Source organism: Schistosoma haematobium, chromosome ZW (genome assembly GCF_000699445.3).
Source record: "Schistosoma haematobium chromosome ZW, whole genome shotgun sequence".
Taxonomy (NCBI): Eukaryota; Metazoa; Platyhelminthes; class Trematoda; order Strigeidida; family Schistosomatidae; genus Schistosoma; species Schistosoma haematobium.
Window position 1 is genome coordinate 1,078,461 of NC_067195.1, and position 60,082 is coordinate 1,138,542.

At 36.2% G+C, this 60,082-nt stretch overlaps 2 protein-coding genes across 2 annotated transcripts; one reads left to right on the top strand and one right to left on the bottom strand.

Annotated features, from left to right (window-relative positions):
• Positions 1–9,465: 9,465 nt before the first annotated feature.
• MS3_00002552 (uncharacterized protein) lies at positions 9,466–10,787 on the bottom strand. The gene has a single exon (XM_051210146.1). It carries the CDS (start codon positions 10,750–10,752, stop codon positions 9,733–9,735), a length of 1,020 nt encoding a protein of 339 aa, XP_051070113.1. The 5' UTR covers positions 10,753–10,787; the 3' UTR covers positions 9,466–9,732.
• Positions 10,788–31,994: 21,207 nt separating this feature from the next.
• MS3_00002553 (uncharacterized protein) lies at positions 31,995–33,423 on the top strand. The gene has a single exon (XM_051210147.1). It carries the CDS (start codon positions 32,114–32,116, stop codon positions 33,206–33,208), a length of 1,095 nt encoding a protein of 364 aa, XP_051070114.1. The 5' UTR covers positions 31,995–32,113; the 3' UTR covers positions 33,209–33,423.
• Positions 33,424–60,082: the final 26,659 nt, after the last annotated feature.

The window sequence follows — 60,082 nt, forward strand, 5'->3', positions numbered from 1 at the left end:
GAATAAACTAATTTACTTTAATAGTTGAGATCATGAATCAACTGAAGCTAGATCATCATCATGGAAAACTTGAAAGCATTGAACGGACGTTTCGTCCTAGTATGGGACTCCTCAACAGTGCTAATCCACGGTTTCGTCTTGTGAGATTCGAATCCAGGACCTATCAGTCTCACGTGCGACCGCTTAACCACTAGACCACTGAGCCGAACGAGATCCAATGGTATGAATGTCTAACTTCAACCAATCCACGAAGTTGCGCCACCATACACCATTGTCTTTAGTGAGTTACTATCTCACAACAGACCTGGTTGAACTCCACTGATCACCGCCTCTCACTAGAACTTCAAGAAATACCTCTTGAAACCAATCACTAGTGAGCATATGTTGATTCATATCAGGAGGGGGTTTTGTGGATATTAATTTACTTTAATTTAAATATCAGTTTTTGATTAATTTTGATTAAATCATTTATTATTATGAAAAGTTTTCTTTTAGAATTTTGGTTTCATCACGAACTTGGTTTACTTAGATAATCATTTGAAACTAGGATAAAGTATTGGACAGGTGTTTCGTCTTAGGATGACGTGTCTCATCAGTATGCCTCCACGACCTTACCTAGGATTGAATCTAGTACTTTTAGATAAATAGTGTTTATCTTTAAGTTAATTCCATTCGTGATCTTGTTCAACTATCTTACAATTTAATTAGCAAGTAACTGTCTTGCACTCAACAGTCAACGGTGAGACTATAGTTTATGGCCGACCTTTGAACGACGCTAAAGTGATCTTGATCGTGTCTACCTACTTACTCGGGCTGAATGAAGTTTCGAGAGTAGTTTGAAGAGTAAGGATTATGACTCAGAGTTGATGATTATGGTAAGGAATTAGATTTACGGTTTTTTTTATCACGAACTGACATCAGCTAAAATGCCAAGACACTATTTAGACAAATGCGTGAATGAATTTCGCGCCATAATCCAAAACCTGTTATCTTATCGCTGATTGGTTCGTCCATAAATTATAATCCCACCAGTTCAACTAATCACGACCTCTAAGAACAATCAGAGTGAAGATTATGTTGGGAGTATTTAGTTCGAGAATGGTTTACATCGCAGACTGACCTAAGTTAGGTAACCACAGAAAACCAGGAAGACCTGATCAAGTATCACATGTTTAGGCGTTATCTATTACGTGATATCAAATTGTTGATTTGAGAATTACTTTGCATATGGTATTCCAGATGATTCTATGTTATAACATTTAATTCAAGATGAATGAAGTCCTTTGATATTTTTGCTCTAAAATCACTCGTCTGTTGAAAATATATCTTTGATCCTTTTAATTTAAGATGAACACCTGACATTACCTAGTCAGTAGCGTATAAAATAGTAAGATGCGATTCATCTGTTTAGTTGAATTAAATGTTAATAGTTGAATTCATGAGTCTATCTAAGCTAGATCATCATCAAAAACGTGGAATCACTGGACTTCCATTTCGTCATAGTATGGGACTCTTCAGCAAAGCGAAGGTCCAGGATTCGCGTCTCGTGTGCGGGGTTGTGGATACACACTATTGAGGAGTCCCATACCAGGATAAGACGGACGTCCGGTGCTTCCAGGTTTTTAATGATGTTCCAGCTTTGATCGAATTATGAATTGAACTATTAAAATTATTACAATCTCCACAAATCCCCATTCTGACAAATTAAATGTGACCATGATAATTTTGGTGTTAACTTGTTCGTTTGTCTTAAAAGTGATTCGTTAGTTAAATTTATTCCAAATGATTCCAAATGAGTTCTAGTGAGAAGCCGTTACAAGTGGAGTTCAATCAGATCTGTTGTGAAATATCAACTCACTGAAGACAATGGTATACGGTGGCGCAACTTCGTGGATTAGTTGAAGTTAGACATTAACATCGTTGGATGCCGGCCGGCTCAATGGTCTAGTTGGTTAGGCGCCTGGTGCGAGACTGATAAGTCCCAGGTTCGGATCTCGTGGGGCGCGGGATCGTGGATGCGCACTGACACTGAGGAGTCCTATACTAGGACGAAACGGCCATCCAGTACTTTCAGGTTTTCCATGGTGATCTAGCTTCGATTGACTCATGATTTCAACCAGTGAAAAGGTCATTTGTTTATATTTTTCGTGTAGATTATAGAAATATGTTATTTACTTACAACTGATTATTCATTCAAAGGTGAGTAACATCATGTTTGTCCAGTCTATCAGTATTGATCAAATTCGGTAGATCAAATTGCAGGACGATCACTAGTCTAGTTGAATCAATAACACGTGTACTATTTTCTGATGTTAGGCAGTCAAAAGGAAACCCTATTTGAACTAGGTTACGTTTTGGTTGAAACGAATCAGTAGGCTGTATCCGCACTCTTAATGGAACTAATGCCCCCTATAGGATAAGAAACAGCATGACACAATCACATATTGTGAAAAGTTCCTGCTGACCAAGGGACACCGGACAACACTAAGGACGAGGCAAACATGAAATTGACCCATACTCAGTGATCAATCGATCGCGAAATATCCCCGTCCTAATAAAAATCAATTATGGCTCGGATTTTCTAGCGGTAACGTCTTACGTTGTAAAACTGTATGTTATTGGTTCAAATCCTATAAAGAGTATCAGTTGTAGTTACGTGTTCTTTATTTATTTATTTATTTAGACATATAAACATTGGTACAAGGAGGCACCAAACATATATGTGCTACATAAATCATTCGATTTATATGAGGGCTGGGATACCGCCCTGGTGCCCAGACCGAAACAGATGGTTCTCTTAGAGGGCCACACTCCGAGCCTTTGATCTGAAGGTCTTATCCATACGGCAGTGGAGCAACATCAGGAGATGCAGTCCCATAGTAGCCGGTCACCAACGACTTGTTCATACACTATTTGTTCCTTCGGTATCCCAGAGCCATGTACACCATTGGTTGTAAACCAGGGTTTTCCAACTGCCGTAGGCGGATCCTCTGCATCCAAAAACTCGGTTAGATCATTGGACATTCACTTTTCATCCTCTCGATTTCGTAAACAACAGTAGTACTACGAGAAGGCAGTGAGTAGGACTTCCCTGACAGTGGTTGTATACACGTGGCCACTGGAAAGTATTTCGAGAGCTAGAACTAACTCTTCCCACTCTCGGTCATACCAGCGCATTTGGGGATCACGTATTCATAACGACTGTCAGTTGAAGCAAAATACAGATGCAAGTTTTCTTGTTGACTACATTCAATAAATTAACGTTTTAAACTTAATTATTGTTTAAATGCTCATACAATTACTAAATCAATATTTTCAGAAGGAGTTTTGTGGAGATTTTAGAAATTTCACTGACTGAAATCATGAGTCAACTGAAGCTAGACCACTATGGAAAACCGGGAAGCACTAGACGGCCGCTTCGTCCTAGTATGGGACTCCTCAGTAGCAATGCGCATCCACGATCCCTCACCCCGCGAGATTCGAGCCCAGGACCTGTCAGTCTCACACCACGCGCTTCACCAATATTTATTAGATTATTATGAGAATAATGAAAACAAAAATTGTTGTGAGATACAAGTTTCATTATGCTACATAAGAAGAAAAGAAAGGAAAACACGCGAACTAAATGGAAAGAAATGACTGTACAATCATTTGTCGTTTCTCTTATAATGAAACTTAATATTATTTATGTTTATATCAAACACGATAGATGTATATCATCATAGAAAATAAGTTTTATTCAGTGTAATCGAATAACATTTAAACAACTGTGGTTTTGTAAGTAAAGATAGAAAGTGATTAACAGTGGAATTCAGTTTGATGAACGTTTCGTCCTATTTGGGACTCATCAACTAGATGTACCTGTATGTCAAACATGTTGATGTTCATTCCATGACTCGAATCCATTATCATTCACTTTAAACATCATTGAGTTATCCACGAAACGTGCATCCTGGATTCAATTGTTAGTCACTATACATCTTTGTTTATAATGTTTATGAATTAAAACAATCTGCATAGTGATGCACATATGCTAATCAGACACTGATTAATTGCAGTTGTAAACGACAATAGGAAGATACAAATGAACAATAATAAGTGAATTTAACGAAGATTTTAATTTATTATTTACAACCGCTTTAGTATTATTCAATAATTTTCCATAGTCCCTTGTGTACTCCTCATACTCAGAGGTTAATGATGATATAGTCTGTTGTTACTGATTCAAGATGAAAAGTAAAGCCAATAATTTGTGCAGTCATCAACTTTTTTAATGATAATAAGCTGTATAAATCACTCTATTGTAGTGGTTTAACTTCTTTAATCAATCACTTTGATAACTGCTATTATATAAATTTCAACGGTATTTGAAATCAGAAGGCAGTAAGAAGCGACGATGATAGTTTACTAGCGGATAATACAGACAACAAAGGTATAAGTACATCAAACGAATTTGAAGCAGAGAAGAGAATGTATGTGTATGCGAGCAAATACAGAAGCAAATTTATGGTCAGATCGAATAAGGCGCAGATAGGCAAGGCAAAAGTTAATAATAGGATTCGAATACATATATACAGGAGAAAGAGAAGGATTCATCGAGCGACATTTAAGTTATCAACATTTTACCTAAAGAGAGAGATATGCGCAGGCTGTCATGTGATCCAGCGTACACGTTTTTACGGGAAAGATACTTCACTTACTTACTTACTTACGCCTGTTACTTCTCGTGAAGGAGCATTGACCTCCCACCAGCACTCTCTATCCAACTCTGTCCTGCACAATCCTTTCCAGCTCTTTCCACTTGTTATTCATCCATTTCATATCTACTTCTATTTTCCGAGGTAATGTGCTCTTTGGTCTGCCTCTTTTCCGTTCCCCTTCCGGATTCCAAGTCAAGGCTTGCCTTGTGATGCAGTTTGATGATATCCTCAATGTATGTCCTATCCACTTCCAACGTCTTTTTCTAACTTCCTCTTCAGATGGAGTCTGGTTTGTTCTCTCTCACAGTGGGTTGTTGCTGATGGTATCCGGTGAATGGATGTTGAGTATCTTGCGTAGACAACTATTTATAAATAATTTTATCTTCTTGATGATAGTTGTAGTATTTCTCTAAGTTTCAGCTCCGTACAGTAGAGCTGTCTTGACGTTCGTATTGAAGATTGTGCCTTTGATAGTAGTTCTGAGTCCCATATGTTCTTCAATTGTAAGAATGCTGTCCTTGGTTTGTCAATCTTCACCTTTATGTCTGCATCTGATGCTCCTTGTTCATCAATGATGCTTCCCATGTATGTGAAGGATTTCACATCTTCCATAGATACAGACAAGATAGTATTCATAATAATACAAAGAAATATGCTACCTGTTACTATTCAAATAACATTGTCTATTAAGTAAATGAATAAGAGGCCTTAACCAAAATTTAATCATAAACGTAATTTATTGTAGAAGAGTTGTTATACTATCATTAGTATGGATCTAAGTTCGAACACGGTTTAAGTTAGAGATCATTTATTTTTCAGCATGTTATATCTTTGTCTATTTTGGGCGAAAAGGCGTAGGCACCGAGGCATTAAGTAAACAATTATTTCAATAACACGAACTCATTATAAAAAAAGAAACTAATTTAGTTTGTAGGTGGGGGTATTACAGATAACAACTTCAGTTGTTGTTTCGTTGTGATTTCATTATTTACCATTTTCACATGTTCCTAATACAAGAATCTGATATAAAGTTAATTTTTTGTTTTGTTTTGAAATTCGGTCCATTAACGATTATTCAAGGAGTCATATGATAATTGAAAAATGAAAAACAAAGAACATCATATCAACTCGACGTTTTCATCATCACAGTAGGTGGATTACCATGTTGATCTTCAGTTATATTTACAACCTTCTTATAATTATTATTTAATTCCGCCTGGAGTTCCTCCGGGGGCTACTGTCGGTCCCAAGCCCGGATAAAGGAGGGGGGTTGGGCATGGGGTTAGAGACCCCATCCCGTAGAAAACTAACTCGTTAAAAAAGATGCTAACAAGAAAAAGTTATTATTATTATTGAAAACTTTCAATTCACTTAATAGTGGGCTGTTTGTTTCAACTCTTTTAATCTTGATAAACAATTGTTAACATGTGATGAATGTACTAATAGTGCGTTTCCAAGGTGTTTATTGATTACATTAGTTTATACTAATAAAGTTAATATTAGTCAGTCAGTTAGTCAGTCAGCCTACAACGTAGGACCAAGCACATATGTGCATCGGTCCAAGTTGCCATACCTCATTAGCACAGCAAGATGAGCATCGGATCCATAGAAGTAGTTAACTCGATGGTGTAGTATATAAAAGGAAGATTTTATGTAGGGATATAGTACAGAAAGAAAGAATTAGTTGGTACAAAGAAAGATATGAAGCGATTTTAGTCTCATAGTTTAAAAGAAGACAAAGAGTGTATACACCGATGCCATTGTGATGGATTCTGAGCCATGTCACCCACAGTCTCCAACTATTGGTAACGATAGTCACGCGGACTCCAACCAAGTAGTCTGCATCTATCAACATGACTCAAACTAGAAGTTAGTGACTTTAAGGACTGATGCCATGCTTTGTTTTGACTGTCCCTAACTTTCTTCCAACCATCCTCAACACCAGTTAGCATTGTGTGTCGTGGTAATTCGGTGTTCAGGCATATACAACATGTGACCCAACCATCTCAGTCGATGAAGATTCATAACCTCATCAACCGATTTATCATCATTCCCTAATATCCTACGTCTAACCTTACTATTACTTGCTCGGTGATCCCAGTAGACGCCAGTAATATTTCTAAGGCATCTATGGTCAAATACTAGTAACTTACAAATATCTTCTACTCTCAATGGCCACGTTTCACAGCCGTAAAGTAAAACAAAAGTTAATATTAACTCATCAATCATTCTACTTTTGATCTATGAAAAATGATCTGTAGCAAATTTTAGATTTTCTAATAAACGTTTATGAAAAAAACTGATGGGGGAAACGATAAAGAAGAATGTAAATGTTAGATTGACTCGCACCCCCTCTCTTTCCCACCCACCCCCCAAAAAATACCCAGCACAATGAACTCACAATGTATTTATAGGAAACCACAATTTGTACATAACTAAATTATTTGTAGTACAAAACGCAATCACTGACTTTAGTTTATGAATACCATGAGATATATTAATGTGACAATAATTTATGAACGATCTTTGAATGACGCTAAACTGACCTTGAGAGTGTCCCCCTTCAAAACTAGAACCAAATGAGGGTTATAAACTTATGTGAGGAATTAAAATTATGATTTATAGTTTATAGTTAAGGATTAGAAATTAGATTTAGGGGGGGGGGTTCATCACGAACGTACATCAACCATAATGGTGAAACTCTATTTATCCGAATGAATGAGTGAATTTCGCGCCAAAATCCGAGACCTTTTATCTTATATCTGATTGGTTCATTCACAAATTATAGTCTGGCCGATATATCAATAGTTAATGTATTCAATGAATAGAAGCCTATAATTAGGGCAATATAAAAATGTATGTGCAATAAACTAGGGGTGTTTTTGTTTTGATTAGTTTCATTCATTTCCGATTCATTCGTTGACAAATAGGTATTTGCATATAAGTAATTAGTGAGAACATGAAAGGCTATGAGGACTCAGAAACTAAGTGGATAAAGCGAATGCTACTGGGTTCGAGTTCCAGAGTGAACATCAACTTTGATCTGCTGGTATATCCAATTGACGAGTCTCAAATAGGACGAGACGCGCGTCAAACTGAATTCCACTATTAGCCACTATCAATCCTTGTTTATTTAAGATTGTTATAGATTCTTACTCTTCAGTATTATTGTTTATCAAACAAAGATTGTTAGTAATATGATGACAGATCGATGTGAATGTGTAATGAACGAGAACACAAGCGGGGGACAACTAAATGTAGTTGAATACAAAATTACAGAACATTTTAGTCAAATCTGAGAATCATATAGTAAACAGTTCATTTGGAAAATGTCAATCAATTATCTCAAACATTATTGTTCTTTCGTTTCCACAACAGTCATTTTCCTTGTTCTCGTTCTCTTCTTTTTGATCTTTTTAACCTTCTGGCATTAGGCATTTCACTTTCGATTGATGATACATGCTACTTATATCTTGAGCAAATATCAGTAGAATATAACACAAAAGTATATAACCATCTATACAAGTAAAGATAGATACTAAGTGTTCTGAAACACTGTGTTTTACATATCAAATCAACCACGATGAAAGATAGTATATGAATTAACAAAATAACATATCATCAAATATCCAGTACTCTTCCACAAAAGAAACATAGCGAACTTCTTCAATATTCAATGACTTAACTGTTCATATGTATGTGTAACTTGAATAATATAGACGGCGAGACTATAACTAATGGACGAACCAATCAGATCATATGATAACAGATTTCGGAATGTCGGCATGAAATTCATTCATCCATTTAGTCAAATAAAGTTTCGGCATTATAGCTGATGTCAGTTCATGATGAAAAATCGTAAATCTAATTCCTAACCTTAACCATCAATTCCTCATACTTCATACTTGTTTACAACCCTCATTTATCCGTAGTATATAAGTGGATAGTTTCAAAATCCTTTTAGCATCGCTTAAAGTTCGTCCATAAATTATAGTTTCATCATAGAGACTATCTAACACTGATGTTGAAATGACCTTGTAATCTTGAAGTCACTTTCAACCAATCAATAGAAAGTTTTCATTTATCCAATGTATTTCACACTAACAATAATTAGATCTGTTAAAGTTTAGTAATATTTAAAAGGTTACTATACTAGAACTTCATTAATTAAAGTGTGAATGTATTCATGTTATATATTTTCTCTCTCTTTTATTCGTTTATTCTCATAACCATAAATAGTTTTTAAGCAAAGATGGATAGTGGCTAGCAGGGGAATCCAGAATGCGCGTTTCGTTCTATTTGGGACTCGTCAACTGGATATACTTGCATCTCAGAGTTCGTGTTCACTCTGGGACTCTACTATCCATTATTGCTTACAAAAAGCTTGTAATATCGAGGCATGCAAACAGTATACACATATGCCAATAACAGACTGATCAATTGCAGTCTTAAACTTCAGTGGGAAGATACAAGCCAAACAATACCAAGTGAATATATATATATAAACATATTACCTATTAAGAGAAATAGCATGTTATTATTTAATTATCAGGAGGGATTTTTGTGGATATTATAGTAATTTTAATAGCTGAAATCATGAGTCAATTGAAGCTAGATCACCATGGAAAATCTGGAAGTACTGAATGGCCGTTTCGTCCTAGTATAGGTGTAGGAAACAATTTCCCACAGATTCAACTCTAAGCTAATCTCTAGACTGTCGAATACAGAGTCTTGGTTTAGCCAAAGTCAGAACAAGTAAGCTATTTGGCTATATAAACTTTATCTGTTTCTAAAACATAAATTAACATCATTAGCGTACAAACAAACAGTACGGTCTATTAATACAGAGAGAAACAGAGACAAATAACATACCGAACAGTAGCTAGAGAATAGGAAAAATGAGTCAACAAGCCAATATTGTTTTACAATGAACATTAAACTGTGATTGGTTAATAAAGAGATACAGTCGTACAAGGTCAAAAGGAGTTGATGTGGTGGTGGGCGTTTCCCTTATTATTGGTGGGTTCGTCTATCAATCACATTTTACACTCCCCCCGAAACGCGCACCACGTCCGTTGTCCAGGGTCGTCGTCGCCGTCAGACAGCTGGCTCCTTCTAGTAGACATAATCGTCGTACGTCCCGAGCAGTTTCTTCGTTTGAGGTTCTCAATTTTGCCGTACGAACTCGTCCGTCAAAGCCATAGCTTACTTGTTCGACAATAGCTTTGGACCATAGACTTCTCAGTGAGCCAACATTGTTTAATAACACTAAGTCTCTCGAAGACTCATCCATCAATACCTTCCGAAACAATAGTGATCGCAGAATTCTTCTTATCGACTTTATGATGCGTCCCCATACACCGTCTCGTTGACTAGACCTCGGAAGTTTAAAGCGCCATTCACAACCTCTCTCTAAAAGGGCATTTACTGTCTTATTCTGATTCCAACTACACATGATCTGTCTAAGAATAGCATTGGATCCTATAGAACTACCAGATGCACCCTTACTCTTGTTCACAACTCGTACAAGGGCGCCTTTCTCAACACCATCCTCGATACCACGGCGAATATGTGCTACCTGCTTCTTCAGGGTCTTAGTTACTGGCTTCTTCGTTACAGTGGTCTTCGGCTTTTCCGTAGTCTTCACTTTCAGTTTGATGTCCTTTTCCTTAAGCTTTCTTAGAGTTGATTTGGATTTATTAGCAGATGATGCTTCAGTTTTTGGCTTAACAACCTTATACTTAGTTAATAAAAACGAACAATGAACTTGATGAGAGACATCTTCGGAACGAGTATACCCCGCGACACCATATGCAGATTCTGATGATGCTATACGATCCTCCACAGACATCGATGAAGTACGACTAAGTCGGTCTTTGAATTCAGTTGAATACGATTGTTCAAACTTATCCTCTAATTCCTCTTTAGCTGAGAGGTGATTGAGTACACGATTGCTTTTACAGGGTTCCCCATAGGAACCGAACAGCGTCCAACCTAACAGAGTCTTCACGGCGAATGGTTCATTCGGCTTTCCAGTTCTTACCTCTTTCATTTCGTGTACACTCGGTGCATTGCACCCGATCAACAGTTCGACATTCTCATCCTCTACTCTAGGAAAACTTATGTCTTTTAAATGCGTCCAGGATTTCATTTGAGACGTCGTTGGTACCGTCCTGCGCAACATAGGTAATCTCTCGACTGTCCATACGTTTGGGATTCTAAATGACGAAGACGAGTCTAAGGATGAAACCTCTAGTTGAACCTCTTTACACTGAATTGTGGAATGGTTATCCAACGTTCTCAACGAAATCGTCTTAGGCTCTCCTTCTAAATTCAACCTTTTAGCTAGATCTTCTGTAATAAGAGAGGCATCCGACCCACTATCTAAGAAGGCGCAAGTCTGTGCTACCAGTACAGGCACTATTGCGAATGCTGCGTGTTTCTGTACGCTCTCAACACTTTTCTCCGTACATAGCTGGGTGTTAATGTGTGCATCAATATTAGTATTCCTTGGTTCTTCCCGCAACTCATGTAACAGGGTATGGTGTCTCCAGCCACACCCTTCGACAGCACACGACCTCGGCGATCGACAGTTTTTTGCTACGTGGTTTGCCTTCAGGCATACATTACACAACTTGTGTCTAAGAACGAATTCCTTCCTTTCTCTAACATTCTTGTCTTTAAATTTCTGACATTGATCTAAAGAATGATTACTGGAGCACTCCAAACAAGATGAACTGCGTAAGAGAGCATTATCATCACTAGCACTCTCATAAGATATTCTTGCAATCTGTACTAATTTTCCTTTTTAAAACGTCAACATCTCTATCGTCACTATTACTACCGCGGTTGACGAGTAGGCCGTATCTAGTATTAGCTATATCAGCTTGCTCCTTTACAAAATCAACAAGATCGGTAAACAGAGGCTCTCTGCCTCCTCTGATAATCTTATAAGCTACCTTTAGCCACTCTTGTTGAATGTGCGTTGGTAATTTCAGAACCATAGTTTCGATAGTTCTAGAAGAGTTCAAATCAGAAACGTAATTCATCTGTTCGAGAGTCAAACTACATGCTTGCATTTCTCGAGATAGTCTTCTCAAACCATCCGGTTGATTTCTCCTTATATTGGGGAAGTTTAACAAATTATCGATAAATGTGCGTGCTACGACGTGTTTTTGGCCAAACGTTTCTTCTAAAAGCTTTAGGGCTTGATGGTAACCTATCTCTGGTTCTAGTATAGTACAATGAAGGATAGCGGCTTTCGCTTCTCCGTCACAATATTGAATCAAGTAATTTAGCTTAGCTCTAAATCCAATATTCTCACTCCCAATGCATTCTTCGAAATTTCTAATGAAATTCCAATAATTTGTCGGTGTACCATCAAACCTTATGACTTCTCTTTTTGGTAAATACAGATTTTTTAATATTGTATTCTCACTGTTGCTTACTGATTGGCCGGAACCTTCGCATCTCTGGCAGCGTAATTTTTCTAGTTCAATTTCCTTTTCTAACTGAGTTATGCGCAACCTAGCTAACTCTAGTTCTATCATGCTGTTGTTTTTGAGTTCGTTCTTTCCAAGTTGATCCTCGTCATAAACTCCTGAATGATGTGGTGATAATTCTGGAATCTCATCGGAATCGTAGTGTTTATTGGAAGTCATTTCAGTAGGTATATCGAATGTACTGTTCGAAACTTTGTAGGAAACAATTTCCCACAGATTCAACTCTAAGCTAATCTCTAGACTGTCGAATACAGAGTCTTGGTTTAGCCAAAGTCAGAACAAGTAAGCTATTTGGCTATATAAACTTTATCTGTTTCTAAAACATAAATTAACATCATTAGCGTACAAACAAACAGTACGGTCTATTAATACAGAGAGAAACAGAGACAAATAACATACCGAACAGTAGCTAGAGAATAGGAAAAATGAGTCAACAAGCCAATATTGTTTTACAATGAACATTAAACTGTGATTGGTTAATAAAGAGATACAGTCGTACAAGGTCAAAAGGAGTTGATGTGGTGGTGGGCGTTTCCCTTATTATTGGTGGGTTCGTCTATCAATCACATTTTACAATAGGACTCCTCAGTGTCAGTGCGCATCCACGATCCCACACCCCGCGTGACTCGAATCTAGGACCTATCAGTCTCGCACCAGGCGCTTAACCAACTAGACCATTGAGCCGGCCGGCATCCAACGGTGTTAATGTCTAACTTCAACTAATCCACGAAGTTGCGCCACCGTATACCATTGTCTTCAGTGAGTTGATATTTCACAACAGACCTGATTGAACTCCACTTGTAACGGCTTCTCACTAGAACTCCAGGAGTATCCATTTCAATATTGAAGTTTATAAATCACTTGATAATTGATTAGATAAAAGAATGATGAGGTTATCTTATCTAAAGTATTCTGTAACAATTTGCTTGATAGTAATTGCTTCATATATTCAAGGAGGGTGGTTATTATACATACAATTTTCTCCATCAATACTAATACATCATACAACTATCATAAATGTTATCTTCTTATTATTGACGAAACTATAATTTATGAACAAAACCAATCAGATTAGAGATAGCTTTTCGATTTTGAAACGAGATTGATCCATTTATTTAAGCTAAAATATCATTTTGCCATTATAGTTCATATCAATTCATCATGAAAACTTTACATTTAAATACTAACCATAACCATCAATTATAACTCTCAATCGTATACACTGACACTCATTTATAATCATTATCATTCAGTAGCAGTAGTAGTAGTAGTAGTAGTAGTAGTAGTAGTAGTAGTAGTAGTAGTAGTAGTAGTAGTAGTAGTAGTAGTAGTAGTAGTAGTAGTAGTAGTAGTAGTAGTAGTAGTAGTAGTAGTAGTAGTAGTAGTAGTAGTAGTAGTAGTAGTAGTAGTAGTAGTAGTAGTAGTAGTAGTAGTAGTAGTAGTAGTAGTAGTAGTAGTAGTAGTAGTAGTAGTAGTAGTAGTAGTAGTAGTAGTAGTAGTAGTAGTAGTAGTAGTAGTAGTAGTAGTAGTAGTAGTAGTAGTAATATTAATAATAGAATACTTACCACATGATAGAATAAAGGAATCATTTGTCACTATAGATGAAATGGATTAGTGTAAAATAATGAATCCACTTAATCAATGTATACTACTTATTAATCATGTAAATAGTAGTAGTAGTAGTAGTAGTAGTAAATAGACATTGTTATGATGATTATTCTATTTCTATAATGTTTATTCATTTATTCAAATAAACACAATTATAATCAATCAATGAAAGTGATGAAGTAAATGTTCTTTTTTTCGAAATGATCATTTCAATGATGATGATGATGATATTGCATAGTGATAAATATTTGTCTTCTGAATGAATCAATTACCCAGATCATAATGAGTTCCTTTTAAATTTGCCCAAAATTATGTTTGTATCTGTGATGCATGTATGTATGTTTGTATATGCGTATCTATGTATGTATATATGTATGTGTGTGTGTGTCTGTGTCTAGTTGTATCTTCATGATCTTTATAGAACTCAAAAGTTTATATTAGATTTCTGCATAGTAACTATTCATTATCATTAAAAAGAAGATTGACTTCAATCCTTTTATTAGAAATATAATGGGTAATAATATCAATAAGGGGAATGTTAGTTTCTTATTCAAATCTATACTCAAAGTATCTTCTACTTAAACATTTGAGTATATATATATATATTCACTGAGAGATAGATTCTATTTGAGACTATACATATGGATATACAGTTTCCATACAACCATACAGTTTTTGTATTTGGGTTGGTTTAAATTAACATTCAATGTTTGATTGGTTCATTCATTTTTATCTCAAATAAATCTTATTTTATTTTTCATTTCTCTGAAAAAAAAAGAAAATAAAATAAAAAAAGAGAAAAGGAATAAACAATAATGTTTAATATCAGTAAGGATTATTTGTGGATAGTTGAGTGGATAAATGTGGAAAATATGACGAGCGACCTCATTGGTGAGACAACTCTATATAGAAGATATATGGACGATATTCTAATTATATGTGATAATGATTTTGATGTTTACCAATTACTGGATAAATTCAATGGTGTTCAAGATGATATTGTGATGACATATGAATCAGAAAGTAATGGTCAATTAGCCTTTTTAGACATACTTTTAAGTCGAAAGAATGATGGCACTATTAGACGGTTCGTGTATAGGAAACCAACTTGGACGGGACAATAATTAAATTTCCATAGTTTCTGTCCATTGTAATACAAGAGAGGTCTAGTTAAGTGCCTCTTTAAGAGGACTCGAAGAATATGTACCTCTGATATGGTGGAAAAAGATGAAAAGTTACTGACTGACACTTTAATTGCAAATGGTTATTCACTCAAGTTTATTAATAGGTGCAAAAGTCAGTTAATGCCAAGACCTCTAATTTATTCAGTGCCAAAGAAAAAGGTTTATATCAATCTACCATATAGAGGCGAATCTAACAGTATAGTTTTAAGGCAGAGATTGAAAGCAGCCATCGAGAATACGTATTGTGCTGTTCAGTTGGTAGTGATTGAAAAGTTTAAGGCCATGATTCCTAATAGACCCAAACAATGCATTAATAATTACGTCACATCCCATTGTATTTACCAATTTACATGTTTGTGTGGACACACATACATAGGGAGGAGTAATCGAACAATGCAATCAAGGGTCAATGAACATGTGCCCAGATGGCTTCAAAATCAGTGTGTGTCAAATGATCCGATCAATGTAGGAGGTAGAAAACCAAGTTCATCAATAGCGAAACATATCATTGAAACGGGGCACAAAATTGACATTAATACAGCTTTTAGAATGTTGTATAGAAATGGTCAAGAACGAATTCTTAAGTTTATTGAAGCCTTAGCTATTCGTAAATTTAACCCCCCCCCTTATATGTACAAAAACAATTTGTCGTAACCTTGAATTTACCTTGGTAATCCTTAAGTCTAGGATAACGCGACAATTTCTTATTCTTTCTCCCACCTTTTGTTATTTTACTTGAACTTTTATATCATTGACCTTTATTAATTTTCATATAAAAAGTGCCTTGACAAGTATATGTGTATGACCAGATTGTTCGAAATGTATAGCGCAAATACATTACATTTTCATCAGATCAACTCTGTCTTTTCATTGTTCTATCGAAATTTATAAAATGAACTAATTACTTTAAATGAATTGAAGTATAGAGCATCATGGAAAATCTAGAAGTATTTGGATGGATATTTCATTCTATTGTGGGATGCCTCAGAAGTGCGCATCCACGATCTCGCTTCGTGAGACTTCAATCCAGGATTTATCAGTCTTGCATGTGAGCGCTTAACCAACTAGACCATTGAGTCGACCGGGATCTAATGGTGTTAATGTTTAATTTTAACTAATCCACGAAATTGAGCGACATATTCACTACTGTCTTTAGTGAATTACTATCTCACAACAGATTCGGTTGAACTCTATTGGTCACTGTGTCACACTAGAACTTCAAGAAATATCTCTTGAAGCCAATCACTAGTGAGCATATGTTGATTAGTGTCAGAATGGGTTTTTGTGGATATTATAATACTTTCACTAGTTGAGATCATGAGTCAATTAAAGTTAGACTGGAAGAATTGAACGGTCATTTCGTTCTACTGTAGGACTTCTTAAGTGGGATCGTGAATGCGCACTGTTTAGAAGTTTCACAGTAGGACAAAACAGCTGACTAGTGCTTCCACGTCTTTCGATGGTGGTCTATCTTCAATTGATTCGTCATCTCAACTATTGAAATAATGTTTAAGTTGATCTTCTATAGTTGAGTTAGATTTATTACGTTTCATCATGATTATTCTTTTTCTAAATTTATTTTTTAAAAAAAGAATCAGGATTTTCCTAGATATTTTTCAATTTCAAAGATAATTTTTGTTTTAAATATTGGACATGATATCAGCTTCCATATGAACAAGAAATTAGGAAAAGACGATGGAAATGGATAGGACATACATTACACAAATCGTCAAACTGCATCACGAGACAAGCCCTAACTTGGAATCCTGAAGGGAAGCGGAAAAGAGGAAGGCCAAAGAACACATTACCTCGGGGAAATAGAAGCAGATATGAAAAAGATGAATAACAACTGGAAGGAGCTGGAAAGGATTGTCCAGGACAGGGTTGGATGGAGAATGCTGGTGAGCGGCCTATGCTCCTTCACGAGGAGTAACAGGCGTAAGTAAGTAAGTAATTGGACATGATGATAGTTGAAATGATTGATGATCAACAAGAATGAAGTCGGAGATCATTTTGATTGTTGAACTCAATATCAGTAAGCATCTTTGATTCACTAGTGATGAAACTTCAAATCTCTTGAGATCAGGATAATCTGTTAATATAATAATAATAATAATACTCGTTTCATTCGTACAACTACAACGATATCCGCATTCTATGACGATCTAACTTGAGTTTTTAATTAATGATAGAAGCTGTCATACATAATCATCCTTGATCAATTGTGATCAGTCTTTCTCCTATAACATTTAATTTATCAGTGAATATATTTCATGAAGATATTCCTTAATAATCAATTAAATTTTCCTTACTGAATATTTTCTTACTTACTTACGCCTGTCATCCCCAATGAAGCGTAGGCCGCCGACCAGCATTCTCCAACCCACTCTGTCCTCCACCTTCTTTCCTAGTTCTATCCAATTCTTGTTCATTTTTCTCATGTCTATCTCCATTTCTCGGCGTAATGTGTTCTTTGGTCTTCCTCTTCACCCCGATTGGCCTTGAAGATTCCATGTGAGGGCTTGTCTTGTGACGCAGTTGAGTGCTTTCCTCAATGTGTATCCTATCCACTTCCAGCGCTTCTTCCTAATTTCTTCCTTTGCTAGAATCTGGTTTGTTGCTAATAGTGTCTGGCCAACGGATCCGAAGTATTTTGCGTAGACAGTTGTTAATAAACACCTGTATCTTCTAGATGATAGCTTTCGTAGTTCACAAAGTTTCCGCACCATACAGTAGAACTGTCTTGACATTTGTATTGAAAATCCTGACCTTCTTCAGTTGTAAATATGTTACTCTTGCTTTGTCGATCCGTACCTTCCCATCTGCATCAGATCCACTATGTTCATCAATGATGCTGCCCAGATATGTAAAGGTTTTTACATCTTCCAAAGCTTCTCCGTTAAGTGTGATTCGATTGGTGCATGCTGCGTCGTATCAGTGAATCTTGTTTTTCCCTTTGTGTATGTTAAAACCTACTACTCCTGGGGCTGCTGCTACACTGGTCTTCTTCTCCTGCATTTGTTGTTGCGTGTGGGATAGAAGAGTCAGATCATCTGCGAAGTCTAGATCATCCAATTGCATCCTAGATGTCCATTGTATCCCGTGCTTCCTTCAGATGTTGACGTCTTCATGATTCAGTCGATCACTCTAATAATCATTTTTTATCTTTTCAAAGAAGGAAATTACAGTAATGTTCTATAAGGTACATAAGTAAAACCGATTGCGAAACATAATTAATTAATGAAAACTACTGGAAAACCACGTTTCTACGGGATGGGTTTATTAATCCCATGACTAATGCCCGGGCATGAAACCGGCAGTAATGCTAGAGATGGCTTCAGGTGGAGCTATAAGTGAGGTTGCATTATAAAAATCATTTTGAAAATATTTCACTATAGAATACCACAACTACAATTAACCTTCCATTGATGACAGTCGAATGATCATAGTATTAAAATGAAGATTATACCGTTGTCTACAGGTTAAGCATTCGCGTGCAAGACTCGAGGTTCCGCGTGCGTAATCATGGGTACGCACCACTTAGAAGTCCAATACTATGAAGTAACGGCCGTCTGGTGCTTCCAGATCACTGCTATCCCTCACCGGTTGGATATATATGACGGTCGATTAAAGTTTCGAATATCAATAATGAGAAATTAAAATCATTTCCCAAATTTTAAATCCATTACTTAAAGATCTTCTTTTATATTAGCTTGATGGTTATAGTTCAAAGTGAACCATTATTCATCAGAAGCTCAATATAAGAACATCAAGAACAACAATCGAATGTATTTGAATACAACATTACATTAAGTACTTCATTTGCAAAATATGAATCAATTTTCCCAAACTTTGTTGTTCTTTTGTTGCTATACCAATCACTCTCTATTCTCGTTCTCGTTCTCTTCTTTTAAATTTTTTCAACCTTCTACCACTAAGCATTCCACTTTCAACTAGTGATACATACTACTTATATCTGTCGACATCAGTAGCATATACCACATTATCATTATATAAACAATTATATATGAAACTTATTCAACATTAAATAATGATTTGTTAGTTTATAGTTACACGCAAGTTTTTACTGAGTGTTGCTGAACCGGATGAAAGATGCAGTAGACGCCGAACTTCAAGATCAACAAGCTGGATTCCGTAGGGATCGGTCGTGTACAGACCGAATTGCGACATTACGGATCATCGTCGAACAATCAATTGAGTGGAACTCGTCACTGTACATCAACTTCATTGATTATGAAAAAGTATTTGACAGTGTAGATAGGAGAATATTATGGAAACTTCTTCGACACTACAGAGTTCCTGAGAAGATTGTCAATATTATCCGGAACTCATATGACGGACCACAGTGCAAGGTTGTGGATGGAGGACAGCTGACAGATGCATTCCAAGTAAGGACAGGGATCAGACAAGGCTGTCCACTCTCTCCCTTCCTCTTTCTTCTGGTGGTCGACTGGATTATGAAGACCTCGACATCTGAGGGAAAACACGGCATACAACCGACAGCTCAGAACCAATTAGACGATTTGGACTTCGCAGATGACCTTGCCCTCCTATCGCATACACATGAACAAATGCAGATCAAGACAGCCAGTGTAGCAGCAGTCTCTGCATCGGAAGGCCTCAACATACACAAGGAGAAGACCAAGGTCCTGAAATTCAAAACGGAGAACAGCAATCCAATCACTCTTGATGGCGAAACTCTGGAAGATGTAGAATCCTTCATATACATGGGAAGCATCATCGATGCACAAGGAAGTTCAGATGCAGACGTAAAGCCGAGGATTGGCAAAGCAACAACAGCATTCCTACAATTGAAGAACATATGGAGCTTAAAATAAATACAACATTAAAGGAAGCATAAAAGTCATGAATATTATTGTTTTGTTTAATTGAAGTACTCATTAGTTGAAATCGATTGTTTACTTATAAACTGTAATTTGTTATTGTTTTTCCAATGGAAAATCAATATCCAATTATAATGTTCCTCAGTATTTTTTCTCTCTTATCCAATAATAAATATTATTGATGCGATTTCTACTGACTTTTATAAACTTTAACTATTCATTGTCCCATATATTTATATAAAGGATGAATAACAAATGGAAAGAACTGGAAAGGATTGCTCAGGATAGGGTTGAATGGAGAGTGCTGGTAAGCGGCCTATGATCCTCTAGAATGGGTAATAGGCGTAAGTAAGTAAGCATGATTTTAATCAGTTGGTATACTCATCACTGTTTAAATTGTTCCAAGTGTATTTATAAACTAAGGAAGTAAGGACCTAATTTTCTTTCAATGTCTATTCATCTTATCAATTACTTAGTTATTTACGCCTGTTACTCCCAGTGGAACATAGGCTGCCGACCAACATTCTCCAACACACTCTGTCCTGCGCCTAAATGAGTGCTTTGGGTGTCAGGACGGGCATCAGCCTCGTGACTTCTGAAGGAACTCGGCTTTCATCATCAGTCTTCATAACTCAAAGTTTTGATTTAACTAACTTGTAACGATCATCTCTATAATGAACTAGGTATCATCAGTGAAAATGAATAACAGTTAGGATGAATTAATCTCTTTTTTAAAATATAAACAGTTGGATATCTGGTAAACAATTAAAATTCAACACCATTATTCTGGTTTCATGTGATGTATTCTTGGATGAATACTCTTGAAAAGTTCTGTAGAACAACGAAACAACTTTTAAAGGTTCTTTTGCCCCCAAATGCCCGAGAGTGTGAAGATTTCGCTCTCCCTCTCCAAATGCTCTCACATACCAACGCGTGTATAGCCCTACCAGGGAAGTCCTACTCACTGCCTTCTCGTAGCGGCGGTGTTGGTCACGAAATTGAGAGGACGAAAAGCCAATGTCCGGCGCTTTAACCGGCTTGGTGGACATGGAGAGTCCACCTAGGGGAGTTGGGAAACCCTGATTCCAAACCAATGGTGCACATGGGCTCCAGTATCCTCAAGGAACAAATGGTGTATGAACCAATCGTTGGTCACCGGCTACCATAGGACTTCATCTCCTTACAATGCTCCACTGCCTTGTGGATCAGTCCTTTAGGTCGAAGGCTCCGGGTGTGGCCTCCTAAGAAAACCACCTACTTCGGTTCGGGCACCCGGGCAGTGTCACAGCACTCATACGTACCAAATGAGATTTGTGTGGCGCACATCTGTCTGGTGCCTCCTTGTACCAATATCTATGTGTTAAAATAAATAAATAAAAAATAATGGTAATCAAGCTGTAGTCACTTCATGAGCCATTTGTTTACACATCTAATTTATGAGTAATTTTTAACAGAATTTCGTTTTGAAATTTTTTTTACATATAATATATTTTAATAGTTGAGATCATGAGTCTATTGAAGCTAGACCATCATGGAAAACCTGTAAGCACGGGACGGCCGTTTCATCCTATTGTAGGACTCCTCAGTAGTGCGCATTCACAACCTTGCCTTGCGAGATTCGAACCCGAGACCTAACAGTCTCCTGTGCGAGACTGTTATTAAGTGTAAAATATTTCATCTCTATTCCCTGTATTGCATCGTCTTCATAATAGCAAATATTTTGAATTGCCTTTCATTTAAAACACACCTTATATGTTCATTATTTTCTCAGGTCTTATGAGCCTTTTCATTAAATGACCATCATTAAGACGACCAATAAAATTTAAGTGTGTACTAAACTACCAATCAGGGTAGAGCATGAAATTACTGCACACATAAAAGGGAAGTAATAAGTGTCAACTGCCCTAAGACAAACTTCAATGAGAATAGCCTAATACGATATTTACAATACTGTAAAATGACTAAAGAAAAACCATATAATGAAACAGTTACAAGGAAAACAAAGTAGCATAAACAAAGAGACATTAAAATAGAATAATTAAATAGTTTATTCGTTTGACATACACAAGGGGAAAACCAAGGTCCTCAAATTCAAAACGGAGAACAACAATCCAATCACTCTTGATGGCGAAACTCTGGAAGATGTAGAATCCTTCACATACATGGGAAGCATCATCGATAAACAAGGAGGATCAGATGCAGACGTAAAGGCAAACCAAGGTCATCATTCCTACAATTAAAGGACATATGGAAATCAGAACAACTTTCAACCAATACCAATGTGAGGATCTTCAATACGAACGTCAAGGCAGTTCTACTGTACGGAGCTGAAAATTGGAGAACCACAACAACCACCATCAAGAAGGTACAAGTATTTATAAATAATTGTCTACACAAGATACCCAACATCCATTAGCCGGATACCATCAACAACAGCCTACTGTGGGAGAGAACAAACTAACTTCCATCTGAAGAGGAAATGAGGAAAAGACTATGGAAGTGGATAGGACATACATTGTGGAAATCATCAAAGCGCATCAAGAGACAGACCCAAATTTGGAATCCTGAATGGAAGTGGAAAAGAGAAAGGCCAAAGAACACATTACCTCGGAAAATAGAATCAGATATGAAAAGGATGAATAACAACTGGAAGTAGCTGGAGAGGATTACCCAGGACAGAGTTGGATAGAGAGTGCTGGTGGTCTGTCTATGCTCCTTCACGAGGAGTAACAGGCGTAAGTAAGTAAACATTTATTACGAAGGTAAAGATGGATAGTGACTAACAGTGAAATCCAGAATGTGCGTTTCGTCCTATTTGGGACTTGTCAATTGGACTGATCAATTGTAGTCCTATACATCAATGGAAAGATGCAAGCAAACAATACTAAATGAATTTATTGGTGAAAGACTATTTCAACAAAGCTTTCGCATTTATATAATATATTAAATTCACTTAGGGTTGTTTTATTTGTATCTTCCCATTGTTATTTAGGACTACAATTGATCAATCTCATGTTGGTATATGTGCATTCTATGTTGATTGCCTTGATATTACCTTAAGTCACAAGCTTTTTAAGCAAAGATGAATAGTGGCTAGCAGTGGAATCTAGAACGAGTAAAACAACACCAAATGAATTGAAACTTCATCCCAATACACAAGCAGGTGGCTATCAAGACTCAGCAGCTAGGTGGATAAACGATGGCGTTTGAAGCGAACGGTACTAGGTTCGAGTCCCTCCCAGAGTAAACATCAACTCTGGGATGTAGGTGCATCCAGTTAGTGAGTCCCAAATAGGACGAGACGCGCGTCCTGGATTCCACTGCTAGCCACTATCCATCTTTGTTTATAATATATTACTTTAATAATCTAACCTCACTTTTATGTTATAATGTGATTGCTTAAAAACGATTAACATACATACCATGATCTCGATTAATTAAACTACTCTTTAACAGGCTTTATTCTAACATGTTTAATGTATTGTTATTTGTTCAAACTGAAGAGAGGAGGAGAATAGTACAAACCGGGAATGATTAATCATATATATATACAAAAGTTGAGAATCTGAAAGCATTAGACGGCTATTTCGTCCTAGTATAGGAATCCTAAGCAGTCACAATTGATTGATCACTGGGTGGTGATCAATGTCATGCTTGTCTAGTCCTTATTAGTGCAGATCGAATGCAATCGATCGAGTTGCAATGTGGCCACCAGTCTAGGTGATTCGACACTGCCAAGTAGCACGAAACCCGGGTCCGGGGTTTCCTGTTGACTACCTCCAACCACCATCTAAAACTCCTAAGCAGTGTGTATCTACAATCCCGCTCGCGGCATTCGAACCCAGAATCTTTGGTCTCGTGTGCCAACGTTTAACTTCTAGACTACTGAACTACTATTCAACGGTGTTAATGTTTAACTTTGAAAAAGTTTAAATCGTAAATATACTTTGTCTGTCATTATTATTATTATTATTTAAGGCCATAGATATGAATATAGACTAAAACGCGTTTATAATCTAAGACTAATAATGAATGGTAATCTTTTGGGATCCATTTATGGACCAATACTATGGGTATATTTTTATCGTATAATTGTTATGTAACTAAGCTGTTCATATTCATGTCACTCTTATTATAAGCTTTAATTTGACCCATAGAATATTATTATAAGAGTTACCATTCATGATTTATGGCCTGTCTATTAATCACTACCACCCTCATTCACAGCCACATTTGGCTAAATCTTGTACAAATGTTGTATCCTATTTTATGGTACGACGTGATCTGTTTGATTGGTATATAAACCTAGTATGTTTGAAATATATGATTCATATTGCAGAGGCTTAGATTGGTGTTCTGGTCTCAACTGGATTGGTTAGGTAGAAAGCAGGATTGATAAGTACTCTAGACTGCTCGTACTTGTTTCATGCGTCGTCATTGGTCCAGTCGATAATTCTCTGCTCTCTGATTGGCAGTATCGTTGAGTTATCCAATAAACAGGGCACACAGGTTCACAAGTTATAACACTTACTTCAAACTTTATTGTTTTACATGACAGATTATCCTCAGTCCGATCACTAATAACGTCATAGATACCGAATTCTGATGAGTTCCATATTAAGATGAAATAATTATCCAATGCTTTCCGGCTTACAGTAGTTATATAACTAAAGTCAATCAATGAAGTGTTTTTCTTTAATAAAGTTATTATTAAAAAAGGATTTGAATCATCCAGTTGTTGATAATCCTGATTAATATTTGATCAGTCTTCGTTGGTAGATGATCATCCAGATCGGGCTGCCTCTATAGTTACCATTGAGTTAAGAGTTTTTTATTAGAATTAATAGATGTATGGTTAGTGGTTGAACCCAGAAGAAATGTGTGTTTTTTTTTGTATCTAAGACTCATTCACTGAATGTACCTACACTCCAGTGTTGATGTTCATATGGGAACTAGAATCAATAGGTCAGTGGGTGGTAGTTATCATAAATGTTTGAAACGAAAGTTAGTAAATAGGTTCAACTCCCCGGGTATTATCAGTCATAGATATGTGGATAAATTCAATGGAAAAGTCAGAACTAAGAAGAAGCATGACTTTTAGATTCCTATTGACAACTATCATCCATCTATTCACAATAAAACTATCTTTTATTCATTGAAATGAATTCACATGAATGTATTTCTTTATTGTATAATTTAATAACGATGAATAAAACTTAAGTCTAAAAATAGATTAAACAGAATGTTACAATGGAATATCATATGACGAAAATAACAAAGATGGTTCTAGAATATCCATTAAGATAATCACAAGAAAATATACTACAATTTCAATATGGTTTAACTAGATATCTCAATGAGTAGAGAAATTAGATTTTCTGACGTTTTGTAACTTAGTGTACTATCACTTCTTCAGAGTAAATCAATAATCAAATCAAAATGAATTCACGACCTTCATTCTCGCGCTTGAATGCTTAACACATAGATCACTGAGCGGACATCCAACAGTGTTAATGATATCTAAGACCAACCAATCTACTATATTGTACAACCATCTTTTTTATTGTTTGAGGTAGATTCATGTCTCTACTTGATATGGATTAGCTCCATTGGTTATGGTTTCTCATTAGAATTCTGAGAATTCCTTCACGAAGCTAGTCACTCGTGAGTTACTTACTTACTTACTTACGCCTGTTACTCCTAATGGAGCATAGGCCGCCGACCAGCATTCTCCAACCTAATCTGTCCTGGGCTTTCTTAACTAGTTCCATCCAATTCTTGTTCATTTCTCTCATGTCTATTTCCATTTCTCGGCGTAATGTGTTCTTTGGTCTTCCTCTACTACTTTGGCCTTCAGGATTCCATATGAGGGCTTGTCTTGTGACGCAGTTGGGTGCTTTCTTCAATGTGTTTCCTATCCACTCCCAGCGCTTCTTCCTGATTTCTTCCTCCGCTGGGATCTGGTTTATTCTGTCCCACAGTTGGTTGTTGCTAATAGTGTCCGGCCAACGGATCCGAAGTATTTTGCATAGACAACTGTTAATAAACACTTGAATTTTCTGGATGATGGCTTTTGTAGTTCTCCAGGTTTCTGCCCCATATATTACAACTGTCATGACATTTGTATTGAAAATCCTGTCACTCGTGAGTACATGGTACTAATGATTGGTTCTTTTAACCACTAATGTAATTGGTCAATTTTTAAAAATATTTTGTTTTGTTAACTGGTCTTTTGACTTTACACATGACTACTTTAAATAAACAGATTAAATGAACCCAAGTTTAAATAGTACAAAGGGACAACGCAAGTATATGATATGTGATCAATCAAAAAAACAGGTCTGAACAAGTCAATGTTATGTCATTTCGCGAGATGACTCTCCAATATAGAAGGTATCACAATCGACACATCTTAATTTGTAGACACAGTGGTATGTTGACACATATAGAATCTAATATTTTCGCCAATGACATTCAACCACGAATTTGGCTTAATTATGTAGATGATACCTTTGTTGTTATAAAAATGACACATCAAGTCCCATATGCCGGATCGTAAATTAATTTTGATTTGGCTATTTATTCTCTGAAGAAGTCGTTTACATCGAGTTACGAAACGTCAGCTTTATTTTGACCTATGAACCATTATTATACGATTTACCATTCTTGAGTTATTCCCTATCTATCAATTACCACCTCCCTCATTCACAGCCACATTTGGCTAAATCTTGTACAAATGTTGTTTCCTATTTTATAGTATGACGTGATCTGTTTGATTGGTATATAAACCTAGTATGTTTGAAATATACGATTCATATCTCAGAGTCTGTGGTTGGTGTTCTGGACTCTAGCAGGCAGAAAGAATCGATAGAGACTCTAGACTGCTCGCACGGTTTTACACGTCATTGGTCTGATCGATAAATCACTGATCTCTAATTGGCGGTATCATTACGTCATATACTGATGTCATATACATCTAAATCCCTTACTGTAAATTCAGATAAGTTCAGCTACCATTAACTTAATTTTTAATCAAAATTTAACTCAGAGAGGGGTTTTGTGGACATCATAGTAGTTTAATAGTTGAAATCATGAGTCAATTGAAGCTAGACCACCATGGAAAACCTGGAAGCAATGGGTGGCCGTTTCGTCCTAGTATGGGACTCCTCAGTGGCAGTGCACATCCACGATCCCGTGCTCCACGAGATTCGAACCTAGGACCTACTGGTTTCGCGCGCGAGCACTTAACCACTAGACCACTGAGCGGGCTGGTATCCAACGGTGTTAATGTCTAACTTCAACCAATCCACGAAGTTGCGCCACCGTATACCATTGTCTTCAGTGAGTTGATATCTCACAACAGATCTGGTTGAACTCCACTTGTGATGGATTCTCATTAGAACTCCAGGAGTATCTCCTGAAGCCAGTCACCAGTGAACAGTTGATCATTGTCAGAATGGGTTTTGTGGAGATTTTTAGAAATTTCACAGGTTGAAACCAGTAGGTCCTGGGTCCGAATCTCGTGGGGTGCAGGATCGTGGATGCGCACTGCCAATGAAGAGTCCCATACTAGGACGAAACGGTCGTCCCGTGCTTCCAGATTTTACATGGTGATCTAGCTTCAATTGACTCATGATTTCAACTATTGAAATTTCTAAAAATCTCCACAAAACCCATTCTGATTAGTTTTTTACTGAATATTTCTAGACTAAGAAGAGAATATATTCGTTCGAAGGTTAAATCATTTTCTTATTCAGTCTAGAAAACACTTAAAACCATGACAACATTTTCATCAGGAATGATGAAACATGAAAAAAATACAACAACAACAACAACAACAACAAAAATGGTTCTTAAACACCACTTTATGTCATTTCTAATAAGATATAATCTAAGAGATAAAAGAATTGGCATAAAATGGTGGGGTAGAACCAAGAAGAAAGAAGTATATGTATACAGTCTAATCACTAACATCTAAATGATACACTGTATAATTCATGAAAGGAAGTATTACAATACAGTAAACCATGTTTTTGTTCCATGAATAATTGAAGGAGTAAATGAGATAACCACACTATTAAAAAAAAAACAAAGAGATAAATGAAATAATAAATCTTGTAACTAAAGTACACAGGTAAACATATGGATAATCGAAAAGTAGACAAACAGACAGACAGATAAATAGACAGACAGACAGTTAGATAAGGGAACAGAAACACACACACACGTATATACACGTACACGTACGTACGTACGTAGGCACGCACAAAACAAGATAAACGGATGGTGGTTGCTAAGACATAGTTACTTTGTTTAATTTATTCATTGATTATGGTCTATAAATGGAAGAATTTCATTATTCAGAAATAATAATTAATTTAGAAAATTAGATATTACAAAAAAAAATGACAATAGTCTTAGTGAAATGATTCAATAAATTAACCAAGAGGAGAAAAACTAATTAAGTGAAGTGTGATAGAAAAAGAGAGTGGGGAAGGAAGGAAGGAAGGAAGGAAGACAAGTTTAGTTGCTGTGAGAAGATTTTTACTATCATTACATCTGGGAACAATGTTAATTGGTTTTAATGATTTTCAATGGAAATCCCAAGGAATTTCTGAGATATACAATTGTATATTACCTTAAGATGGTGGAGAAGATTTGTAGCTCAGGTGAATGGATGATTTTAATGGAATTTTTGTTCTCTGAGCTGGATGGTTTAGTTGTGGAGCTTTCATCGTTCTTCTGAATGACATCATCAGAATATGTTGTGAACAAGAATATCAGTGAGAGGGGGATAACCAAATGGTATTTGAATACAATATTGCAGAATCTCTTACTAAATTCTGAGAACCATACAGTAAATACTTCCTTTATAAAAATGTCAACAAACTTTCCCAAACTTTATTGTTCCTTCGTTTCCATATCAATCACTCTTCGTTCTTGTTCTCTTCTATTGAATTTTCTCAACCTTCCACTGCCAAGCAACCCACTTTCGATTAGTGATACATACTATTTCTGTCTGTGGACATCAGTAGCACACACCATAAATATACAATAAAATCTATGCTAGACATAATCCTTAATCTAATTCATATCAATGAATGGTTATATAGATTTAAATCAGTGAATATTTATTATATCGTTTTACTGATAACTAATGTTCACGTGTGTGTGTGTGTGAATAGAAAGGACATCCAATTTATCTGATTTAACTTTTTACATAATCGGTATCACTTATTGTAGGTCCTGAGTTCGAATCTCGAGAGTCGGGATCATGGATGTGCACTGTTGAGGAGCACGACAATGGGACGAAATGGCAGTCCAGTGCTTCGAAATGTTCCATGATGGTCTAGCTTCAATGAACTCATCATCTCAACTATTGAGATGTTGTATTTGTTTCTGTCTTTTTTGTTGTTTTTGGTTTGCGAACTGCATTAAATAGAAGAAAATAATTGTATTAATTTTTCAACGATATTAATTCCAATGGATCATATAATCCTTGTGTATAGTAGAATAATCCAAGTTCTAAAGGTAATTTCATGATGGTATGTTGAAACGCTAGATAAATTTCAGTAAAGTTAGAAGGAGAAAGCTAGTTTTATAGATAGCTGAAATAAGATAGGTTTCCTTAACTTTTCGCACATTTCGCCAGTATCAATGAGTTTAGGCTCTTCTGAAGTGTATGGGCGAGACTCTAATTTGTGGAGGAGCCAATCAGAGGCATTTTAGAGATTTCAAGGTTACGGCGCCAACTTCAGTGCTTAATGCTAACGTACGATCAGTTCACAAGGATCGTTCAAAGGTCGTTCATAAATTAGAGTTTCGCCGAACATATTTACCTAGTGCATTTTTTAAAGGTGATCTAATAACAAATAAAACTTCGTCTATATTATTCTGTCCACTCAATGACTAACCGATTTTTTTCTGTTCAAAGCTTTTAAGCGATATGAGATAAGATTAATATATTCTAATCGAATCTCAATTAAATCAGTTCGATTATGTTCGATATGAATTATTTCTTGTTTTCAAGATGAGTTTCTTAAAATTCTAATGAGAAGCCGAGACTAGTAGAGTTTAACCGTATTTTTTGTGAGACATTTAGTCATTAAACACAGTGGTGAACGGTCGTACGATATCATGGATTGGTTTGAGTTAGATAATAACACCATTAGATACTGGCTCAGTGGTCTAGAGATCCTTTATTCGAGTCCTGTGTGTGGGATCATGGAAGCACGTTGCTGAGAAGTCACATACTAGGAAGAAATATGCGTCTAGTGCTCCAAGGTTTTTAATGGTGGTCTAACATTGATCCATCCATGATATTGACCTAAACTCAATAATCTCCACAACCCTATACTGATATTTCTTGTCTCATTAGGCTTATATCCATATAAAATGTAAAGGTATATGTTGATGAGAAAGTTTATTTAAACTACGGTTGAATTTTTCCATGATCTTTATTGGTTAAAGATTGACATCATTTGAGGTCTCATTAAAAATGAGAAAGTATTAGATAGCTGTTCGGTTACAGTTTGGTTCTCCTCAACATTGTGAACTCTGGCTTGTAAAATAGCATATGAACTAGAACACCATTTACAAATAAATACATGCATTTAAGACAAGAATTTACATACAATAGGGGTGTTGTTTTCATTATAATTTAAGATCAATGGGAGATTTAGTGGAGGTTGAAAAGAAGTGGATGTCTTTATTTTCCTAGTTTATGTTTATTCGTTAATACTCACTCATGAAGCAGATTTAGAACTAACACTTTTAGTAACAGATTGATGTTAGACCGCCATTGAAAACCTGGAAGCACTGGACGACCAGTTCATCCTATTGTGGGACTCCTCAGCAGTGTGTATCCACGATCCCGCTCGCAGGATTTGAACCCAGGACCTATCAGTCTCGCACATAAGCGCTTAACCAATAAACCAGTGAGCTGGCATTCAACAGTATTAATGTATAGTTTCAACTAATTCACGAAATTGCGCCACCGTCCACCATTGTCTTCAGTGAGTTGATATCTCACAACAGACCTGGTTGAACTACACTAGTAATGGCTTCTCATCAGAACTCCAAAATATACCTCTTGAAGCTAGTCACTAGTGAGCACATGATGATTATTATCAGAAGGGGATTTTTCGGAAATTTTAGTCATTTAGTGGTTGAATTCCTCGAGCGGGATCGTGGATGCACACTGCTGAGGAGTCCCATACTAGGACGGAACGGCCGTCCAGCGTCTCCAAGTTTCCCAGTGTTGTCTAACTTTAACTGACTCATTAATTCAACCATTAGATTGTTTCCTTACAAAATACGCCCATTTATGACCAGATTTTACGATTATCATCCAATAAATACAAGTGAATTTTACATTGAATGACTACATGATATTACTTTCGATCTGTTCCTAACATAAGTTAAAATTAGATGAAAGAAATCTCGCTGATACTGCACCGTAAACGTTGAATACTACTTATAACAAATAGTAATAATATATGTTTTCATCAGTGAGCATTCAATGATGGTTCATAAGGCTAATTATGTTAAACATTCATTGGAGATTTGAGCTATTGGATTTAAAATCATTGGTTTAAAGGCAAGGCGCTTATCGCACGTCTTAAAGGTTCTAGATTTTGTTTCTAATAAACCTTACTCTGAAAAGTGATAAATAGTCTAATACTCGAACTAAATCGTTATTCAATACTCATAGACTTTCAATGATCATTTAGCTAGAGTCATTTCAAGATGCAGACTTTGTAGGCTGGATAAGTATGCACATACCACGTGTTTGTGTTTATTCGTTCTTTCAAAGTTAAATAGTAGTTGAGATATTATAAACTAGCCAAGCTATTGTAAAAAGTTAATTATACACTTACCTAAATTCTCAGCCTGCATTTCCTTATCAAGGGCCCCCTGTTAGCGGGACATAGACTAGATTAAAGCATGCTCAATGCATGATTGCTTTGGTGCACGCTGATTGGCTAATTCTTATCCAATCAGCACTAGTCGATAGTTGGAGAATATTCTAGAATCTTCTCATGTAAAAAACTATAAATATACTGACGTTTTTCTCTATTGTGCTTCTGACTTGCTATTTGGAATATAATCTCTTTCCTGTTCAACCGTGTTCTGATTTGGGGACTTGTCGAGTGAATCGGTGTCCGAGAATACTAAGCAATAGGAATAGCTGGGTCATAACCGTAAGAAGAAAGAGACATGTAACAGTGGCGACGGGGAAAAACTAAAGAAAAATGGCGATTTCTTTAGAACAGTTGCGGTTAATATTACAGCACCAGCAGAAGTTGTTAGCCTTGCAACAACAACTATTGAGCACACTTTTCACTCGACCAGAAAATAAGAAATCTGTTTATGATGCAGTAACAGACATTTCAGAAGCATATCCAGTGGAGGGTTCAAATCCCTTTATACCTGAATCAGAACGTAATATTTGTAACGTGTCCGGCTCACAGCAAGAAAATACTGTGCTGAATGCTCATAAAGTTGTGGCAATACGAGATGATCAAGAGCCAGACCCTGTAGATGAAGCCCGGAGTCCAGAATTGAATGAAACACTACTGGTCCTGTCTAGCTCTGAAAATAAATTTCAGCTAGAACAAAATTATGGTCCACGCGATATTAGCCGAAAAAGCTATGGGGACTCATATTCAGAAAATAACTGCAGTGACACGATGAACCCAATTATACCGAACGTTACTCAAAATCATTGTGAGACAGAAATTTATACTGAATCAGCTTATCCGATTTCTAATGACAATGTATCAGATATGGGTTCTCAGAATAATGCATGTAATTTTGATGAAATTTCTTATAAAAATGAGGAAGATATGTCGGCTGAGTCAGATTATGGACAAAAGTCTAAATTAATTTTGTTAGATGTTGATTTCCGTAATGATCCATTATCCACTGATGAAATTCCTAATGGATTTGAAAATAATGCTTCAGAAGAATTAAACTCTGACCTCAAATCAGAGGTCGTTCATTATCATCTAGTCATTTCCAGTGGATCCGACATTCAATGCAAGAAACATCGTTTAAATAAAGTCCTATTATTTGTAACTTGGAGATATAAGGATCCGACATTGTTTCGCGGAGGAGGAGAATGTTGGAGAATTAAAAGTTATGCATACTTCTATTTTTTTAAAAATCAAAACGCCTGGAACAGACATGTCAGTCTCTGTGCAAGAAAAAAAGTGATAATTCTTTATTGCCTAGACGATGAACTAATCGAAAGCACAAGCCAGTCACTCAGTTGCAGTTGGACCCTAGCACCAGATCCTACGAATCTGCTCAAAGGGGAGGTGTTAGCGGGACATAGACTAGATTAAAGCATGCTCAATGCATGATTGCTTTGGTGCACGCTGATTGGCTAATTCCTATCCAATCAGCACTAGTCGATAGTTGGAGAATATTCTAGAATCTTCTCATGTAAAAAACTATAAATATACTGACGTCTTCCCTATTGTGCTTCTGACTTGCTTCTTACTTCCTTCTTACTTCCATCTAACCTTGTTATTTGGAATATAATCTCTTTCCTGTTCAACCGTGTTCTGATTTGGGGTCTTGTCGAGTGATTTAGTGTCCAAGAATACTAAGCAATAGGAATAGCTGGGTCATAATCGTAAGAAAGAGATTTATAACACCCCCCAAATGCCCTGGTACGGCCGAGAGTGAGGAGAATCCGCTCCCTCTCTCGAAATACTCTCACATGGCCACGTGCATACAACCACTGCCAGAGAAATCCTACGCATTACTGTTGTTTACGAAATCGGGAGGACGAAAAGCGAGTGTCAAGCGCTTTAACCGGGTTGGTGGACACGGTGAGTCTACCTAGGGGAGTTGGAAAACCCTGATTCAAAGCTCATAGTGTACATGGGCTCTAAGATCCTAAGGAAATTCTTGTGTAGAACCGAAGAATGATCATACGTATATCTGTTATTTATGAACATTGTCATTCTATTTCATATTTAAACCTTCCTACTGATTTTAATCTTTTTAATTACGTAATCGATTTAGTACATTCTAGGACGTGCTTATTCGTTATCGAATTGAACAGTAATACACAACTTAAACAATCATAAATGTACGGACTAATACAAAATGAAAAGAGTAAGAGCAATGATTCTACTAGAATAACATAAATACATTTTTATTTCGTTTAGTTCTAGCCAGCTGCTTACAATCTGTGATATTTAAAAATCATAATTACATAATGGGCTTAAATTACTTACATGAGAGGTTTGGTTGTAAGTTATATTGAAGATACATTAGTATAGTATAGCAAGAGTGTAAATAAATTTAATAGGCTGAATATTTAATAGTTGAATTCATAAGTTAATTAAAGCTAGACCATTATGGAAAATCTGAAATCACTGAAAAACCGTTTCGTCCTAGTATGGGACTCCTTATCAGTCCATGTCCACGATCCCGCCTCGCGAGATTCGAACCCAGGACCTGTTGGTCTTGCGCGCAAACGCTTAACCACTAAACCATTGATCCGGCCGGGTGTTAATGTCTAACTTCAACCAATCCACGGATGTTGCAAATATATACTTTATGTAAAAGAACATTTTACAATATTGATTATGACAACAGTTCAAACAGCCAGAAACAAGTGATTATATAATGAGTAAATATTGATAGGAATGAAATGAGTAAAGTTCAGTTAATAGAATAAAAAGACAAATCAATGTAATAGATGCAATAAAGAGTTGAAATATTCTTTTTAAGATACAATGGAGGAATATTTGTCACCGAGGCAAGAAAAGACTAATAACTATCTTCTTTTGAACACGAAAATCAGGTTTTTTAACATCTGATAGCAACAGATTCGGTAATCTTCAAAAGACTGAAATTTGGATGCTTACTAATCATATTGAAAGATTGCAAGGTATTGACCTGATATCCTGTATCCAAGAGATGTTTAGTAATTACACTGTTAAGAGTTGTTCCTTCTCTTGTTCTAAGGTTTTTTGAAACATGCTCAAAAAATCGACGATGTGCCCTTCTTTCTGTTCGGCCAATGTAACTGCTTTAGCAGGTACACGTGTGGTGCGTGCTACTTATATTGATATAAGTAGTATATAACGTGAGTTAAAAGAACGTAATGTCTGGCAGCAGAAGATGGGGAAGATCAAGAAAGAAAGAGCGAGAACACAATGGAATTTGTAAGAAATCGCATGAACAATGAAATGTGAGGCAATGGATTGGTGTTTGCAACAGAAACGGTCCAGTTTGATATGATGCATTAATAGTTTGCAAATTGACGATTTACTATATGGTATTCAAATTTTATTGAGATAATCTGTAATGGTTGTGCCACATACACTTAATTGTCCCTATCCGTGCTCTGTTCACTACACACGTATATTTATAAATACAGTTAGTGGTAAGATGAAAGAGGTGATTGTCAACCTTTGGTTAGGTTATTGAACATGTTCATTTATGCAAAATTAATAGTTTGGCTACTGGGTAAGTCCAATGTTATGCCCCCTGTTGATTGTTCTTGCGACGTCATCACATTTGAGGCTGAAATTTATAGATATGAGACTTTTATTGACTATAATCACTTCCATCTTGTTTTCTTTAGGTTTTTTATATTTTTCAATAAGTTTCTATGAGTAGTAGTTGTCTCTTAGGCATTTTTTAACGTTCATTAATTCTTCTCCCAGTTTGTTAGTGGTACATATCCTTTCTACTCTATAAAATAATGTTTTAACCAATACTTCCTTGTAACTGATTGAAATTCAGGTAAACTCCATTCCCAGTACTTTTTCAATAAACCGAACAGTGAATTGTCCAGTCTCCCACTACGTTTTATGGCAATAACAAGAAGGTGAAACATATCATTCTGTTCATGTTCAATAGTGAACTGTATGTTAGGTTGAGCATTATTGAAGAGTTTGTCTTGGTAAAACATGTAAACCATACAGTAAATACTTTATTTGCAAATTTCCATCATTTAACTTTCATATTCTATATGATCCTTCCAGTTCACATTTCATTTCTAATTCCATTTCTGTTTTCTTTTTAAGTTGACCTTCATAGCCTTCTGCAGCCAAGTTTTCCACTTCTGATTAGTGCTACATACTACATATATCTGTTGACATAAGTAGCATACATCATACAGTACTAATATTCCACCATGAATATGAAAATCAGTTTATATTACACTTACTCTTTTTCCTAATCATCACTTCACAGCCCGAGCTTCCAATTTTGGGGAAAATTTGGGGAGCTTTGGGGAAATTCCCCTTTAACCTTGGTCAAGGTCATTTGACTTTGATGGTTTCCCAAAAATTTCCCCAAACATTGGTGAAGGTCATTTCACTTCTGGATTTCCTTCAAAATTTCCCCAAAATGTGCCAAATTTTCCCCAAAATTGGGAGCTCGGAATATTTCAATATGATCTTTATGATCTATGCTGTCCTGTGTCATTTGATGGATGTATTTATTTCTATGAAGATTGTAGTATGATCGTTTTTTGTTTCCTAAAGAACAATCAAAATGTTGTTTTGTAGAATCAAACCTGGTCTTTTGATATCATGCTAGACTCTTAAAAAAACTATAAGGGAATTCACTTTATAGTCTCTTGGATCAGTTTTGATGTTTATCTATCGATGATGCTAATAAATTCGAGTACATTGAACTCGATTGAAGTAGATTTTGGATCAAACCTACTGTAGTGAAAGAGAACACAAGTGGGAACAGTCGAATGAAATAGAACATAAAATTACAGAACATATTAGTAAAATCTGAGAACTATACAGTAAATAAATTCACTTGGCATTGTTTTACTTGTATCTTCCGATTGTTGTTTAGGACTACAGTTGTTGGTATATGTGCATCTTGTGTGGATTGCCTTGATATAGCCTTAAGTCATAAACTTTTTAAACGAAGATGGATAGTGGCTAGCAGTGTTTCGTCCTATTCGGGACTCGTCAGCTGGATGTACCCACACCCTAGAGTTGATATTCACGTCGGGATTCAAACCCAGTACCGTTTGCCTTAAACGCCATCGCGTAATCCATTTAGTTACTGAGTTCTCATAGTCACCTACCTATGTAATATGTTGAGGACGTTAGATCCCCCAGAACTCAATTGGGAAAGGACCTAATTTTGTAATTTTATTTAGAAAATTTCAACTTCTTTATTTTCGCGCTAAAGACGCTCTTGTCACCTTCATTCATGTCGTATTTCCCACTGAGAAATATCTCAGATGCTATCGGTCCGTCGCGTCTTTTAGTATGCGATTTGGTAACTCTCCTCAAGGACAGTTTTGTACTGTATATATACGTTTTGAATTACGTTTGTTGTGATCGCTCGTTTCTGTCTGTTTGCAGAATATAATTCCCCATTCCAAGCTTGGATTTCTCCCTCTAGTTAAAGGAGCTGGAATGCATCAATAGCTAGCTTACTGGTCTTTGGTCACCGAGTCTTTGTTCTCGTTCTCAGATTAAGTGAACTCGCGATAGCTTCAACCCTAGCACAATATCAATCAATTGTCTCAGACTTGACTGATTCTTCTTTTCCACATCGATCAATTTCTGTTCTCATTCATTTTTCTTTAATCTTATTAATCTTCTGACACCAGGTATTTCACTTTCGATTGATCAATACATACTACTTATATCTATCGACATTAGTAGCACACACCACATTACAACTGTAGTGTTTAAGAACCAAGCGTTTCTACCCTTAACAACCATTAATTATCTTTATCCAACTGTTTAAACAAAACATAGAAAAGTATTAATTACTTAAGAGACTTAAATAATTAATCAGTTTCTATATGGTAACTAGAATTAGATTAGATTTTACCTTATACCGACTAATTTATGATCTTCTCTATTTCATATTACATAATTCTTTAATGGATTCATTCAGTTTGTAATAAAATTTATAGTAAACTAATTTAGTTATTAATGAGATTTGGTTGTTGTAATGAGAAATACACTTGTTCATATGTTTCAAGCCATTCAGTTAGTTAATTATGATCAGTATAGGATCTGACGCAAATATATAACGATCTAATTTATCAAACTTCATTTCAGCACAGTGTTTAATTATCAGAAGGGGTTTTGTGGAGATTTTTAGAAATTTCACCGATTGAAATCGTGAATCAATTAAAGCTAGACCATCATGGAAAACCTAGAATCACTGGACGGACGTTTCATCTTATTGTGGGACTCTTCAGCAATGCCCATTCACGATCCCGCCTCGCAGGATTCTAACCTAGGACATATCAGTTTCGCGTGCGAGCGTTTAACCAACTAGACCACTGAGCCGGCCGGGATCCAATGGTGTTAATGTCTAATTTCAACCAATCCACGAAATTGAGTAACACATCAACTATTGCCTTCAGTGAGTTACTATCTCACAACAGACACGGTTGAACTCCACTGGTTACTGCTTCTTACTAGAACTCCAGGATAAACCTCTTGAAGCCAGTCACTAGTGACCATATATTGATTAGTATTAGAAGGAGGTTTTGTGTATATTACAGTAATTTCAATAGTTGAGATCATGAGTCAATTGAAGTTAGACCATCATTACTTTCATCTATTTACTAGCAATAACTAATTTATTGATATACTATTTTGATTTTAAAAAATATTCTTTTTCATACGATCAATAACTCTGATGTTTATCTAACGTATGATATTAGTTGGAAACATGAAACTAATTCTTTTTTCTATTTGGCATAGATCCCATATTTTTTTGGGATCATCTCATTTTCAATTACTACAAACATTATGAATTTCGCATGGAACCCTTCTGGGTCTACTGCCAGTCCAAAGCTCGGATAAAGGAGAAGGGTTGGATACGGGGTTGACGACCCCGTCCCGTAGAAAACTAACCAGAAAAAAACAATTCAAACCATTTAAACTCTGCCCTGGAAGTTAGAAGGTCTTCATTTAGAAGAGTTATGAGTCTTTAAGGTGAAAGCTCAGTCTCTTCAGAAGTCACGAGGCTGATTCACCTTCTGACAATCAGAGAAACCATTAATTTAAGTACATAGAATTCTCGTACAATGTGGGAGACCGGGAGAGTCTTCTAAATTGCTGCAGAAATGAGGAAATACAACTTGAAGGTGCTTGGGATCAGTGGAACGCATTGGACGCAGGTTGGACAACAAAGACATGATTCAGGGGAGCTGCTGTAATTTTCCGGCTATGAAGAAGAAAATGCTTCATATAAACAAGGAGTTGCACAGACATTGCAAGAATCAACAACAATTGGATAGAACTAGAAGAAAAGGCCCAGGGCAGAGTGGGTTGGAGAATGCTACTCGGCGGCCTATGCTCCATTGGGAGTAACAGGCGTAAGTATGTAAATACAAACATTATGATAAATGAATTTGTTTATAATTTATTCTGAGTCCTGAGTGAGAGATCATGAGTGTGAACTGCTGAAAAACCTCGTACTAGGATGAAACAACTGTCCAGTACTTCTAGCTTTTTCAATGGTAGTCTAAGTGTAATTGGTTTATGAATTCAACTAAAATATTCACAAAACCACATATTGATAATGATTTCATAGAAAAATACTTATAATCTAATTAAAATGTTGATTACTGAAACATTCCAACTGGAAACATCACGAGGCAAGCGTTAACTTGACATCTTGAAGGGAAACGAAAAAGAGGAAGGCTTATAAAGCACTGTGTGAGGAATTGGAAGCAGACATAAAAAAGGATGAATAGCAACTGGAAACAACGGGAAAGGTTTCCTCAAGACAGGGTTGGATGGAGAATACTGGTGGGCGGCCTATACTCCTCCACAATAGGTAACAAACATAAGTAAGTAGGTGAGTAAATAAGTAGGAAAATTGAATATCATACAAGTAAAATTACACACTTATGGAGAATATTCGTAGCTTAGGTGGATGAAATAAACAATAACAGGTTCAAGGTCAACAAGAACCAATCAACATCAAGGTCTATAGGACCTACAAGCTGTGATCCATATGTGTAGAAATTCGAACACTTCACTTTTCTTTGAAGTGATGATGATATCGTTCAGAAGGACGATGAAAGTTTCACAACCAGATCATCCAGCTCAGAGAAAAAACTTCATCAAAAATTCAATTTGAATTCATTGTTTTCTACCATTGTTCAAATAAAGTCGTGACTAAAACATATCATTATGAATGTAAGGGATAGTAAACAATCTTATGTTCGACAAATGTTTATTAGGATCGGGATTTTCATTTACGTAATTCATGAGTTTTAGTATTGGATCAAGCCAATGTTAGTAGACATAGACTAATCGGTTCAAATCCTCATGATTATTGTCACCAATGGTCGACTTCCGATCGGTTCAAATGGTTCAAAAGTATTCAATCTTTGTCTTATACATTTCATCTTGTAAATTCATTTTTTTGATTGAGATCATGAACCGATTGAAGCTAGACCACCATTGAAGACCTGTAAACACTGAACGGCCGTTAAGTCCTATTGTGAAACTCCTCAGCAGTGCGCATTCACGATCCTGCTCGCGGGATTCGAACCCAGGGCCTTCAGCCTCGCACGCGAACGTTCAACCTACTGGACCACTGAGTCGGCATTCGATGGTGATAGTGTCTAACATCAACTAATCCACGAAATTGCGAGACCATCTTCCATTGTACTGAGGCAGATACCTGTCTCTACCCGACACGGATTAGCTCCACTGGTCACGGTTTCTCACTAGAACTCCGAGAATTCCCTCATGAAACTAGTCATTAGTGAGCACATGGTTGGAATCCCGCAAGCAGAATCGTGGATGCACACTGCTGAGTAATCTCACAATTAGACCAAACGGCCATTCAGTGCTTTCAGGTTTTCAATGGTGGTTTCACATCAATCGGTTCATGATCTCAATCAAAAACTTAATAATCTCCACAACCCCTATACTAGTAAATTCATTTTCCTTGTAAAATTATATAGTTCATGCTTAGTGTTTTCTATCACTTCCGAAACTGTTACCATTTCCCGTACTTTGAGAATACCTTCATTAATTTGTCCCAAAGTGTTGATATGATTTGGAAACTTAAATTGATAATACGTTTCAAGATCTGCACCTTTTATTACTGGCTGATTAACAGAACACCATTTCTCCTTTCCTTATAACCAGTTTACACACGAATATATTAGAAACTATGAAGGATTTTTTGTAAGCTTATTAGGATATAACCTAAACACACACTTAAATACATGCTGTACTCCTGAATAAAGCTGACTTTATAAAGAATGTAGTATAAATAAAAACTTGATATAAACCAATAGATAGTTAATGATCAAAAAAATCATTCTTGTATCGAGAGTGATTTTTAATCACAATTGATTGATCACTGGGTGGTAACCAATTTCATGAGTGTCAAGTCCTTATTTAGTGCAGATCGAATGCTATCAACCAAGTTGCAATGTAGCCACTAGTTTAGGTGACATGACATCGCGTGCACTATGTTGAGATTAGATGGTGGTTGGAGGTAGTCAACAGGAAACTCTGGACCCGAGTTTCGTGCTACTTGGCACTCGTTTACAAGTTGTACCTGTAATCTTGAAGGATCTATTACTCCCTGACAGATTCGAGCCCGTGTCACCCAGCTTCATAGTCAGAGACGTTACCACTAGGCTATCCTGGCTGCAACCGACCTCCTGCAGGACTGAGATGTAATCACAATTGATTGATCACTGGGTGGTGATCAATGTTATGTGTGTAAAGTCCTTCTTAGTGCAGATTGAATGTGATCGATTAAATGATTTCTAACCATAATACTGCACTAGATCAATAAATACCAGATAGATATTAGAACATTATTGAAAATCTAGAAGCATTAGACAGTCATTTCGTCTTAATATGGGACTCTTCAACAGTGTGCATCTATACTCTCTCACATAGGATTCGAACATAGGATTTTCAGTCTCGCATGCAAAACTTTGACCTTATTTTAATAAAAACAATTTTATGAACTTGAATTTGTAAAAGTGAAAATATAATAATCATCATTTGACCTTTTCTCTCGTTTAAATGGGGTAGGGGGGAAGGGTGAGCGAGAGGGAGAGGGTGGGAAGGAGGGAGAGAATACAAACGTTGCGTATATCATTCAACAAAACACACGGTTTGTTGCTTTGTTTTCCATCTGGGTTTTTTTTTCTTACCACTTTTCGTATAGATCTAGTTCATTGTCAGTTAGTACTCTTCATTCATTCATTCATTCATTCATTCATCGATCATTGTATATGGTTGCATAGTAACAGTGTCTACCAGACACGTATCCTTTTAATATTTATCAAATGTACTCAAGTGTATTTATACTAACAAGATATATAAATGTATGTACATCCATGTATACAATTATTCAGGACATAAATCGGATTAAAAGATAAAAAGATTATCTCAATCATATTTTTATTCATTTGTGTTTGCTTGAAAGGGGTAAAGTGAATGAATTAATGAGTCGACATAAATTAATATAAAATATCCTCTTGTGATCTGTTATTATTATTATTATTGTTGTTTTGTCGATATGATGTAGTTACCATACTCAAAGGAGAGCTCATTCGTTCACTCACTCACTCGTTCGTTCGTTCGTTCGTTCGTTCGTTCGTTCCCTCGCTCGCTATAACTTACGTGAGAGTTGACCTTAATTTTAGGCGTTCAATTATGGCGGTAGATAATCGATTATTCAATTATCAATATGTACATACATACATACACACTACTACTACCACCACCACCACTACTACTAATACTAATACTACTACTACGACGACGACTACGACTACTACTCACACTAATCCCACTACTACGACGACTACTATTAATACGTGTTTAATACTTATTTTCATATGAAAACAAATAACATTGAATTATGATTGATAATGTAGAAAAATTGATTTGTTCTCTTTGTTTAAACCATTAGTTGATTCATTCTACATTTATTATACAAATTAAACTAATATAGACTTAATCATAATTTACATCATGGATTGATTCTAATTAAGAAACTTGATGATAATAGTTTAGAAGTTCCAGTGATGATGAGATGTGACTAATGAAATTCAACAATGTCGAATGTGAAGGAGTTAATAATTGAAAGTGAAGAGAAATGGTCACTCATTATCACGAATTGATGAGGACTCCTTAACAATGCACATCCGTGATCTCGTACATAGGATTCGAACCCAGAACCTATTGGTCTCGAGCGTGAACATTTAACTTCTAGACCAATCTGCCTAAATCGTATAATGTTACTTACTTACTTACTTACGCCCGTTACTCCTCGTGAAGGAGCATAGGCCGCTCACCAGCATTCTCCATCCAACTCTGTCCTGGGAAATCCTTTCTAGCTCCGTCCAGTTGTAATTCATCGTTTTCATATCTGCTTCTATTATCCGACGCAATGTGTTCTTTGGCCTTCCTCTTTTTCCCTCCCCTTCAGGATTCCAAGTTAGGGCTTGTCTCGTGATGCAGTTTGACGATTTGCGTAATGTATGTCCGATCCATTTCCATTGTCTTTTCCTAATTTCTTCTTCAGATGGAAGTTGGTTTGTTCTCTCCCACAGAAGGCTATTGCTGATGGTATCCGGCGTATAATGTTAATGATGTCTAACTCCAAATAATTCATGATCTTGTGCAACCCTTCATTCATTGTTTGAGGTGGGTATCTGTCTCACACACAAAACATGGATTGGACTCTACTGGTGATGATTTCTCACTAGAATTTCAAGTTAATCATTAGTGAGCACACGATCATTATCAGAATAGGGTTGTGGAGATTGTTGAGTTTAGACCACCACTGTTTCATTCATAATATCAATCTACACTTATATTTTATCCGTTGAATCTAAAAAGGAAAACAAATTGTTTGCTTGATTTATTTTCTATATATTCATTGTCATCTATTAATACTCTCATTAATCTAATTCGCATTGAGTTACTAAGCAAATGAGTGAATTCATTTTCTTCTTTAATTCAGTAGACTTGAATTTTAGAAATCCATATACAGTCAGTTTTAGATCAAATTTCTCATCAAATAATTTATGATGAAAAGAATCGACAAGGTGGAGAAGATTTGTAGCTCAGGCAAATGGATGATTTTGATGGAGTTTTGTCCGCTAAGCTAGATGGTTTGCTCGTGGAGCTTTCATCGTTCCTCTGAACAACATCATCAGTACAAACTTCACATAGAAGTGAATTGTTCACATTCGAACACGATCAAACCATCCAGTTCAGAGAACAAAACTCCATCAAAAAAATAAAGTGAAGGGAAATGGTCACTCATTATCACGAATTGATTGATATTATACATGTACATGATTGGATACATGCTCAGTGGTCTACATGTTATCCTCTAATTGAGGGATCTAGAGATTGTGGGTTTGATCCCCAATATGATTGTGAGGAGGAGTACTTCTGAGAAGTTTCATTCTAGAACACAAAGACTGTCCAGTTCTTCTTAGTATTAATCGGTTATCTGACATTGATCAGTCAGTGACGTAGATCATAACGACTCAGCGATCTTCATGAAACTCTACAATAATCATCAAAATATGGTCACTAAAATTAGGATATGGGTGATGTATCTTATCAATTAAATAAATGAATGATCAAAGATGTTTGAAAGTGAAGATTTTTAAATAGTCAATGATTATTTACTGTTTCTGTCCATTGAATAGAATACAAAGCATTTTCTTATTATTTGTTCTTCTAAAAATTTATACATTTGCTTTCGAATTATAAAGATTCTCCCATAATTTATGAAAACTCAGTGGTTTAGAGGTTAAGCGTTCACTCGCGAGACCGGTAGGTCCTGGGTTCGATATCTCGCGGGGCGGAACCGTGGGTGCACACTGCTGAGAAGTCTCATACTAGGACGAAATGGCCGTTCTGCGCTTTCATATTTTCCATGATGGTCTAGGTTTAATTGACTCATGAACTGAATTAATACACTCCTCTTGAGACTATTTTGATTTATATTTGAGTTAGTTATTAGAAGTAAGAGTTTGTTCTTGTTAATTAATCATGTGGAGCGTAAAATGGGGCATATATGTAATCGGTTCAATTTGCCTAACCACATTAATATGGAACGATTTGATTATCGAAATAAATACATGAGCACTAGATGTAGTAACAATATCGGTAGCAATAGAAAAGAGTAGGTATAAACCGAATAAAAAAAGTGTAAGGAGATTTCAGGACTCAGTATCCAAGGAAAGATGACAAATGAATGGATCTGCTACATTGTGAATGATCATATAAAATGTCAAGCGAAGTATTTAATCATTGGTTACTATAATCACGCAAACCTCGACCAGGTCGCTTACTCCTGTTTACATAGCTCAGTCCAACAGTCAGTGGACTGGTAACATGTTTTGGTGTAAGGGGGCCTAGTTTTCTTCCAATCTACTTCTACACTGGACAACATCGCAAGTGGAGGTATGCGTTGGTTAGACACCCATAACATATCTGGGAACCACCTCAGTTACTAAGGATTTACCACCTTATCAACCAATTTGCAACCTTTACCAAGTACCCTATGCCTAACTTCAACATTGATTGCTCAATGATCTCGAAATATACGAGCAATGCTTCGAAGGTACATATGATCGAATATTAGTAACCTACATATATCCTATATTCTTAATGACCATATTTCATACCCATAAAGTATATCGGAGCAAACTGTTGTACAGTAAACTCGTCCGTTGATTCGCAGATAGATATCTCGTCTATGCTACAAATGAGGCAGGCGAGTTGGCAAAGCCAAACGAGCCCTCTGAATCCATTCCGAGATTTTATTAGACACTGGACCATCAAGATTGATGAGACTCTCAAAATAAGTGAGTTGGTTGATACTCTCAACCAATTCTAAAACAATATTTTGCGTTTAAAGGGAAACAACCGCATCTGAAACATTCTTAAATTACTACTCGAGGTTATCTACAGACTCGGTATTTTGTTAACGTCTTCACAAAAGAGAACTTTTTTATATTCACATTTTCAGTAAGTAAGAAAATCTTCTGAGAAAAGATCAAGTTTTGAAAAATTAGACGCCATAATTTCTAATTCAATCATTCGTATCTGAGTAGAGAGCTTGTTCAAGGTTAATGTAATTCTTTGGTGTATGTTTTATTAACAGAATACTGTTTTATGGTCAACAAATACAATTATTAGTATAGGGGTTATGGAGATTATTAAGTTTTTGATTGAGATCATGAACCGATTGTTGTTAGACCACCTTTGGAAATCTGAAACCACTGAACGGCCGTTTCGTCCTATTGTGGAACTACTTAGCAGTGTGCATCCACAACCCCGCTCGCAGGATTCGAACCCAGGGCCTTCGGTCTCGCGCGAAACTTTATTCTTCATAAGCCTTAATTAATCAGCAGATGAATATTGAAGCCAATTTCAAACTGACTTCTCGATGATTGTTATTCTAATGTTCTTGAACAGATTACTGATTTTATTGATTTACGATAACTGCTCAAAATTTATAGATAGTTAGAGGGTTAGTACATTGTTAATTATGATCTTCTTAACATTCACGATCAAAAAATGTTCGTATCCTATTAGTTAATGAAATATTAAACATGAATAAATATATAAAATCAATGTACAATCAAATCAATAGTTACTTAATAACGCCTATTACTCCTCGTAGAGGAACATAAGCCACCCATTAGCACTCATCATTCAAATCTGTCCTGGGCATTCTTTTCTAGCTCTTTCCAGTTGTTATTCCTCCTTTTCATATCTGATTCTATTTCTCGACGTAATGTGTTCTTTGACCTCCCTCTTTTCTGTTTCCCTTCAGGATTCCAAATTACGGCTTACCTCGTGCTACAGTTTGATGATTTCCTCAATGTATGTCCTATCTGCTTCCAATATCCTTTCCTAATTTCCTCTTCAGATAGAAGCTGCTTTGTTCTCTCCCACAGAAGGCTGTTGCTGATTGTATCAGGCCAATGGGTGTTGAGAATTTTGCATAGACAACTATTTATAAATACTTGTACCTTCTTGATGATGGTTGTAGTAGTTCTTTAACTTTCAGCTCCATACAGTAGAACTGTCTTGACGAAGTCAATAGTTGTTAGACATGAAATTCATTTCATTTCTTTGATCGAGATACTATTGTTGAAGAATACAAAATACAATTCTTTCAGTTTTCTAAGATACTTATCCATAATGATCATTGATAATTTAACATGAACTTCACATGACAGTTCAGTATTTCCAGTCATTTTGAAGTTCATTAAACGGTTGAGTGTTGAATCTCTAAGTATAATTTTCGTAGATATTTTCATTTAAAATCTAAATAACAATGGGAGGATACAAGTAAAAAAAACACCAAGTGAATTTAAACTTCACCCCATTGCACAAGCAGGTGGCTATCAAGACTCAGTAGCTAGGTGAACAACTCGGTAGCATTTGAAGTGAACGGTAATGCGTTTCAGTCTATCCGAGAGTGAAGATCAACTCTGAGATACAGGTACATCCAGTTGGCGAGTCCCAAATAGGACGAAATGCGCGTCAAACTGGATTCCACTGCCAGCCATCATCCATCTGTGCTTATGAAGTTTATGATGTATTATTATCTTTCATCTGCCATGTTGAGCTACTACACGTTGGTGATATTCATAAAAGACAACTATGGATAAACGACTGAAATGAGAACTTTAATAAAAACTATTTATTCATATACAGTACTTTTCAAATGAATAGACGGATAAATGAGTAAGAGTTCTGGGTACTGCATTGTAAACATTGAAAATGTTGTTCATAGCCTTCAAATGATTCCACCACATGAACAATTCAGATTTACTTTACCTAGAAGTCAACTTACTGACACAAAAGTAGGTAATATACACTCACACACACATGCATATCTTATAATTATGTATGGCTCAATATAATGATCCAATTTATGGTTAAGTGCAAGACAATAAATCGATCATATAAACGTTATCCTCTCGATGGACAGTCTTTGTGTTCTAGAATGAAACTTCCCAGAAGTACTCCTCCTCACAACGATATTAGGGATCGAACCCACAATCTCTAGATCCCTCAATTAGAGGATAACATGTAGACCACTGAGCATGTATCCAATCATGTACATGTGTAATATCAATCAATTCGTGATAATGAGTGATCATTTCTCTTCACTTTCAATTATTAACTCCTTCACATTCGACATTGTTGAATTTCATTAGTCACATCTTATCACTAGAACTTCTGAACTATTATCATCAAATTTATCAGTAGTGAGTATGAGGTTTTGTTCTCTGAACTGGATGATTTGATCGTGTTCGAATGTGAACAATTCACTTGTATCTGAAGTTTGTGCTGATGATGTCGTTCATGAGAACGATGAAAGCTCCACGAGCAAACCATCTAGCTCAGAGAACAAAACTTCATCAAAAACAATCGAATGTGTTGGAACAATACGGTAATTACTTCATTTGCAAAATATCAATTCATTGTCTAAAACTTTACTCTTTTTTATAAATATCAATCCATCGTCTCAGATTTCACTGTTCCTGTATTTCCATACCAATTGCTTTCCGTTCCCGTTCTTTCCTTCTCAATCTTCTACTGAAACACAATCAATCCTAATTATCTTTATATCACTTCTTATGTGGATATTAGTAGCGCACACCACACTTGTCCCCCCTTTAAAAAACAGTCGTTCTTGCAGTGGTTCTGCTCTCCGTGTTACTTTCCTCTTTTCTGCAGTCTGTGCTACGCTCTCCGTAGTAATGTTAAGTCTGCGGCACGTTAACCTCCATAGCTCCGTCGGCCTACCGGGACATCAACATCCGATGTCTACCTGACACCTAGGACGTTCAACGCCTGCGCTCCTGCAACCTGCTGAGGCATCTACATCCGATGTCCGCCCAGCAATCGCACATCCCACTGCTCCTCTCCATCGACAGAACCCTCTACAGACAAAGCCGCCCCATCAGAACACTCCACTTGACGTCACCTCAACTGCAGAACAGCACCCTTCCCCTCTCCTGGTTGACAGCAACACCAAGTGTAATGAACAAAAACACAAGTGGGGACAATCGAATGTATTTGTAAAGTATATATATATATCGCCTGGATCATGAAGACTTCAACATCTGAAGGGGAACACGGGATACAATGGACATCTAGGATGCAGTTGGATGATCTAGACTTCGCTGATGATCTGGCTCTTCTATCACAAACGCAACAACAAATGCAGGAGAAGACGAACAGTGTGCAGCAGCCTCAGCAGCAGTAGGTCTCAATATACACAAAGGGAAAAGCAAGATTCACTGATACGACGCAGCATGCACCAATCGAATCACACTTAACGGAGAAGCTTTGGAAGATGTGAAAACCTTTACATATCTAGGCAGCATCATTGATGAACATGGTGAATCTGATGCAGATGTGAAGGCACGGATCGGCAAAGCAAGAGTAACATATTTACAACTGAAGAACATCTGGAACTCAAAACAACTGCCTGTCAACCAACACCAAGGTCAGGATTTTGAGTACAAATGTCAAGACAGTTCTACTGTATGAGGCAGAAACCTGGAGAACTACGAAAGCCATCATCCAGAAAATACAGGTGTTTATTAACAATTGTCTACGCAAAATACTTCGGATCCGTTGGCCGGACACTATTAGCAACAACCAACTGTGGGAAAGAACAAACCAGATTCCAGCAAAGGAAGAAATCAGGAAGAAGCGCTGGAAGTGGATAGGATACACATTGAGGAAAGCACTCAACTGCGTCACAAGACAAGCCCTCACATGGAATCCTCAAGGCCAATGGGGGTGAAGAGGAAGACCAAAGAACACATTACGCCGGGAAATGAAGATAGTTATGAGAAAAATGAACAAGAATTGGATGGAACTAGAAAAGAAGGCCCAGGACAGAGTGGGTTGGAGAATGCTGGTCAGCGGCCTATGCTCCATTGGGAGTAACAGGCGTAAGTTAGTAATATATATATGTATTTGCTGGTGAGGGGGGGAGGGGGGAGAGAGATGTTATAACAATCATTTATATGTTCATTAATTTAACATGAAATTTTCTAGTTACTTATGATTGAAAAAAAAGAACTAGAATTATATGAATATGTTATCTTGTAAACGGAAAACGGAAATGTTACTTCAGTTCAGCTCATAACTGTATATATATAATACCACTAGTCTTCATCTCAGTCTCTTTAACCAATTGTTGTGGTCATAAAAGATCTATAATAATAATAATCATAATAACTAATGAGTATTATTATCGATTTTGATTTGAGCCTATTGATGGACTTCTGTATCTCTGTATGTATGTATGTATGTATGTACATAGCCAATGTATAAACACGATAGATTATACGCTCATTCATGTTAAAAGCTCACCTCATTCAAATAAATTATTTCGCGCGAAAAAGAATGTTCTATTGGTTATCTCATATATATGTGTATATACAAACAAACAGAATCGAAAAGAAAAGTTAGAAAGGAGACTGTCCTGAATTGAGTCCTTCAAAACGTAGTAGTAGTAGTAGTAGTAGTAGTAGTAGTCGTAGTAGTAGTAGTAGTAGTAGTAGTAGTAGTAGGAGGAGGAGGAGGAGGAGGAGGAGGAGCAGTAGTAGTAGTTAGGTTGTTTTTCAAAACAAAACACTGAATGCGTTATCTTATTATATGCTTAATTATATATTGTAACGAAATTGTTTCTAAACACGCAATATGAAAATAGAATTATGTTGATCGGTTAGATAGATCATGATAAACAGTGACGTGATCAAATACTGATTATGTAACAATTTGTATGGTTACTTACTTACTTACGCCTGTTACTCCTCGTGAAGGAACATAGGCCACTCACCAGCATTCTCCATCCAACTCTGTCCTGGGAAATCCTTTCCAGATCCTTCCAGTTTTTATTCATCCTTTTCATATCTGCTTTTATTTCCCAACGTAATGTGTTCTTTGATCTTCCTCTTTTCTGCTTCCCTTTAGAACTCCAAGTTAGGGCTAGTCTCGTGATGCAGTTTGGTGGTTTCCGTAATGTATATCCTATCCATTTCCATTGTCTTTTCCTAATTTCTTCTTTAGATGGAAGCTGGTTTGTTCTCTCCCACAGAAGGCTGTTGCTGATGGTATCCGGCCAATGGATGTTGAGTATCTTGCGTAGACAACTATTTATAAATACTTGTACCTTCTTGATGATGGTTGTTGTAGTTCTCCAAGTTTCAGCTCCATACAGTAGAACTGCCTTGACGTTCGTATTGAAGATTCTCACATTGATATTGGTTGAAAGTTATTTTGAGTTCCATACGTTCTTCAATTGTAGGAATGCGGACCTTGCTATGCCAATCCTCGCCTTTACGTCTGCATTTGAACCTCCTTGTTCATCGATGATGCTTCCTAGGTATGTGAAAGGTTCTACATCTTCCAGATTTTCGCCATCAAGTGTGATTGGATTGCTGTTCTCCGCTTTGAATTTGAGGACCTTGGTTTTCCCCTTGTGTATTTTGAGGCCTACTGATGCAGAGACTGCTGCTATACTGGCTTTCTTGATCTGCATTTGTTCATTTGTATGCGATAGGAGGGCCAGGTCATCTGCGAAGTCCAATTCGTCTAATTGATTCTGAGCTGTCCATTGTATGCCCCGTTTTCCTTCAGATGTCGAGGTCTTCATAATCCAGTGTAATGGTAAGGGAAATACAAATCATAACATATAGTCGATATATGCGGTGTAAATTTATTTGTAGACTATAAAGCAATTTATGAACTCATACCTCCTATTGAACAAGCACGTAGTTATCAGAACTCAGTAACTAGGTGGATAACATGATGGCGTTTGAAACGAACGGTACTAGGTTTGAGTCGCTATCAGAGTGAACATCAACACTGAGATACAGGTACATCCAGTATACTATCGATACCACGAGATCCCCAAAGAATAAATCTGGTTACAATCTCAAAAAAAAGTCCTGTAGTGACCTACTTTTATCAAGAGAACGCGATTGGTTTAATGGGAATAATTATTATTATAACCAATTGTACCAGGCATTGTTTAACTGTACTTGTTTGTTTAACTATATCAAAACACTTACATTCTTCCGTTGATTGTGACCTTGCACGAATTCGGTTACGCTCAGTAACCACACTTGTAACCCGACACGATCTTGGTATTCTTTCGATACCACGAGATCACCAACAAAAATGCATCTCGATTACAGCCATCAACTGCCTTCTGATATTTGACCTACGGGGGATCTTATCAGTTAACTGTCACGTTGTCTTCCTGTAGTGATGATCATAGTCAACCGCGACTCGACGCCACACTACAACTGGTGAGCCAAATCTGGGAACACTTCTCAACCAAATGGTATGAAATGCGCATCCTGAATTCCACTGTTAGCCACTATTCATCTTTGCTTATAATGCTTGTGATAAAACACTGTTTTTATGTAGTAATTTGTATGTTTACATTGTTGTATATATTCATTTGTTATATGTATAAAGCATATAGTGGACAGATGTGGGGTAAGTTTATTTGTTGACTATAAAGTAAAATAATTATCTAATCATTGAGATCTCTTAGATTCTATTGAACTATGATAAGTAAGTTGGATGTGTTCTACTTAGTGTACAAGATGTATAGTTCGTTAAATCAGCTAAATAAATGTATTAAATTCACTTAGCATTGTTATACATTAATCTTCTTTACGACTGCAATTGATCAGTCTCTTATTGGTATATGTGCATCCTGTGCAGACTGCCTCGATATTGACTTAATTCACGAGACGATAACGATTATCAGAACGACAAGATGATATATATGTTAGTGCAATACATTTCGAACAATCTGATCACACATTACATACTTGTTAAAAATATGGATGCGCACTGCTGAGGAGTCCCACAATAGGACGAAATGGCCGTTCAGTACTTCCAGGTTTCCAACGGTGGTCTAACATCAATCGGTCCATGATCTCAATCAAAAACTAAAAGGTCAACTAGACTAGAAATGGGAGGTAAGATGAGACGAGGATAATAAGGAAATAATGTGAAAATAATTTGAAACCTAATCACTTTGGCTAATAAGCCAATATTACCAGGGTAGGTTTAAGGTGAGAACAAAGGAGGTTTTAATTTTCGTATGGCTAAGGCTTCAATAAACCTTAGTATATAACCTTTTACACTTTTATACAACACCACAAAAGCTGGATTAAGATCATATGGCCTGTTTCGATTATATGTTTGACAATAGAGGATGATAGATGTTTATCCTCTACTGTTATTAGGTCATTCGATTCTATTTGTTTCTGCAACTATTCACACACCGTAATTTTGAGATCACGATTACTCCTCCCTATGTATGTGTGACAACACACACGTTTAAATGGGTAAACACAGTGGGATGTAACACAATCGTTTACATGTCTTTTAGGTTTTGGATCAAACATGCGCCTTGTTCTTTCTTTGATAATGACCTTTGCTGCGCAATACGTTTTGTTGATGACTGATTTAAGCCTTTGTTTCACTAAAAGGCTAATTCAATCATCTCTAAATGGTAACGTGATGTAGACAAACTTTTTGTTCTGCCAAGACTACAGTAGGTCTCACTGTACTATGAACTTTCTATCTATTTAGGTGTTTAAGGGGTTATCCATTTCCTATTCATGTTTTATTTACCAATCTGACATTATCATCAATGGTGTCATTTGTACATATACGATCAAACCTGTTAAATAGTCACCTTATCAAACTCTGTTTGTATTGCACAGAGCAATAACTATAATAGCTAAAGTATTGGCCTGTCCATGTTAGTTTACTAAAAATGGATCGTTTGATTGAGGTATCTTCTCGTCTACTCAGAAATATATCTCAGAAGGTAAGCTGATCGTTCTTCTCTTCTTGTCATGAGAGAATGATATGGCTTTGGAGCGTGTTAAGTTTATCCTCGTCTTCTTATTGTACTATCGAAATTTATCAAAGGGACTAACTGTTTTAATTTACAAGCATTATAAGCAAGCGGTGCTGAGTTCGAGTCCCCCTCCCCAGAGTGAACATCAACTCTGAGATGCAGGTACATCCAGCTGACAAGTTTCAAATAGGACGAAACGTGCATCCTGTATCCCATTGCTAGTCACTATCCATCTTTACAAATAAATGTATGTTTTTCTATGTTATATAACCGTATGTTGTATGTTTTATTTCATTTTAAAGTACCATTTTTTAGTTGTGTAATATCTTGAAATGTTGATTTCTTGATATACCGCGTACAACAGAACACTAAAATCACCAAAACCCTTCCAAGTCGCAATAAGAAGACAGAAGACTAATGAGAGGAATATTATTCCAAACAGTGTCAATCATAGTACAAAATTGCCAGGTATTTATAGTTTTTAGTGAGAACGAAATCATCATTACAGTCCTCCAATCCGCATACAGGGGTTTATTAGCATTATTCAATCGGGAAGCTACACGTAGGAATTCTAGAATATTCTTCCGAAAGGTGATTGGATGGAACGTCTTCGGCTCCTTCTGAGCCTCTTACAGCTTCCTTGAGTTCACCGGTGGTCCGTCGTCACAAGTTGATACAATTTTATATGAATTCGATATCGATTCAGATATCAAAGTATAAACTAATGAAGGTTAGAAAAACTCCATAGGAACATATAGAATATTGTTTAACAACTCCCGCTTTCATAATTCACTTTCAATATGAAATCAATGAGTTGGAATTTAACAACTGTCATATTGGTTGTTTTTTTACATTCACTTAATGACAGACATTATGAATGTTACAGTTGAAAGGTTTGTTGAGAATAGTATAGATTAGAGTTGACTTTTTTCATAGATTAATATCTACTGAGAAAATGATTAAAAACTAGGTAGAATTAGAATACTAAGGAATGAGCATTTACGGTCTTTTTTATATAGATAAACAACTCGGCGGTTTGGTTGAATATCTCTGGGCTACCTGTTCCTGTCATCTATCTAGATATTCCAATAAGTTATCTGTTTCCTTGTTTGTTTTAATAGAGTATTACGGTTATTAGATCCATAATCTAATCAGGTACGGTTTTGAAAAGTTCACGACCTTCCATTGTACAAGTTACAGTCAGTCAGTCAGCTACAATGTAGGACCAGGCACATATATGCATCGGTCCAAATTGCAATACCTCATTAACACAACCAAGTGGACACCGGATTCATAAAAGTAGTTAATTCAGAGGTGGTAATATATAAATGAAAGATTGTATATAAGGAATATAGTACAGGAAGAAAGAATTAGTTCGTAGAATGAAAGATATGAAGTGATTTTAATCTCTTAATTAAGGGAAGATAGAGAGTGTATACACCGACGCCATTGTGATCGATTCTGAGCCATGTCACCCACAGTCTCCAACCATTGATTACGGTAGTCACGCGGACTCCAACCAAGTAGTCTGCATCTACCAATATGGCTCAGACTAGAAGTTAGTGACTTCAAGCACTGATGCCACGTTTTGGTTTGGCCGCCCCTAACTTTCTCCCAACCATCTCCAACACCGGTTAGCATTGTGCGTCGTGGTAATCGGTGTTCAGTCATACATAACACGTGGCCCAACCATCTCAGTCGATGAAGATTAACAACCTTATCAACTGGATTACCATCATTCCCTAATACCCTGCGCCTAACCTCACTATTACTTACCCAGTGATCCTAAAAGTGTAATCAGAGATATTGTGGTTGCTGGCAATATTCAAAGAAAAGAATGTACATTATTTAAATGTCGATTGATTAGACTGCTAACTCGTAACCTGTGGTTGTTCAATATTTATCGGTTTTCAATACCTGCCTAATTAAAGCCAATTCGTAGTTTTACCATTTCTGAATTAATGCTGTATGATTCCAGTTGGTGATGAAGTGATTGACAGATTTCAACTGATTGTAACATCTTATTAGTTGCTCTGTCGTCATAATCATACTTTAGTTATGGGATACATTATCGATCTAACGAAAGCTCAGTCGCTCCCGGAGAAGCTCAATTATGATATATAAAACTATGAAACTAGGTGACACTTGTTTGAATCCTAAGGAGCATCAGTACAATTCCAGGTAAAAGTTCATTCGATTTTCTTCTAATCCATAGAACTATAGTTACAAGAATAAATTGTTTGGAATTATGAAACAATAAACACCTCACAGTATACTTTGTTAAGACTGAACTATTATCAATTAGACATATATCAGAAAGGTTTTTGTAGTAGTCATTTTAATGGTTAAGATCATGAGTCAATTGAAGCAGTGCTCAGTGCAGTTCAACCGAGTCTATTGTGAGATAGTAACTCACTGAAAACAAAGGTGGATGTTTCGCTCAATTTCGTGGGTTAGTTAAAGTTAAACATTAACAATATTGGATGCCAACCGGTTCAGTGGTCAAAATGTTAAGCGCTCACATGCGAGACTGATAGGTTCTGGATTCGAATTTCGCGAGGTAGGAGCGTGGATGCGCACTGCTGAAAAGTCTCACAATAGAACGAAATAGCCATCCAGTGCTTCCAGGTCTTCTATGGTGGTCTAACTTCAATTGACTCAGGACCTCAACCATTGAAATAAGGGTAGGACTCTAATTTATGGACGAGCCAATCAGAAGCGTTTAAGGAATTTCAAGGTCACGGCGCTAAGTTCAGTGCGAGATGCTCACATTCGATCGTTTTACAGCAGATTTTAGAGAATAGGTGATCGTTGAGAGACTATAGCAGATGGCACTATTAAGAAGTTCCTGTGTCTGTGACTGCGGCAATTAAATGACCGCAGCACGATGTGCAGACTGCCGCGATGACATTGTATTTCGTTGTACTATATGTTGTAGAAAAAAATCTGCTCGAACTGGCACTTTCTTTGCCCGGTCACGGCTAAGGCTAAGACAAACCATGATAATCGTTGCGAATTGGATCATAAAGTCTCCAGTAACATTAGCTGCGGCTATACCGAAAGCGTATAGATGCCTCTCGAGACTTGGTTTTGTACATCATGTTGTGGTGCACAAACGTCATTTCTTTGATCCAACGACGGGGGTCCATACAAACAACATTGGGGGCATGTGGTCCAGGCTGAAGTATTCTTTAAGACCCTACCACGGCTCCAGAGGACGATTATTATGAAGTCATATGGACGAGTTCTTATACCGTATGCACTATGATTTCAAAACTTCTGAACCTATATCAAACCTCAACAAGTTCTTTAATAATGTAAAAGAAGAATATCCATTGTAATTCATCACTTTTTTATAATATATTTTTACTTTATACTAACTCTCTTCTGATTGGCTAATGTCCTCAAGGTCACTTAAAAATTCGTTCAAAGGTCGTACATAAAGTAGAGTTTCACCGAAATTAGTCATCTGTTGATAATTCGAGGAGTGTGTGATCTAATTGTCTGTGATTAAATACAGTGATTGATTCCTGAGTAATGACGGTTTAGACTTTTCTTACCGATGGAATTCTATCGACCAACTTAAATGTGGCCACTAGTTTGAATAGTTCATGACCATATGGACTATGTTGAGGATTTAGGTTGTTAAAGATAGCTCAGGCACCACTGTTCATGTACATAACATAAGTTAACTCATTATTGAGAGTACTCATTCCTGATGAATGTTAAATATCATAAATGTGACAATCAATAAATTCCATTATCTTATATCTTATATATATTCATAGGCATTTTCTAGTGGTTCCCATATATCTGTCATTCATCTATTATTACAATGTTACTTTATATATACATTCATTTCATTCAGTATTGTTTTATTATACTGTAATACGTGTTACTTATATTGGCATAAGTAGTATATAACGCGAGTCAGGAATGTAACGTCTGACAGCAGAAGATGGGGAAGATCAAGAAAGAAAGAACGGTAACAGAAAGCAATTAGTATGGAAATGCAAGAACAATGAAGTCCGAGACAGTTATTAAACATTTTACAAATTAGGTATTATTGTATGGTTTTTCTATTTTATCAAGTAACCAAGTAACCACAATCCCATTGTCCTCACCTATGTTTACCTTCACTGTAATACTACCGATTAAATCGAATGATTACTTCATTGAAAATCTATTGGAAATCAATAAATTCTACATATCAACTGGTTACTTGGGGGGGGCAATCTACTTACAACCTTCTATGAACTAAATTTCTTATTATCTATTCATCATCATCATCATCAAAATGTATCTATAATCATGTTGAAACGTTTGTTCTCTCAAAACGGATGGAATATATAAGATGGCCTCAATTACTGTCACTGTGGTAATTTAATCATGAAGAACGGATCTTCAGTTACTTAAGATCTTGATTTACAATCATCATCATAACACTAATCAATAGAATTTAATCACCAAATTAGACTTAACACTCTCATTGATTGTTATTTAATGATTTATAAATGTAAAGCTTATACATACCTCTTGATTATTCTCTTTCTTTTTCTTTGAAATTTTCCATACGCTATCTGTATCATCTCTATCAGTTTAATGAACAGCAAGTTTGTTACAAGAATCAATGTTCATTATTCAATTTGATTGTTACTTACTTACTTACGCCTGTTGATCCTGATGGGACATAAGCCGCCAACCAGCATTCTCCAACCCACTCTGTTCTCCGCCTTCTTTTCTAGTTTCATCCAATTGTTGTTCATTCTTCTCATGTCTATCTCCATTTCTCAGTATAATGTGTTCTTTGGTCTTCCTCTTCTCCTTTGGACTTGAGGGTTTCAAGTGAGGACTTACCTTGTGATACATTTAGATGCTTTGTCAATGTTTGTCCTAACCACTTCCAGTGCTTCTTCCCGATTTTTTCCTCTGCTAGGATTTGATTTGTTCTCTTCCATAGTAGATTGTTACTGATAGTATCCGGCCAACGGATCCAAAGTATTTTGCATTGACAATTGTTAATTAATACTTGTATCTTCTAGAGGATGACTTTCATAGTTCTCCAAGTTAAGAATAGTATAAAATTGATGTCTTAAATAGAATTATTATCATTATGATTATGATTAGTTTCATTGTTTTAATGACAGTCAAAATCTTTTGTTTTAAGAAGTTTCTATGTGACTTATATACCATCTCCTTGTCATTATTGTCATTATTGAATGTATATTCATAGTCTCTTTTCAAACTGCAAAACGAAAATGTCCATAATAATAATAATATTATTATTATTACCATTACTATTATTAGTATTACTATTATTATTATTATTGTTTCGTTGTTATCGTTGTCGTCGTTGTGGTTGTTGTTGTCGTTGTTGCTGTTGATGGAATGATTGTTTGAACTTTCTACATTCATCTATCAATACTTTCATCCTCTTGACATCCTTTTGTGTTTTCTTGACATAAGTCATCCAAAATAATAAAAAAAATGCGAACGTTTAACCATTGTCAATTTATATTTTCATAGTTTCTTCATTTGTCATCTTACTTAACACTTTTTCATATATTACTGAAATGAATACTGTTTTCCTTTAATTTTATTTGTCATTCTCAAATAGATTATGATATGTATATATATATATATATATATATATATATATATATATATAAATTTAAATTATTACATTCTTTACTGTAAGACGTAGTACGGAGAACGGGAGTAGTAGTAGTAGTAGTAGTAGTAGTAGTAGTAGTAGTAGTAGTAGTAGTAGTAGTAGTAGTAGTAGTAGTAGTAGTAGTAGTAGTAGTAGTAGTAGTAGTAGTAGTAGTAGTAGTAGTAGTAGTAGTAGTAGTAGTAGTAGTAGTAGTAGTAGTAGTAGTAGTAGTAGTAGTAGTAGTAGTAGTAGTAGTAGTAGTAGTAGTAGTAGTAGTAGTAGTAGTAGTAGTAGTAGTAGTAGTAGTAGTAGTAGTAGTAGTAGTAGTAGTAGTAGTAGTAGTAGTAGTAGTAGTAGTAGTAGTAGTAGTAGTAGTAGTAGTAGTAGTAGTAGTAGTAGTAGTAGTAGTAGTAGTAGTAGTAGTAGTAGTAGTAGTAGTAGTAGTAGTAGTAGTAGTAGTAGTAGTAGTAGTAGTAGTAGTAGTAGTAGTAGTAGTAGTAGTAGTAGTAGTAGTAGTAGTAGTAGTAGTAGTAGTAGTAGTAGTAGTAGTAGTAGTAGTAGTAGTAGTAGTAGTAGTAGTAGTAGTAGTAGTAGTAGTAGTAGTAGTAGTAGTAGTAGTAGTAGTAGTAGTAGTAGTAGTAGTAGTAGTAGTAGT

Bases quoted from the DNA above. Each gene is read 5' to 3' on its own strand.
- MS3_00002552 (XM_051210146.1), bottom strand. From the start codon at position 10,752: ATGAAAGAGGTAAGAACTGGAAAGCCGAATGAACCATTCGCCGTGAAG.
- MS3_00002553 (XM_051210147.1), top strand. From the start codon at position 32,114: ATGGCGATTTCTTTAGAACAGTTGCGGTTAATATTACAGCACCAGCAG.